The sequence below is a fragment of the Melanaphis sacchari genome, unplaced genomic scaffold, assembly GCF_002803265.2.
Source record: "Melanaphis sacchari strain LSU unplaced genomic scaffold, SCAv2.0 Contig27_pilon_pilon, whole genome shotgun sequence".
Lineage (NCBI taxonomy): Eukaryota > Metazoa > Arthropoda > Insecta > Hemiptera > Aphididae > Melanaphis > Melanaphis sacchari.
Window position 1 is genome coordinate 1,524,592 of NW_020271152.1, and position 72,089 is coordinate 1,596,680.

Below are 72,089 nucleotides of genomic sequence, written 5' to 3' on the forward strand. Positions count from 1 at the left end.
ATAATATATTTATCATTCATTCAGCAGATATTTATCGTTATAATTGTAGACACAATTTGTGGGACAAATTGGTTTACACAAACTTTCTTGCAGAGGTGCTTACAAAAAGAAAGAATAAAGTTTAATAAAATGTATTACTATGTAGAAGTATATATATTTACACAGGACGTTTACGTTTACGTTATTTGTATACAGGTTTATACTGTCGCTTGTTGCATGCGATTTAAAGTTTAATTGGATTTTTGAACTTTGTTGACATGAGCCGATATGAATTTAATTTATACTTACAGGTTTAATATAAGTCAATGGGCTAATATACAGACCATATTATTTTACATATTATCACTGATAATAGGAAATTTTAAGTTTCTATTATACGCATATGGGGTAATCTAAAAATTTAAAATTCTATAAACACATTTATGAAATACAATAAACTTTTTGAAAAAAATTCAAAATTACGTTAAACTTTTTAAAACATATTTTTGGATAATAAAGAAGTACGTAAACATCTAAGAAAAAATTAATTCCAAAGTCTACGCTTAAGTATAAATTTTAAATACCGTAGCATTGAAGAGTCGAACAATTAATTTATTTCTATTAAATATTTATTTACACACCAAACAACTTACAAATAAACAATTTTAAAAACTATTTATGTAATATATATTTTATAGAATTCCGTTTTCGTATTAAATAATATATTTTACAAAAAAAAAAAAGACAGTTTTTATGTCACCATAAGTCACGTAAAAATATGCGTGTACTAAATTTAAAATTAATACTAAAAAACTTGAAAACAATAAAATATTTATTATTTGTATGACTACAGAATTTATGCAGCCATAAACTACGAGTACACGCAACAATAAAATTTTATAAATTATCACCAATACCATAATAATGATTTTGGTATGTAATCATAATGTATAGCAATTTTTATGAACTTTAATAAATAAAAATAAAAGTTGTTCTTGTTAGTATTATTTTTAAAAACTAAATCTTATGAAATAACGTATAATATTATACATGGTTTCTACTCCACAACATATAACATTCATGCATATATTATTATGATTATACATTTATCCATGACTATACGGGAATAACAAATTATTTAATTTAATATAATGGTTAATTATAACTTATAATTTTGAAGATAATTATTATTTATACCGTATTGAAATTTACAAAAATTGAAAAATGTTGAGATCTATGTTATTTTATAATCGGTTTCATTAATTCTAAATTGATATTTAGTGCTTGTGTGAAATATAGGTAATGAATTGTTTGAGTAATCCGATTACTGTATGTGTTGTATTGCCATTTACCATAATTTATGTAGTCAGTAGGTACCTAAATCAACCGCTTCTAGATTCTGTATACATAATTAATAATTACTGATTATGATAAATATTATTGTTGCGGTAATATGCATACTTCATACTTAATATTGTATTAATTATGGAATTTATACATGTACTCATGTACATGTATATTTTAGCTGCTCCGATTAAGACAAGCTAATATATTATATTAATATACTATATTCGATATAGATGTTATCCTAAAATAAATTTCTAGAATAATGTCGTCTATTTAGTTTATTTTATTTTTTTCTGTGAAAAAAATTTATTTTTTTTAAATATTGTATTTTTAAAACTAGTGCTATTGTAGGATAATAGTGCTCGCCACTAAATTTAGGGTATATCAATGAGTAGATTGTTTCAATAACAAAAAGTAAATTCGTACAAGCAAGTAGATATAGTATACTTTTGGTATATTATTATAGTGATTACTGATTAGTTATTTGAATAGGTACATGTCGTATTATAATACTAAATGTCACACAAGGATAAAATGTGTCAGAAAAATGTGTACTTGAAAAAAATATTAAATGTTCAATGTGTCTATATAATTTATAGAAATGAGGTTTACCTGACGGCTGACACGTAAGCTAACTTAATAAATCAAGATTGTTGAAATCAAAACCAGCAATGTCATAAAATTAAATTGTAGAATATTCTTAGGTACCTAATTTTAACGTATTGAAATTCAATCGTAGATACGTTACAACATTATATCTTGTGTCTAATATTACCTATACGTTATTAATCATTTATAATAGATTATGGTATTCGGACACCTTTTATATACTGTAATAAGATATTATACACATTGTAATTATAAACATTTAAAATGACAAATAGTTTGCGTTTTGGAGAATATAATATGCAAATTAATACAAATTTTACACCGAGATGGCAAGATGCGTACCTTCTATAACGCGTGTATTTTCAAATTACTATTATAAGTTAGAAAGTTCATTATATGCGCTTGGCTTGTATTCGAAGATTTTAATTCCAAACATTAAATGTTTTAATTAACGAATAGTGTAGCCGTTGTTTTCTGTAGCTTTTAGTATAATATTGCAGACTTTATGTTTAAGTGACGTTGAAAATATAGAGATAAAGTAAAATTATTCAACTACTCTTGTACACAGTGCACTGATTTTGTATAATTAGACCTATTTATATTATTTGAATGCATTAGATAGTAATTGTTTTGTATATATTCTGTGTATATTATTACAAGCTATTTAATTAATAAGTCCTCAAAAATTAAATGATTGTAATGGACTGTTTTCTTAATCAAAACGTTATACTGCACGTTGGGCTAAATAAGTTATTCAGAAGGTGTTTTGATCGTTTTAGTTTTTATTTAAAGAATTATTTATGAATTATGATCAATGAATAGTTTTTATTTGTATGATAATTTAGACATAATAAAATTAAGTTGATAAATAAGTTTACCAAGTAAACATAACTTCAAAGAAATCTTACGTTTTATTATTTAAATATTATGATATTTGTTTCATAAAGCAGTCACTATGAATTAATAAGTAAAATAATTTAAAATTATGTGACGTTAAGTGAACTTCATATAGTTTTTAAAATAGTTTTAGAAGTCTACTGGTTCTAATTTTGAACCCAGATATTCTTCTTTGTATAATTATTATCTTTATATGACACATTAACAGCTCTTGGATTTTAGCCTGAGATTTACAAGATATTAAGGCTTTAACATTAATGAAAATAGCAGAGAAAATTGGCGTTATAGCAATATTCAAAAACTGTAGTAGCTCGTAAGTAAAACTTATTGTTCACTTATAACTTATAAGTTATTCAATCGAAACAAAATATTAGCATTTAAAATATAATTTTGTGTTCTGTAAACGAAAGAAAAAAAATTAGAAATTAAAACAAATGATAGTTTTGTAATTAGAATATAATAATATAGAAACATTTAAACATTTTTTACATTAATATTCACTTAAATTTTACATCCATTTTCGCGTATCTAGTTATACTTTGAGCGGAGCAATAGTTAAAAATTCTCAGTACTTTTCTTTCGTGATATCATTTTTAAAAATGCTTTACTATTATTAAACTATTTGTAGAAATTTGAAATTTTAATTGTTTTTAATTTTTTCCTAAACATATAATTTAGTATAAATACTATTGAACTTTATGTTCTTCTTAAGTTGTTATTTTAGCTTTTTAACAACATCAAATTTAAAAATTTTCAATTTATCATTAAATGATTATATTTTATACAGGTACACAATGACAATTTTTTCAAAACATTTCAATTAATTTAATGCTATTGTCTTTTTTTTTAAATCGTTCTATGACACATTTGACACATATAAAAAATAGAGAAGTTATTAAAAATAAAAAATTACTAATTTAAAAAAGAGGAATACCTTTTTAAAATCAATGTTTATGTACTTCTTCCCAGCATCACTCAATCGGAAATTGAAAAGTCCAATACTATACGACGGCGAAATTGTGTTATTATTATTTTTCAAGTGTTATGAAATAATATATTTATATGGGATTTCGATTAATTTTGATGGACATATAAACACAAATATGACAGTAAATCGTCAAATACGTTCGTTAAAACGTTATAGGCTTTAAACGAGTTAGACGTCTGTTTGATGAACGTTATCGAAACATCAAGGATGGTGATTTCTAAAACAGTTTGAGAGACAGAAACACATTACATTTGTCGTGTGTCATCGTGTTGAGAATTGAACGTGATCCAAAAAAAAGTATTAATGACATGGCTTTTACTCGATAACGGACATGTGTTTTTTTTTTCTTTGGTTAATCCTAGATAGCAGCTAGAAAGATAAGATTTTCATTTGAATATAAAATTAAAAATGTATAAATAAATATGATATTAATCTTCTTCGCTTTTTTATCCGTTCGTAACTGTAACACATATTTTGTGGTCATTTATTACGATAATCATAAAACAGTATCACGATTGTTGATCAACAAAACAATTCCCATGAATAGAATTATGTAAGTAATGGAATTAGACAGTGTTTGTGAGAAAGGGTTTATGTCAAGATTCGCTTTTTTCAGGAGAACAAAACTCACTTTAAAGTTTGGACCTCGATCTTTTATCGCGAGCTTATATTTTTGAATTCAAATCAAAAGATGACCGATATATTTATATGCACCACGGACTAAGATATCTTTGCATTTTATCATAGCTCAAAGTCCATGATATAAACGACGTACGGACGATGAATGATATTACACATTATCTTCTCTACATCGTATTCATGTTGATATGTAATTTTGTGTCATCAGTTAACGTGGTAGAAACTTACCTAAAAAACGTATGTATAAATCAAAAATGGGTTTGTAGTGCACAGCTTCTCAAAAACATTATTCAGTTGATATTTAATAATTAATAATGTATTTTTTAATACTCTCGTACTTAAGATTTTAACAATAATTTGTATACATGTACCAAGTACGTTATACGTAAATTAATTAATCCAAACTGAGAATATTCATTACATTTATATTTTATTTATTTTCGATGGTAAAATTATTGTGACCCAGTTGTGAAATGAAATAAAACACCTCCCGGATAAAGGTATTGTATAAATAGGTATTTACAATATTATAGTCAGTAATCGCACAAAATAAATAACGATGCGTATATTGCTATGCATAAAATATATATTTTTTGATTTAATTTAACTTACTGACTTTGATAAAATAACAAATAGTTTCAAAAATAATTGAATTCGTTATTTATATAACCCGTATTTATTTTATGTAAGTAAAAAATAAATTAATTTCCGCCCCATCTGACTACACACTTTATAACAAGGCTATTATGCAAAATTATATAAGTTTTATACCAAAATATAATTTTTCAATAAAGTTAAACAACAATAATTTTTTCTCCGTCGCCGCATTCCATTTCTGTTTTGAATTCGTTAACATTAATTTCCGAGGAAAAACAAAAAGGGAATACTTGTAATTTCGGACAGCCTTTTCTTTACATCATATGAATTATGCATAAATCGCGCAAGGAAAGCCTGAGAAAATACTCAGACTTTCAGTTCGCGCTGGTTTACGAGCGAGAGTGTAAAAAATAAACCAATAATAATTTTTGCGTCCATTAATAGATATAAATGCACATAGTACAATAATTCGCGTCATGGAAAAAAATCGCCTTGGCCCTATTAAATTGTCGATTCGTGATTCGTGATTCGAATGTGTAAGATTATGTATATAATATACGAATGTGTGTATATATATAAACTCAATACTTCTATATTTATATATATATATTATGTATACATTATATGTACTCGTAAAAATATAATAAAGTGATAAAAACAAAAATCAGGCGATGCTGCCAAGTGTTCGTCAACTGTTCATAGTCGATAAACACTTTGCATATTAATAACAATAATGATGTCGCCGCTAGTTAGGGAAGAGATGTGCATTGGCTGCAAAAATAGAGAGGAGAGCGGTTGCCAAATCGGTGGTGGGGGATACGCGGGTTTCATCAATGGGCATCTTCACTTCGCTAGTAACGTGCGAACGACCATTTGAAATGGATAACTTCGGACGTGTCTATAGATTTTAGCATGTCATTACACACGCGTATTATCGTCATCATCTCTAAACTAATACGCGTTTCGCCGATATTAATTGTTGTATAACTGTATTATTTACTATACGAGTACCTATAGATACCGCAATGACACGATCCGTAAAAAGACAATAACCGATACGGTGTGCGATTAATTTATTTTCGTATTAAAATGTGAGCGTGTGCATAAGAAATTCGACTTTAACTGTTGACGTTTCGATTATCTTTAGCTACTCATAAAAATCGGGATCACGGCAAAATACCTATTATCTGACTATGTTAGTATAGTAACGCGCGTCTCGACATGTGACACAATAATGAGAAAAAAGGTGGGCTGAAAACATAATATCATAAATTTATCTAAAACAAACATGTATACCTATTATGCCAGTATAATATACACATATTATAATATTCGAATCAGTGAAAACGTCAAATTAAGATTATATAACGAGAAAAAATATTATTTTTGTTATTAATTAATGTGATAAAAATGATTTGTTTAAATAAAAACAACTGACCTTATTTCGTTTAAATTTGTATCAATTACATTCCAAAATATTTGTAACAGGAAGTATTTAAAAAATTTTGTTTTCACTATTTATCAGGGTTTTAAATTTTTATGGTTATTAATAAAAAATGATGTAATAATGAAAATTGCATTTGTGTTTAATTAATAATAAAACTTTGAATAATATACATATTATTACTTACCTATTAAACATGAAGAATCTAGTTGTTTTAATAAATTCTCACATCATTAACAAACGAAAATGACCTTTGAGTCTTAAAGTAATTTTAAAATTTAAAATTAAGTGCACAAATCATTTGATTTTTAACTACTATTACCAATTTTACTAGATACATAGAACTTACATTTTAACTATTAAAAATAATAATATTTATATGTACTTATATGAGGTATGATGTTCAAGGTATAATAAAAGTACATTTAATTCATATATATATTTTTTAAATATTAGTCGGTATTAAATTCAAATAGCTAGATAAAAAATAAAAAATAAAAAATAAAAAATAAAATGTTAAGTTTATTGAATTATTTTAAAAATAATAATATTGAAACATCATTTTAAATTGAGTTTAATATTTATATTTCATAAATAATACATAATATGCTTTAAAAAATAGCAAACTACATTTATTTTATTCACTTTAATTAAGATAATAATGCAATTAATAATTTACTCGAATATATATTAAATAAAGTTTTATTAACGATTAGTTTTAATTAGCCTAACATTTTTTAAACAATTGTTCTATTAATAATTTTAAGATCATTAATTTGTGTATATATACAAAAATATGAAATCTATGTAAATGAACACAATTACCAGCCAAAAAAATATGACAGATGGACATGACAACGCTCTTCACGAATTGTTCTATTATTATCTATAACATCTTTTGTTATTAAAATGTAACGTTTTTTCATTTTTTTATTGTTCATCGTCATCATAATTTATTTCCTTGGTGTAAATTACGTTTCAAATTAAGTGCTTAAAAAACATTATTATGAAGTGCATTAAAAATTATATATTTTAATAAAGATTTATTTTGATGAAATAATATGAATTAATTTAATTAATTTAAATCCTTGTACATGAAAATATCGAAACGCATATGTTATAGAAAAATAGGACAAGGTCTTACAAAGACAGCAATACTTGAAAAAATTTTGACATTACTACATTAGTTTGTCTACAAAACGTAAACACTTTTCGTTAAAATATAATATGTTTAAATGTTTATTAAACATTTGTCTTTATCTGCACCAACTTTATAGTTAAATTTGATACAGGATAACATTATATTAAAAAAAAAATTATGGTATTTATAATAGTAGTATTATTGGCAAAATGTATATTATAAAATATGTTTTTTTTTTTAATTTAAAAATTAAACTCAATCTTAAGAAATAAAGTACAACATATCACAGTAAAATAAGCTTAATGAAATTATTATTGACTCTAAAATATATGTTTAATATGTTATTAAACGAAAATATTTATAAAACGTGACATTTTATAAACTAAATGTGATCATCATGAATCTATAGTGTATTTTTTCTTAATAGTTACCAAAATGAACAAGATTTTTTTTTCTATGTTTTAAGTAAAATATAGACATGGGTGCATAACATAATGCAACATAATACGCGTGAGCACTGAGCAGTATACTGCACGAAAATTATATTTTGTTAAACGTGCATGATGAGTATTAAATAAAAACACACATCAGTGCAGAAAATTAAACTCATTGAAACGGAATTATTACTCAATAACTAACCGTCATAATTTTTTTTTTTTTTTTTTTAAATTTATAATCCGTCGCATCAGGATATCGTAAAGCATGTGCAGAATTATTATCCTATTATACAGCTTTTACGCACATATTACCATATAGAATAACATGTACGATAATTTTACGTTCGAACATCATATATATACAATATTTGTATGTATGTATGTATGTATGCATGAATATTGGGATTATTTTTCGCAAATCCTATTATACGGTTGTTTTCATAAATATATATATATAAAATTCATTCATGCGTATATATAGAGCCAATTTTCATCGTACATATTTCTAATACTTCGTCTCAGCTTTTGGTCTGTCTTTGCAGCAGGGTACCTACTGGCTACTACCCACATACGAAGTCATGGGATTCACCATTTTATATTATATTAGATTCATTTATACTAGTGCATAGTCTCTATTCGTACATAATAGATTATATTATTATATTTATGATAATAATAATAATAATATGGTCTCATGCTTTTTTCTATATAAATCTGCCATTGTTGCCACCCACTCTAATAGAAATAATGGGCTTTTCGTTTTTAATATAACACACAACGTACCGTTATATCAAGTTATATTTGTTTTTCCCAATATTGCTGGCTTGCCTAAATGAAATAATAGTGGGAATATGTTTCCACGTAGATTTGTAGTGTACACGTATGATATCATACTATAATATAATATGCTCGTGAAATGTACTGTAACCAATTTCAGATTATTCAGAAATCTCAAAAGCCGACAATATCTAATATAAATACGACAGTGGTTGAGTGGTACAAAATGAAAAAAAATCTTATTTCAACAATTCTAGAATTCCCTATTTCTGAGTAAAATGTGAAAAAATGTATACGATATGATGTCATGTTTCCGCGCCTGATTTTATTAGCAAACTTTTTTTTTATCTGCTTGTCTGACATTTCTTATTTCAAAACATTTCCATTCAAAAACAAACTCGTTGCCAACGACGGAAACACTACAGCTTTGTTGTTATTATAATATTTAATCTGATGATTGAGTTTAAAAAATATGTTTAAATTAAAAATTAGTTATTCAAAAATTTTATGATTTAAAACAACATACTATACTCCAAAATTATTATTTAAATATATTTAGAATAATCTTAGTCTTAACGAACCAAAAATAGTCGTTTAAAATAAAATGTTTGGCATCTATAAATGTATTTTATTGATAAAATATATAATGTTGGCTATTATTGATAAACATAACGTATTATATTGTTTTATTAAAATTATACCGTACGTAGAAAGACAGAAAGTATAAAACTTTAAAAACGTATAGTTGCGTAAGTGGATATATTATAATGTTATATTATTATGAGTTTCAAAAAATTAAAATAATTTGCTTTCCATTAGTCATAACTAGCTAAATCAGTTTTATATGAAATATATTAGTCTAAATGTGTAAATTTTTTATAAATCAAAAAAAAGTAAAATTTAAGTGAGTTTTCAAGCATATTTATAAGACATTTTTCACTGTTACACAATACAGCGAAAATGTAAAAACACTAATATATTAACACTAACAATATATTTTTTACTTCTATTCTATAATTATTACTCCATTTCAATAGGTAGTTTCAATTAATATTTTTATGAAAATTTAAAATATTATGACCATCTCGATGCAATTGATTTAAATATTTTTTTCAAAAAATACAAAAACTACCTTACAATAATAAGGGATGTTGTGAAAGTGAAATTAAAAATATTCTTAAAATAGCCAAAATTTAATATATCATGTTACAAAAATATGTGTAGCATCCAAATTATGGTATTTTTGTCTATCTCTCAACTAAGAACAATTTGCTAATAATTACGGACACTCTAAATGCACGTTTATCAGTAACAAACCTAAAATATATATTAACTTTTGAAAAGTACGTTTGACCATATCTTGTGTTTCCTATGGTATTTAGGTTGTTTACCTGTTATTTACAGTTTCTATATTAATTCGTATATACTATGCAAAGATTTTCGAATTCACATATATCATAATTTATAGTATATAATATAGGGGAAAAAATGAAAATGAAGCTTTTATGAAATTCAATAAACCAAACGAATAATAATTATCATAATAAAAATATGAGTGCGTAAAAATTATTACCATAATCGTATACAATAGTCCGGCCGACAATCATTAACGGGTGTATTCGTATTTGGTTTTTACCGAATATTTTTGTAAGAGTGAAGTGTATTGGTATAATACTTTTCGCGTGTGACTGCAAAAATAATTATAGATAGACATGAAAATACGTCATTAGGGTAGAACGATATAATTAAAGCTGTTCCGTAAGCCCGAGTCGCATTCAATGACCACTTTGTGTCGTAACTCAGTTTTCATAATATAAAACATGTATATTTTTTAATATGTTCCTGCCAGGTGGAGTATCAAAATATCATGTATGTAAACATATATTATGTATATTCACTATTTTGCATGTTCATAATTTTATATTTTATATATATACGTATATATCTAAAATAATTATGAACATTTTTCGGTTATTGAATTCAAAAACCTAACATATGGTATCTAATTATTATTATTAATAATTTTTTTCTTTGATGGGGTTGGGTCGTGTATTTCAAAAGAGTTATTTATAAATAATATAATAATATTCTATAATATTGTTTAGTATATAGTATTTTCACGATATTGTAAAATTTACATTTATATTAATAAATAATGCGGTACGATGCATTTTTATTTGTAAAATATGCTCGAATAATTATCACCAGAGTCGTGAATTTAACGTATAAAACAACCGTGAAGTATTAATGCATTAGTGCACTTAAAAACAAGAAAATAAGCACAAAAAATTCTAAATTATGCAAAATAAATTTGATTAAATATAAATTTACAATTATGTATAATGCTTGAAAGGTAACTGTAAAATAATAAAAGTAAAATATTAAAAATATATTTTAAATATTATTTATATCATGAGAAAGAAATAAGCATAGACTTTGAAGAATTATGGAGAACATTTTGTTTATAACTCAAAATCTATAATTTTCTTTATGGTTTATAATTGGATGCACTTCTGTATAAAATATAGTATTCGGAATAGTAATATGCTTAGTTAAATTTGTATTTTACTTATTTTGTTTGTGAATGAAATACATCAATTATAAATGCAAAATTGCAAGACCATTAAATTTTTAAACTTGGTTATTATTTGCGTATTACTTATTACTTATTCATATTTTATAAGCTGTATTATACATGTATCGGTTCTATAGGAATACAAATTGTATTAAATTGTATGAAATCAATTAGCATTATATTATATTTGTTGGGTGTATATAATATTAATATTTTATTGTTGATTAAATATAGTTTAGAAAAATAGCAATTCAATTGATAAATTCGATATTAAATCGAAAAATAAGACGTATTTAGAACTATAGAGTTATATAATATATAAACGAGAACGTAAATTAATTTAAGAAATTTACATATAATTCGTTAGTTTATTTTCGAAAATACATATTATTATAATATAGATCTATGACTATAAAATTTTGGGTAAAATTATCTTTAAGTCAATGTGTATTGTATATGACAATGTTATGGTACATCACATTATTATTATTTTTTTAAACTTAATCGTTATTTTTCACATTTAAAAATTAATTATTGACGATGCATCAAAATGTTGCAAATTATAAGTAAATTGTTTTAGGTTTTTTATTTTTTTAACATGTTTTAAAAAATTTCCAATTTTTAAATTTGGTGTAGTAACACGGAGGTAATTATATGATATGATAACGCTTTAGTTATTATTAATAACTTATTAAAAATATAGATAGTACCAACCTATCAGAAAACTGTTAATAAAAGATTTAATTCGTTTAATGTCAATAAACTGCATTAAGCATGTACTCTAAAAGAGTGTAGTTAGTATAGAAATGCCAAAAGTATTTTATTTTAAATTTTTCATAAAATCAGCAATAAATTTTAACCTGGCAATTCAATAACGGTTGAAACTTAAGAGTGATACAAAATTCAATTGCAATTTTATTTGACAATAAACCTACTGCCATTGTATAATAATTGCAATAATAACGAGTTGGATTATTGTATAGGTGTATATATAGTAAAAAAAAAAATTTATTGTTAAGCTCAAATACCTAAAACTCTTAATCGTAAAAAAAATAATACTAAGAATTTATGTTCGTTTTAAACAATCTATAGGCGTTATGACGACTTTTGGCAACATCGATTATACATGAATCCTTTTACTTATAACAGATACTAATTATAGGACTAGGGGCTTCATACTCTAAAACCCTTAAAATATGCATGCATTTATGCTCTTAAAAATTATAATACATGTTCTAAAAATATGCAAAAATACTAAAATAAACTTTTATAAATATTTTATTTTCCATTAAAAAAACCAAAAATTACAAATTTATTTATTATTAAATAAGGTATTTTTTAATTTAACTTGAACAACAACAAAAAAATTCCTAGTTTAGAATATTATACTAATTATAATAATGCCAGACAAAAACACATACGATAGCAACAGATGAATTGATATCAACTGATTGTATTCGGCATATACAATTTAAAATATAAATAATAAAACAAATTATTTAGGTAATTATTTATATTTAATGATTTTAATCTATTTTTTTTTCTAAAAAATTAATATTAAATATTGTATAGTACTTATATACAATATTGTTCTTTATGTCATACATTGTTTTAAATTTTTTTTTACAAAATATATGAAATTTGTATTTAAAAGACAAATACAAATAATATATGTACTTAAAAAAAAAAAAAAAACAAAGAGCTGAAAATTCAAAATATGTAAAATAAAAATGATTGTATTAAACTTATAATACTATGAAACAAATGTCAACACTACTTAACTAGGTTTTGAATGATCATTGAAAAACATACATGCTAACTCCTATAAATCACTAACCGTACTAATTATATATATAACTAATTAATCGTTAACTTGTTGTTTTTTGTTTTTAAAAAAAACTTATGCGCACAGCGCTTTACACATTTACGCTCATTAGACGACTTTAAGTTAATAAACAAAGACCAAAATAATATGTCAAAGGAATCAAACGTAATTCACTAATACCGCATAAACTATAAGTATGTGTTTTCAGAGACCACGATGTGTGAGCGATTACACAAGGTTCGTTTTAAATATGCATTAATACATTATTATTCTAACATGCTGATAATACAAACGCTTTTAAATTTTCTTCTCTGAATACGATTTTTTTGATCAGTTTTTTTTTTTAAATTTCCTGTCAGATTTAACGGAAAGGAATACTAATAAAAAACAAAATGTAATAAGTATGCGACTTTTGTTCGATTTCCAATCGTGGGAAGAGTGCTGTCTTGTAATAACATTCTGAATGCTTGAAAAAATAACGACTGACATTTTATATATATAAATAAAAGTACAACATGTATTATATATACAATCATGGTTTGCAAAAACGAACGACGATTTCGATTTTTAACATTGTCTATAATATGTTATTATATCGAGAGAAAGACGAGGGTCAGCTCAATATTAAGGTCGAGAGTCTAAGATTAAATAAATACAATATATATAATATATATATATATATATATATATACAATTAAATTGCACGTGTAGGGTTTTTCTTTATATATATGATTGTGTGTGTGTGGATACATATATGTATGTATATTACACACCCCTGGGGTTCGGAAAATCCACTCAAACGGAATTGTTATATCATATAATGTAATATACATGAGTATGTAACATTAAAACGTATCTGAAAGCGATTAAAAATCATACAGAAAATATAGCGGAACATAACTGTTAGGTATAATAGCAGTTTATTTGGAATAAGTTTTAAAATAGTTTTTCGAAAATGTATTTTAATTATGAGTCTGTTGTACTGCGCATGAATACGAAAAATATAATAACTGTTAATTTATTATTAAAATATTGAATTTTCTGTTAAATTGACCAAATGAATGAAAATTCAGTTCTGAGTAATTTTCATTTTTGTGCAAATGCAGCTTATAACAAATAATCGTTCACCAATAATTCATATAAATTGTTATGCGGTCAAAAAAATAAAAATAAAATATTTAGTTTTTAGGCAAAACCATATTTCTGGCTGTAAACAGAAATCTGTGATATCGAGAAAGTTTTATTGTTATTAAAATACTTGAATTTACGAAATTGGAATTAGTGTCGGTGGATATTCTGTTTCATCGTGTTTTTCAAGTCTTATACAAACGTTGAATAATTTACTTATTATTTTAATTATTAATACATAGATTATAAATGTCTTTTATAAATAAATAAAAAAAAAAATATACAAAGATGCACTTTAATTGTAATATTTATTATTCTCTACATGTTAAAATATATATATATATATATATTGTGATAATCTTATAAAAAACAGCATTACAAAAATACTTTTTGATTGAGAGATATATGTGCGATGTGTCTCATATCAATAAATTATGTTATGTCATCGTGTAGTATACCTACATAATATTATTAGGCGTGCGAGATGCACATAAAGGTGCAGCAAAGTATGCGCTTATTGCCTCCGGAAGAGCCGTTCAAGACAGGTCAAAAAAGACTAAGGCTACCTTCCTCATGGATTGAAAAGTCAATGAATTTTATTAGAAATATATAATATACACTATATATGCATATAAAATGTTAACAATTAAATTAGAAAAAAATAATTATGTTTTTATTCTATGATTAAACTACTCAAAATATTTACATATTAAATTTTAAATAATTATTTTAGGCATAAATTATATAAAATCATATGGTATTGAAGATAATAGAGGTAGAACGTAAACGATTAATAACTATAATTATGATATAATTTTAAATTGCATTGAACCGATTTGAACCGGTTAATTAGTAAATCAGATTCGCCTGAATATATTTAATATCCATATAGTATTAAATCAATAATATGTATTCAAGATTAATAATACAAGTATAATACATCATAATAGTTGTATTATAAGATGTAATATTTATTTTATATATGATATAAGGTTTAAATTATAACTAAATGATATTGTGAGCTGTTTGTATGTTTATGAAACAATAGGTTCGTAAAAATGTATGTTGCATCACTTGCATCTGACTTGAAATAACTCTGCACATGTCTAAGTGTTGTTATTGTTAGGTATAATTATATATATATATATATATATATATATAGTGTTATAATAATTGAGTGGGGTGACAGTGGGTTACTTCTATCCTTTATTCGAACTTTAAATTATTAGAACTGCCTTCTCCTAAATTAATAAACTAGAAATATATTATCATAATAGTAAGAAAAGGGTATATATTCAATAATGAATCTTTTAGTTACGTAATATTTGTAAATTAAAACAACTAAAATAAAATTATTTTTTTTTATTTTAACAAAAAATTTATCATCTGTTCTCTTGAGCACAATAATAATATATGATATCATATTTTGTACATGAAAATATGAGGGAAGAAGTCATCCAGTGAAAGCACTACCTATTTGTTTATTATTAATTAATTAATTTTTTTTTTTTAATAAATTAAAATTTACTAAAATTTAAATAAAAATATTAATAAAATGTATTTATTAAAATCCCTTTGTTTTATAAATCTCGACACCAACTTCTTTTCAGTTGTCGTGAGAGATTACCTGGGATTGTGCGAGAAGCTAAATTGAATATAAGGGAATTAGGATGATATGGAAGTATGTTATTGAATCTTTTGTAAAATGTTACCGCTTTAGCGTGAACATTTATAATATTTAATTTTATGTGTAGAATGTAGTTGAAGACATATGGTGGGGTATTAATGATTAATCTTAAAATTTTTTTTTGAACGGTTTGGATTTTATTTATAATCGCATTATTAAATATATTTTTTGACAATGTATAAATTCAATGTAATGATACTGTAGTGATCATAATATAATAATTTAATAATGTTATAATAATAAATATTAACCAAAAATAATATTATTTAATTCTGGAAAACTCAAAATTTCAATTACTATTGTATATTATAATACTTGTTTGTGTTTTGGACACGGACACACTTAGTAACATTATTAAGTACAGTTTTCTAATAATTTATTTGTATAATATTTTTTAATTCGTAATTACCTTATCATAACTGTTTTTACTATGTGCACTACGTACATATTATTATTGCAGTCATGGTTGTTGGTGCCTGTGCAATATAATATACTGCTATCATATATATATATATATTTTTATGTCATTCGGACGGTTGACAAGCGTCGCGCGCAACGTATGCAAATTTGCCTCGTCGCAAACGCGAGTTTTTCCGCGACGTCCATGGCAATAAGCCGCTTCTCGCTGACGTTCGTCGTCTAATTACGGTTCTATTAAACATGACAGGATAAGCAGCTATCAGAATCAAATTTGTTGGTGTTCTAAACCTGTTAAAAAGTTTAATCGTGTCAATCATTGTTATAAGTAAAGTAAAGGATGATTATCAATTGAAATAATGAAAATATTTCATTAGTTTTATTCTTATCATTTATTATACACCTTGTTAGACATTTTTAATTTTTAAACTCATTAGTTATTTATCTACTAATATTTATACACTGAATTTATTTTTCGTAGTATCATAGTTATTATTGTTTTATGATATTAGTAAAATTGAATTATAATATATTCATCATAAAGTATTTTAAATATTATTTGGATAATAAAAAAAATCTTTATTTTTATGATTTGTAATGATTGTATCGTAAGGAAAAAATTAAAAAATTGGAGATTAAAAATTTTAAATTGCACTAATGGTTTACTCATAAATTATCCATGCTTGTATAAAACTTAAGCCCTAGAACCCTTGATATTGTCATTCGAATGCATACCATAAATAATACTAAATTCAGGAGATGTAAGTACTAAGCACTGTATGTGGATTGTGTATGGTTTAACGCATAAACGAATTTAGTCGCGCATTCATAATCATATTTGATCTCAATATTTATTTTAATCAATCGGCAATCGACAAGACAATTTTGGAATACCATTACATCGTCCCAGAACAATAATTATTGTATACAATAATATATTATGCAATGTATTTACGCTTGAGTTGTGATGAATTAACACTCGTTAACATAATTTTTTTAATAATAAAATTTAAATTTTTACAATCGTTTTTTTTTTTTTATTCGCTTATTAATGACAATAGTGGTAGATTTCAATTTTTATTTCATAATCTAAAGCAGATTATTAATTGATATTCGCAATACACAGTTCTACCGTACCCAATTACAAAAACACACATTTCAAGTAAATGCAAAATTAAATCGTAATGCAAAAATGCTAATTTTACGAACTGGGTGCGAATGACATATAGGATATAGCACAACAGCAACGAATATTGAAAATGTTGACGCATAAATATTAATAATTCAGAATCTATATCAGGATGATAAATATTAATGGGTGGAGGGATCAAGGAGTATCCGGTGAAATTTGTTTGACAAAAAACATACAGGATAATATATAATTTAACTGTGTTAATCCTAATTTGACGAAGAAAGAGCCCGTAGAAAAAAATATCGCAGAGAATCGTAAACGACTAGATTATTTTTCTCCAAAATGTAATGCGTTCCGCCGTAACAATAATAAAACTACGAGACCATTTTTTTTTCCACTGCAGGTAACTCAAAAACGTATCGACGAGTCGATCACTCTACGCTGCAATAGTATAATATATTTTAATCGTCGCAGCGGAAACGTTACACCAAACTCGCCGTTGCCGATATACCGCGCTCGCGATCCGTTCGCACCGCACCAGAAACCATCGCGCACATGTTCGACGCGTAATAATAACAAATATTACACATTAGTAACTACGACACGGCGTGTCGCGTCTCGCAGGAGTGCAGGTTGCTGCAGCTGCAGTTTGACGGCCGGCCAAGTTGTGCAGTAGTGTGAGGTTAGCCGATGTGGTATTCGGCTTGCTGGGCGGCGGTATGGCTCCGCCTGCAGGCACGTCGTCCATGTTGCGGTCCCGACGCCGCGACGCCACCCTCAAGCCGAACCGGACGCTGGACAGGAGCGCGTCCCGGGGAATGCTATATGAAAACGAGGAGCTCCGGTTGCGCACGATCAACATCAACGCCGAAGTCGAAAAAGGTAAATAATTATTATTATGCATCGGTTGAGCCAATGTTGTATAACACGTATGAAGTTATAGCGTCTAACGATATAGTATTACGTGTAGTGGTAGTACTGTTGTGTAGCACTTTTTTTGGTGGTAGGGAAAGTGGGTGGCAGGAATTAACTTTTAATATGAATTATGATTTATATTATACTTATTATAGTAACCAGATACGGATACAGAACAAAGATCTGGGGAGGGGGGCAAACAATTTTTTTATAGGTACTTTATTCATAAATTAAAATTTTTGTCATAATATTAGGTATAGGTAATCAATGTACTAATAAATAAATTGATGATTATATAATATTTATAAATAAAATAATAAAATCTAAATATCTATTTACATTTTTGTTCTTTCCGATATATATCCACCTTGTATAAAATATTATATTATCAGACGTATATGTGATTTGAAATATAGTAAATATCAGGATCTGTATAGAATTATAAAAAAAAATTGAGAAATAATATATTTGGGAGGAAGGCCTCTAGGCCCCTCTGGATCCGTCCCTGATTGTAACGTATTACAATTAATGCCCCTCAGTAGGTAGCTATAAATTAACAATAATTAAGTAAAAAGTATAAACAATATTCTTCCCAACTATGTATATCATTAAATAATTATTGTACTTACTTTTATGCAATTTGACACAGTTTTCTTTTACATCAAACAAAATGGAGTATTATAATTTTGAATTATAATATAATATATAAAAAAAAATAATAGTGATGATACATATTTTATGATAATAAGAATTTGGGCGGGAATTTATTACAAATGAGGTTAATAATTGTCGATAACAATGTAATATGGTCATGGATAAATAAACATCAATTATTTTTTTTTTTTTTTTGTCTTGACTTAATGTTCAGAAAATCTTATTATACAGTTTTACCTCTCGTACGGAATTAGCCCGCTTTCCACTATATGTATAAAAAAAACAATGAAAAATACGAGACATAAATAATCGACTGACTGTTTGACGAGCGCGTAAATGTAAGTATGTACCTAAGTATAATATATGTGTTAACTGATGTCTGAGTGTTTACAAAAATATAAAATAGATATAAGGAAATAATTGATATAATTTTATGAAGACACTTATAAGTTATAACCAACCGAGTTATAAAATATACTCGAGACTATCAAAATTGAATTAATAAAAAATAGCAATATTACAAGAATATTGATTTCAACGAACAACAGCATAATACTAAGATTAAATATAGATGAAAAAAAATTATGCAAACAACAGAATGAATAATACAAAATGAAATGATTTTTTACGCATCGGTAAGTCATATTCAATTTAAAATATGTTTAAAACCGTGAGTTTATAAAATACGACGACTACCTATTGATGAAAAAAAAAAAAAAAATGAAAATAATAATTAATACACCGATGAATACGAAAAATTCTAAGTACTTGAAGTGCATGTAATATATTATGATATGGTAATAATATTAATATCGTACAAAACGACGGCATTTCACAATATTATTGTTGGTAGCTGGTATTTAGCCGGTCGTATAAACCGCGGATCGCTCGTCGACAACCACTAACACTTTGAACTGCGTAGTGCTTGCGAATAATTAATGTGCCACGGCCATCAGAACATAATTTATGATGATAGTATAATATTCTGTTGATACAAACCACGGTTGTTTTCCGGAACCACGGTCGCGGTCGTCGCGAATAACACACATACTTCGATCGCAATTAATATTATTATTACAGGTGCGCTAGTATAGTTCCGGACGCGTGACGTGTGTTTTGTGGTAACGTGCCATGGCGCGAGACTACGTGCGAATTCGCGTCACGCGACATTTGTCGGTGGCATGGCGTTTGGCCGATTGGCCGTCAGGCGCTGCGAATGTACACATAATATATTATTATATTCGTGTGAACCGCAAAAAAACGTGTGATCGTTTGCCAAAATGCTCCTGAATGTGTCTCGAGCAATGACATTTTCATGTCCTCCGCCGCTTATGAGTAATCGTCGACGGTGACACGACAGTAAATACCACCGTCGTCGAAAATTAAAATAATTAACGCGCGACGCCGTATAAAAAAAAAAATAGTCGATTGTGTGCCGGAGACGGCAAATGAGCTATTTCAGTTGCGTGCGACGTGTGCGACACGATCCGCAGTCGAGGACCAAGGAAAACAATTGTCATGCCGGAAAATTTTGTTCGTCGAGGACACGTTTTTGGCAAATATCTTCGAGTTATCTTTCTGCGCGTAATTTGGAAAAGGGATTGAGTTTTAGAATAGTAATTTAAGCTTTTTAAAAATTATGTGACCTAATATCTTTCCATAGTGTGTTTTTTAATATACATAGCAATTAACGATTAATTGTTATGTAAGCTTTTAAAGTTAAAACTCTCAATATTTGGCTGTAGTGGGCATATTAGACTATATAAAAGTAATCACTAATTATTTCATTTATTATTTTTTAAATAAGCTAGAGCAGTGGGTTTCTCTCTAGACTGATTTTGTGTTTTTAAACGAGCCACGAATAATATTTTTGTCATGTCCTTAATGCCTCAGATAGCGCTTCTATTGGTACGATAATAATTAAATGTTATTACGGTTCTCATTAATTACACAGAAAGACCTAATAAATAAAAACGAAAAATTAATATAAATTAAATATATGAACATTTTATAAATAATAAATACTTTACTCATATCTAAATATTTTCAAAATAATATTTTGAAAAAATGTATTACGTTTCAAATGAATTTACTCAAAAATAATATTGATTTTTTTTTTTTTAATTATAAAAAATAAACTACTATTGACCTAAATAATCATTTTTATATTCATATATTTTTAAAAATTAGGTAAAAAAATTGGCTATTTTAAATTGTTTCCTAAAAAATGTAATCAAATTTTAATTTTTTAATTTTCTGTATTAAAAAAAAATAATAATAATAATAATAAAGTATTAATTAGAACACGAGTTATTTTATTTATCTGAGTTTTTGTTACTAAACTGTTTCCCATAGAAAAAAAGACTATCACGAAAATAACCTACTTATAAGCTAGCACTTTATATATTAGATAAAATATATCAATACTTTCGTGTACATTTATCTGATTAAGCTAGTATTTTTCCAATCGTTGATTGTCCGTTGTAGCGAGCGAGTGGAAAAAAAGCAATTTTCCAACAATTTAACCACGGTATCAAAAAAAAAAAAAAAAAAAAATAAAACTTTTGGTGAAGGCGTAACAAAAAAATAAAAAAATATAATTTAAAAAATGTGTCATACGCATACCCGTAATGCCGATCAAATCCCTATACGAATATTAAATCCTCGTAAAAATGTGATTTCGAGAAATGTTATGGCGAGGGATGAGATACCCTCAGTCAGTGATGTAATATCAGGTTTCTTAAAGGAGGGAAATATCGTAACCAGCACTTATAAAGAAATCGAATTTTGTTTAGTAGTAATTTTTTTGTCTCTTTTTATTTATTAAAAATGTATTGCTATATCGATTTAGATATTTAAAAACAATTGAAATCTTTGATTACTATAAACAAGTTAAAATGACAAAGTAATATAGGTAGTTAATGTGGAATTATAAAAATATATAAATTCATAATATTTATAAAAATATACCATTTCTAGTAATAACAATTATAACAGCAGAAATACATAAAATGTATATTAAGTTAAGTAACATACAATAAATCCATAAGCCAAATAAAAAGACATGATAGAAAAAATTTAAATATACGTTTGAACGTCGCGTTGCGTTTTTGTGAAAATAAAAGCTTTTTTGTTCGTACTAATTGCACGTATTTACTCATGAGTCATGACCATAATATCATTATAATTATAATACATGGATCAAGGACAAGGGGTGAAAACGGTACAAACTTGATGGACGTCACATTTTTTTTTTTAAATATTATTCAAGTATTACCTTTTTCTAACCCGAATGTAATCCGAAAAAAAATAAAGCAACTTAGCTTTATCCCTGGAAAAATGGTTATCTGATATTTTGAAGAGGGAGATAAGCCAGTTAGCCCTTCTGTATAGATCTATGTACTGTAAGTACAGTTAAATTAAAATAAATAAATAAATAGCTTGAAGAATTTCACTTTTTCCAATATTATATATATGAAATCTATTTTATCAAATATCAGTTAACGGTGACGGTTGTAAGATTTATTTATATTTTTAATACCTAACGTGTATTTGTTTATTTTAATTATCGATCTAATAATGCAGCAAAAATGATAGTCTACTTTTATATTATATATGCAGGCAACACAAAATAAAATTATTTATTATTATTTACAATTTTTGATTTAAGTTTATAGTATTAAAAAATAAATTTATAACTATGGTTTTTCTTTATCAAGTGCATGTTGGAGTAAGGCTAGGCTAGAAAATATTCTTATTTCTTTAGTGTATTTTGGTTAAAATTTGATTGTAAGTTTTTCTTGCATGTGCCTTATATAGTGCCCGGTATTCTTGGGTGATGACTGATGAGGAATTAATTAGATTTGTCAGTCGTATTCTGATTTCTGACTTTTGTGAAATACAAAAATAAGTATTTAAATTTTTATCTCTACATAAGTTACATCGTATAATAACGTCATTACAATACTAAATCGATTGAGACATACATTAAGTTATCAACTAAAATAAATATTTATAAGCTCGATATCAAAATGATAATATTTGGTGTAATACGAACAATATCGTTTTTAAATTCAAGTATAGTTTTATAATTTTGATTTAAGTAAGGAGTGAAGTTCGACAAGGCCATTATCATTTAGACAATTAATTCACAATTTCCCTTCTATAGTTAGGTATCAAATATTAAAGATTGACTCATACTCATTGAAAAAAATACTGGTGCTTAGGCATTGATGTGGATGTCTCAGAACTGTTTCAGTCGTTTAAAAAAAATTATCTTAGCGTATTTTTGTAAAATTAACTGCGTATTACTTAAATTTCATAATTTATAGAAATAAGAATTCACAACCAAATATAGATGTACATCCAAGTGATAGACTTCATTTGGTGGGTACGGCAAGTCAATAAAAATAATAATTCAAAAAAAAAAAAAAACATTTCGAAACAATTTAAATGGTTACCGAGCTCAAATTCTAATAACCAATGTTACATGTTGCAGTTTCTGTAATTTATTTTTTTCATAAATACCATTCAATATCTCACAGACTACCGGCAAAATTACACTATTTCAACGACTTAATTTATCAGCAAGTTTAATTTGGAACTTACACAATACATGTACCTACATTACTACGTATAAAAATATTATGATAAAATATTAACATTAGAATTTATAAGCAAAACAACACTTGCGCAACTCAAATATTCAATATTTTGATTTCAGTTGTTAGCGTAATGCAACGACATAGTTATATTTTCCATACGACCATTAAAATGTATACGAGATGCACACATTAGCTCCACACATGCTACAACCCATGATATAAATAAGATCAAGTATCAACACAAGCATGATAATATTGTATATCACAATGAAGTTGAATATTTATAGCATTTATTAAAATTTCAAACAAATCCGTTGACATTTCGTTGCGTATATTTGCAATTATTAAAATATTATTACTTAATTATTTATTATCCTATGCACCAATATTTAAATAATAAGTATTGTTTTATAGTATTAGTTATTAAATGTATAATTTTATGAAAGTTTGTTCTCAATTTACAAGATATTTTTATTTCAAATATGATTAAAAAATTAATAAAATTTAAAATTAAAATTAAAATTAATTACATTTTTAATAATTAAAATACTATAGAAAACACTAAAAAATACATCATCACACAAATTATCACTTATTACTAGAACTAGATATTTAATTGAATTGTGGTATAATATATACATATATTGATAATAATATTATTACTATTAACTTCTAATCAAAGTTTATAATTTCTATACTCGCTAGTTAATATATCATGTAAACGTGCTATGCAAATAATCATGAAAGTACTTTATGTGATATTATACATTTTCATACAAATTAATATTATAAAAAATATTAATATATTTTATTTTATTATTATTTGTATTTCTTGAGCAATATAAATTTAATAACAACACGGCTTACAAATATCTGTCTACATTTATTACTTAGTTTGACCCAGTAGTCTCAAAATATATTATGTACTTACCTATACTGTATAGTATAGGAAAAATGTATGTACAAGGCAAATAATTTAGCAGAATTGTATAACCCACTCACTCAGTATCCAACGATTTCTTTGCATTCTTTTTATTAAAATTGCTAAAAGTCTGTATTCCGTGTGATGTTATACAACTTTTTGAAAAACTAAACTAAGCGAAATATTCACCACACGAACATTTTACGGTCTACCGGTTTTGGCACCATTGGTTAAACCTTAACTTTCCCAGTTGTAGAACTTGTAAAGGTTAAATAAAATCAATACAAATCGTAGAGAATATCATCACCATCAGTGTTTTAAATATTTATAAATTAAATAAATTAGGTTTAAGTTAACCTTCTAATAGTATATTTGATATCATATATCATTATAATATTATATTCAGCGGATACGTAACTTTGATGGGGTGACTCAGCCCCAGTATTTCATTCTGGTAGAAGGTGGGTGAATGAAGAATTATTAACAATATAAATATAACGTAGCTAAAAATATTTTTATAATTAAGGCAATATTGATGGAGTATAATAGTATATAATAAGCAATAGTATATAGGATGTTTGGAATAATATAATTATAATTGATAGCTACCGTGTGGTATTGATTAGACAATAATTATTATTTTAACAAGTTGAATGTATATTTTTTAAATTTATTTATACTTAATATTTATTTTTATACTTCGAAGAAGTTAGATTTTTGAAAACATCGTGGACTAAGGAAATATTATTATTTATGCTTATATAGTACCTACATGTTATCGTTGAAATAACACACACAAAAACACACACACACATATATAAATATAATTGAAAATGTATACAAGTACTTTAAAAATAAAATCAATCAACTGTAAAAAAATCATGGTTTCTCGCGTGGGTTGTTATTTGAGCGAGTTGAAAACATAATATAGCAGCTGTTTTGGTGGACGATATTTACTTTTAACGTTTGGATATTATTTAACTAAAAAAATCTATTTTTATTGAAAGAGTAAATCTGTAAAATAAAGATTATATGAATAAATATAAAACTAATTTAATATAACTCAACAGTATTAGAAATTATATAAACATGGTTTTTATTGCACAATATATTATACAAGAAATATATTTTTAATATTTTTGTGTACCAATAAATATATTAATATTCAAAAAAAAAAATATAAAATATTTCTCTGTTATGCACACGATATATATTAATTATTATTTAAAGCTTTTAAGCATACAATTTATTTTAGAATTTCACTAAAGAAATATAAAATTGTTCTAATAAATCTTTTTTTTACAGGCCAAAATTACATTAAAAAATTACGTCGGGAAAACGAACAACTAAAAAGGGAGATATGGAATTTAAGAGAAGAATACGAACGATTAGAAAATTATGTAAAAAGCCGAGAACAATCAGAAAACGAAGAGGTAAAGTTATAAATTTACAAACAAAATAATGTATTAAATGTAGAATAAAATAATTCAATTTTATCCTTTTAGTAATTTAACGAACACTCATAGAAGATTATTAATGAGTCAGTTCCATTTTATAGTTATAATTAGATATAAATATTAAATATTTTAACAATACGTATATTTACAGTTACCCTTATATTACCTATAAGAAAGTTTATAGAATTGTAAGATACTAGATACTATAGTTATAATGTTGGTACAATAATATGCTATACAATTTTAAACAATAATAATAATATAATAAAGTATAAGATAACTTAGTATATTAATATATTTTATTATCTATATTATAGGTTAAGTTATAATATGGTCTGATATTTTAAAATGTTATGTTCACAACTAAAATTAATTTATCCTACTATATTTTAATAATGGTAAAATAAATTACTTATTAGTTATTAGCAATATCATAAAACATAAAATATGCTTAGTAATATTAGCTGATGATCGTGGTCAGTAATTAAAAATTGTTATCTTAGCTATTAATACTTATATCTAATTATTGCGACAGATTTTTTTTCAAATTTCTTAATTTTTTTTTCTATATAACATTTATATATGTAGCTAAATGTATCTATAATAATATTAAGTTACAATACATGAAATAAAATATATTAATTATAAGTATTCGTGCAATAACGTGTACAATGGTGCAATTATGCATTATTTTTGTATTAAATTTAAGAAAGTATACATTAATAATGATAAAATTACATAAAATTCTTTTATATTTTCTATAAAAAAAAACTTTTTGAATTCTCGTGAGAGCTTTTTATCATTATATCCGTCTTGGTCGATCTTATTTCAAGCTCAAAAGCTATTTTTCTGTTAGTTACACAAAGTTTATTTATGCTACCATTATCTTCTTATACGAGCATTAAAATATGCACAGTAAAGTCATAATATTTTTTGAAAAATTAATAGTGAGATTCAGTTTACATTTCATTATTGAAATACTCTACAACAATAACGGCTTAATAGATCCTATGCTTTTAAATTCAAGATAAATATAATAATATAAATATATCATACTAATAAGCGTATACAATAGACACATAATAAATAAATAATTTAAAGTTAAAATTAAATATATTCATAATAGTTTTTTTTTTTTTTTACAGAATGAATATGATTTTATTTGTAATTATAGGTAATATTTATTTACAATTTACGTGATCGACTAATGGATAACTGGTTATAATTTATCAAAACATTAACTGATAATTAACCATTTATAAAATTTGATCTAGGTGAATGACGAGTTTTTTAAGTATAACACCTGCGCGATCGTCTACTTACGATGGTTATTTGATTTGTATTAACTCATATAATATTAATAAACGAATAATAAATTCTAAATAATATTTGCTTTAGATCATTATGATTTATGGTAGCTGGCAAAAATCTTATATATTTGTTTACACGTACAATATACATATACTTTTGATGCAATTAAAAAAAACTAACAAATTATTCAAACAAAGCCATTGATTCATTGTTTCAAATATAGATATGAGTCAATAACAACTAAATAATTAATTTGATGGATAAACCAATATTCGCTTTATTATATTTTTGATTGTAATAAAAAAATATGAGCCTAAACATTTTATAATTTAAAAATAAGTTATGTTTTTATTTATTAATAAACGTATGATTTATATATAATTACCTGGTTAAAACATTCTAACCTCTTGAAATAATATTAAATTAAGTTATTAATTTATTATTATATTATATAAATTTTGAACTTATTCTATAATAATAATAATGCTAAAATGTATATCAATACCTCATGTTACTTTTTAAATAAATATTTATATAATAATGATTGTTATTTAGTTTACTATAACTACTTACATAAATTATTATCTGTCCACTATTGCAGTATTCTTTGGAAGCAAACCTAATATAAATATATTATTCTAAATATTGTCTACATAAAAAACAATATTATAACAGTTTATCGATTATAATTAATGAATAAATTGCTTTTCATCAATTAAATATCTATTTAGATAGCAAATAAGTATATTTTAATGGTGAACATTGAATCATTATAAATACATGTAAATGTAATATTATTACATTAATCGATCTTTAAATTATATTTTCTTCGCGTTCTAAAACTTTGGATTTTAATATTATATAAAAATATACAGGTATGTGTGCGCTATCTAACGGTTTAAGTAATTTCATTTTTTTTTCTCTAAGATACAATAACAATGATACAAAGATAATATTTTTGAGTAAATGTGAAATTTTTACGTAGATCCGAAGTTAAAAAAAATATGCAGTACATCCTATTTGTGTGACCGAGTTAGTGATCATCAGTAACGATCGTCTGTCTTCTATTTTTAAAGAAATTACGAAATAGAATTCGTTAAAACAACACCTTAAATATTGAGTGTATAATCACCATTTTTTTCTTCAATAATACAGCTATTCGAAATCAGATTTTTTGAAAGTTTTAAATATTCTTAAGTCCCATAATTAAGAATTTTAAACTGTTTAAGGAATATCTAATGAAGATAAAAGTTTTTGTTTTTAAGCAGAGAACTTACTTTTCTACTTTAAATTATTTAGCCAATAATTTATTTGAAAATGTTAACGTATTAAAATATTACAATTCAAATGAGCAATTTTTGAGTTATCTAACTTAGTTTTTGAATTATTTAACTTAGTGTACCTACTTAAGATCAAATTTGTGCAGATAACGGATTCAGAAGATTTGGAGACCATGGTAATTTGAAATTTTTTGTAATTAATACTTAATTTATCAACAGCTATAATTTTTTAAATAGTCCAAGTATAATGCATACTAGATTTGGCATTAAATCTATTTTATATTTTTGCAAAATGGTTTTTAAAAATTATTATATTTAATATAAATATTTAAATAATTAAAAAAACTACTCGCTTAAATTTACAGTTAACGTTAACAATTCAAAAAAAAATTATTTATTTAATAATTCAAAGTAAAGTTTAGAAGCACTCAACTAAAAAATAAAAAATTTTTATCATCACTTAACATTTTTAAGTAATAAGAAAATTTCAAGAATTTGGAAACATAATCACCAAAAAATATTTTTAAAAATTCCGAGAACTTGAATTTGAATAAAACAATTTTTTATACAAAAAATGGAAATGAGCATGCTTAGTGATTCATTCTGTATGTACATTGTATACATGTAAAAAATTTTACGTCATTAAAGCACTGTTGTAGGCTTTGCGCGTCAAACACTGCTCTCATATATTAAAGACATCTTAAGTATAACATTGGTATTTACAAAAAAGTCTGCTACATGCTCTTGGAAAACTTTTAAGTAATAATACATAAAATCCACTCAAAACGACGTCCCCTCCGGTTCTTCTATTTAATAAAATAAACACTGTATCAATAATATTAAGACGAACTGCGTTTTATTATGTCAGTCTAATAATGTTCGCGAGAGATACAGTCTCGTGCGTACATTGCATATCATGATATTACATACTATAACTTGTGATAACTTCTCTTTAATGTTTACTCAATTACGTTTACGTTATAAACACAGAGATTTCTACATTGTATATGAACAACCAACCTATAAAATGAACTTATTACTTTATGGTTTATACGCAATCACGGCAGATGACGAACAGCGACTGTATTGGACTAATGAGAACACGCCACTGTGAAATATAAATTGTATGTAATAGGTAGTAGGTACCATAATATAAGTTAATATACTAGCTATTACGTATAGTATAATTTTAATTTATTAACTAATATATCATAATACAATACGTATAACTTGATTTGTATTCAACCATAGGCACAAATTTAATATAATAGTTAAGTATTAGTAGGGGGCGTATATGACAACCATTTTATTTGACCGCATCCTCCTTACCTTTGCCTACCCTAGCTTTCCACAATATCATCGAGAAAAAAATCTATATTTTTCCACATTTGGTTAAAAATTATAATTTCTGATAAAAAAAAAATAAAAAAAATGCTTTATGAATAATGTATGATAATAAAAAATACACAGTACATTTTTTTGAAAATTTGAAATTACCAACCAACACGCTTACCCATTTGTTTGAGTATAAATATCAAAAACATAATAATCTCAGCCCAATAATACATTACAATCCATTTGTATATTTTATATATTAAATCGTCGAACATGAAAATGTAATGAACATATTTCATTGAATAACAAGAATTTTCTTATTTGGAATAATCACTTAAAATAAATAATAATTATACATCTAAAATTATTAATTATTATTACCTATTATATTATACCAAAAATTGTAAGCTAGTATTTTATGACCTTTAATAGATCCATAGTTAGATGCCCGTCATCTAAAGTAGTCATTATCTTATTGTGAAAATTGTGATCTCATAAACAAGTAATATATTATATTAATATTATTTTTTGTTATTAATATCAAAAAATTTTTAAAAATCAAAGTTATTTACAGGGACTTTGGTAGCGATGAAGAAATATGACCACAGAAAAATTAAAACCTATGTTATATAATCGTGTAATAAATTATTATAGTGAAATAAATTCTGATATACCGAAAAATATAGTTAAATTATATAGTATGCGGTGGTGGATGTTACAGGAATACGAAGAAGAGGACGACAACGACAACGATGATAACGATGACGCTGAAGTAGTGACCACAGTAGAACCAACGGAAGTTGCAACCGATACGACCGCAGCAGTGACTATGTTGGAGACTGTGGTCGAAGAAGACGACGACGATAATGATGATCAGGAACTTATCCAGCAACCTGAAAGTCACGAGTTCATAACTGTTAACGGCGAAAACATCAAACCACAGGATTCAAACCCTACGGTAGGATGTCATAGATGTATTGAGAATTATCGCCTTAAAATAGCAACCTAAATTATAAACTAAAATATAATTTTACTATATATTTTCCTGGTCATATGGCTTGCATGTTTCACCGTGTTTTTCTATGCTAATAACTTTATTCTAATCAAATAATGTTGTTTCGGTGGTTTTGAATTTCTATTAATGATTAAAGTTGAAAAATTAATATAGTTTATTCTTTTTTAATACTTCGAAAGTTAAATTACCATAATTTTTATTAAGTAATTTAGAAATACCTATAAACACTTTAAAGTTTAGTCAAAAAGTGGTTAAATAAAAGTATATAATAATAAAATTTTAATATAGGAGAAAGAACAAACTAGAAGCTTTGTTTTTAAAAATAAATAATATGCTTAAATTAAATCTAATAGGTTAATAAACAAAATAAATAGGTATATAAAAGAGAAATATGATTAGTATGTGTATACGAAAAAAAAACAACAGTTGATTATTTTTAGTAACAATATAATGCTGTAATAATAATATTATAGAAAATTAGTTTAGTAATCATATTTAGTAGATCAGTGGAGAAATCAATGTCAGAGTAGTTTTTCATAGGGACCTTAGCTTTAGGAAAATTTGATTTTTTTGAAAAATTAGAATTATATGATAGCTGATGGAACATTGAAAAAATAAGAGAGATCTGTAATGATGTTGAAAGATTTTATTCTAGATGTTTAAAAAATATGAAAAGTCAATATAGCTAATGATTATTATGATACACCAATGATATATCCACCGCTTTACGCAAATGGACAAGTCCAATTGTATAAAAATTGGACCGTAACTGTAAAGTGATACAAAAGAAATTTAGTATAAAAGCTATACGATTCTAAACTCATTTAATTGACACGTATTTTAAATTAGAGTAATGGTTTCAAATGATGGAACTATACTCCAAAATAGATATTATTTATTAAAGATCAGTACAAATATTTTAAAATAAACATGTTATTAATATTTGCATTAAAATAACGAAAAATATATGTAACAATTTACACAACTTTGAACTGTTTAATGTTTCCACTATAATTTCCTACCAACCTGACATTATAAAATTACCATTTATACAATATTATTTTCATGAAATTATTTTATTCCAATATATCGACTTTTTAAGAAGAAAATATTCTAAATATATACATGAATACGTTTCATTTTACGAAAAAAATGTTATTACTTACTCTTTTTAATTTTTTCAAATTAAAAAATATCAAAAGTATGAAAAATGTATGTGGCAAAAAAGAAAAATTTTCTGTAGAAATATCGGCAAATAGATAATTCACATTAAAAAATCGCAGAATAATTTATAGTTATTTAATATAATATAGTAAGTTATAATAAATTATGTCAACTAATAGATTAAACTATCTTTATTCTTTATGTTCACGAACGTTAAAATAACAATAAACAGACATTTTAAATAAAATGTAAATACAAATAATTATTCAAGTGTCCGCAGTTAACACTTTAATGTATTCTTAAATAACTGCAATTGATAAAATTAACTCAACAGACTTAAATATATTTTGAATTTCCTTGTAAGCTTCAAATAGTCAATCTATTAGCACTGTTTCTCGTAAAATGTTTTGCTCGTTTCCAGGCATTCATTTTAAAGAGATAAACGCAATGTTTGTTGACTGAAATAAAAACCAAATTTCAAATGTTATTTAATCTTAATCTAAAATCATTGTTATAAATTATTACGAAAATAAAAATAAATGAGAAATTTTTGATCATTTCATTCAGATTCCAAAAAAAGAAAAATAGTCATTAAATATTATAGTTATATTTGTCCCAATGTCTTTTATTTCAGTTTAAATTTTATAAGTGTATTTAAGATTATTATAATACTATATGGTGTACTCAGAATACGGTATACTCGTAAATAGAAAATTGATCGTAATATAGTATTATTATTATTATTAGCACTCGTCAATTGGTATTTTTTTTTTTTATCAAAACGTAAACGAATTACTTTTTTACTAGCATATATATATATATATATATATCATATAACCAAACATACATATATTTGTCGAAATGCCAAATACTTCCCACAATTTTCGACAGGAGTGGATACATCGAATCCGGAATGCTCGGAATGAGGGGATCGTACTGGCGAGGAATGTTTATGCCGTTATCCTTTCCGGCTGATTCTGTTTTACGAGCACCATCGTTTTCTTTTTAGCTCGTGTGTATTTATAGTCGCCCCCATGGAGATGAAGACGAAGACGACGGTGACCGAATCTGTTTAGATTTCTGAGCATGTTCAGGCGAACATGGAAAAAACGCGCTTAAACTCTGAGAGTCGCAACTAAGAGCATGTATGCGTTAGCTTATATATTTATAATACATTATTTAGCACATAATGTTTTGAATTTTGATATCATATCTTGATACATGATATCTTAAGTGTTATACACGGCGAGCGTAAAGGATCTATTCGTGATACGTTTCTGTCATTGTCCAAGGATGAGTTATGTATGAATGTGAGATACTGCAGTGATCAATTAGGACTACGGTTAACTATAATTGATTATGCGTGATCTGCCAAGAAGAAAAATATGACATTATTAACCTCTAACTGCAAAATGTTTAAATCTCATACATTGTGAGAAAATATTTGACAAATGTTTATATAAAAAATTGTTGAAGTGAATATTAAGTGTATCTATGCAAAGATTTATTTTTATTAAATTCAATTATGTAAGATTGAACGATCAAATAAAAAAATATTTCCGGGTGCCGCATGAAATTTGGCCAACGTTCCACCTTTGGCATATATATGTCACAGGTTTACCACCTCTGAACATAATAATTTGTGACATTATGACCTATACAATTTTTAACACATACCTACATCCTACATATTTGACTAAATATTAATAGTTTTTAAATAAACCGTTTAATATCCGCTATATATAAAGAAATGGTGTCATAGTGACACTTCGGAATTATATCTGTATTAAATCTAACAAAACAAAGAGCTCTAAGATTTTTTTTTACCTTTTTTTAAAAGGTTGATATTATTTCATTTTATCCCCGTGTTAGATCACGAGTACAGATTTTTTAGATCATAGGTGTTACGAAATTAGTGTTCGTTATGGTACAACAATTAATTTAACATTCGTTTTTAGGTGGTCGAGTTGATAAGGTTGTAAGAAGGTACACAGCTTAGGGCGTTTCACGGTGAATTGACAATAATTTTTGTTCTATTGAACATTTTCAACTTTTTTTTTTTAATTATCAATTATCATCTGCGCTATGTTTAAATTAATTTTTAAATATTTTTCTTAAATTTTATATGCAAAATTAAGAAATTAAAAATTCTCTTATTTGATATTTAAAAAAATTAAAGTAGTAATTTTGTTGATATAATTATAAAAAATATAATACTTAAGAGGCCAAGTTTCGGCCGGTATTCCTGCAGCCACTATATTTTTGAAAACAAAGTTCTTACCTCAAACTTTTTTTTTCATTGGTTGTCTATTACGGGTATATTGACCAGAAGAAGTAAACTAGTTAAGTTACACTTGTTGCGAAATTTTAATGTTATCATATCTAAAATCATATTATGCACTTACATATTGGTACTAATGGTACTGCAGAAGACTTGCGTGTAAATATCAAGTATAAACACAATGAAGCGATACAAGATTAGAAAAACTATTTCCAAAAAAACGTACATAGACCAAATTATTGATTACGACGTAACCCATAATAACGCCCTACCTTGAGTTATTAATCTAACTAAGCGATCCAAATTGATGAAACGAGTATTTTCCTACTAGAAAATCTATACGGCGATAAAAAGAAAAACATACCCAATGGTTACAATTAAGAGCAATGGCTATATTGATTTTGATAATCATCTGATAACCACTAAAATTACCATTTGAGAATTAATTTATATATCACAAATAACTTTGCATTTTTCGATAAAAATTAAATAACCCCGCACACCTACCAACACACCACTGTGAATCATCACAGTCATCATACGTGCAATAATACGTATAACGCGAGATGACAATATGCAGCTAAGTCTGGAACGACGGTGCGCCCGGACGGTGGCAGTCTAAGATTAGAATTCGGCGGCCTACCATGGAGGCGGCGTCATCGCTCGGAACGCACGTCCGGCCCGACAGCCGTCGCGGATGACGCGCGCGTCGCGCCGTCGCAGTAGCGCGAGCGGTCGGTGCAATATCATATTTTTAATAATATCATAATATCGGCATCGCCGTTGTCTGCACGTTACCGCTTCGTATAACATATAGTTTAAATGCATGTGCAATAATAACGATAATGCGTAATATTTTAACACGACAATAGCGTACATCACGTTCGTCGCGAACCATCGGGATATCTGCTCGAGGAGCAGCTTGCCGTGCGTCTGCGTATAGTGGACGAGAAGAAAGTTATGTAAATAGATCGTTTTTCGCGGATAATATTTCATATGAAATCATCTCATACGTTGTATACGTCAAACACGAGATTACCATTTACACGACGACACGGCCCTGTCGCTGCAGCAAACGATCCGTACGGTAAGATTGTCAGTGTTTGCAGTGTAAATCTCTCAACACTCGTTGCAACCCACCAACAAATACTTATATATATTATAATAAATTATACATGTATATTGCGGTGTAATACGAACGGCCCGATACTTCCGAAATTCCTCCTGTCGTCGTTAGTACGTTACACACTTTGGCGTGTCAACGAGTATCCCGTTTGTCTGTATATTATTATTATTATTATTATTATTATTATTATTGTACGGTTTGGATTTGTTTTATTGGCTGCCGACGATCACACTGGCGCCAGCGCGGCACTTCTCATTTTTTTTTTTTTGTTCTCCGATTGCACGCCTTTAATAAAATGTATTATCACAATATCGAATGTACCTAACAGGCAGAATACCGCACGTGATACAATAACGCGGTCTGTCCATTGACCGCCGTGCGAGGTTAGGACGTATCGTAGGTGTGAATATTTGCGCGTTGCCAATTTATTGTTGAAACTCTCAATTGTGATTTCGATCGATATATTATGAATTATAATACATAATAATATAAATAATGATCAATAGTATTTCTGCTATAATCGTTATCTCCTGAGATTTAGTGTCTAAAAATATAAATCGCAATAAATAACTCGAAATATTTCATGGCGAATCAATCAAAGTATTATAATCCAATTGACTCGTTGCTCTGCCGACCATTTTACTTGATTTTACATATCATAATTAATAAACTATTCAGAATGTATTTTGAGTTTGTTTGACTTCGATTCTACCAGAAATTCAAATTTTTTTGTGGTGGCGTATTCTCAACATTTGAAAATGTTTTTCATTTTCATTTTTTTTTTTATTACACGGTATTAATTAATATAAGTGAAAATTGTTGCTATTGTAATTAAGATATATAAGTTTTAAGAATATTATTGTTAGAAAATATTTTAACTATGTTATACAAGATATATTTAATAATCTAACAGATTGTGTTAGAAAAATTTGTTAATAACTTTATTTTTAGATATATATATATATTTATTAAGTAAATATTATATGGAGTAACTTTTATCTGGCAATCATAAATTGAAATTTTTATTTTGCCTTTCCAAATTTCCAATATGATTAATTTTTTCACTGATGTAACTGTTTGAGTATTTTAAATAATAAGGTATCGTAAATTAAAAATTAATATCGTGGAGAAATGTTTCCTCATTTTTTGCGATATGGGGAGAGGGCATTGCAAAAATAGATTTTCGGTGTGGCCGTGTGAGGAAAGTTACAATGGTTACATACTTCCATTATTCGGGCATTAACACCAACAATATACAAACTATATTTTGTCACACTTGCGTTATGAGTTTAACTTTTGGTGTTATGAGAAGTAATGGAAAATAAATTTTCGGACCTAATACTGGTCGGAAAATTAGTTTTCGACCCGTTAAAAATTTGAGCTGAAAATCACTGATAAACTTGATTGATGTGTTCGTTTATTGAATATTTTTTTAGAAGTGGGAACCGATTTGAAGGAAGTAACTTGAATATTTTGCACATTTTTTTTTTTTATTTGTACCAAAGGACCACCCTAATGTCCATAGTAATGTTTTCATTTCAATAACTTGTATTAATTGAAAGAAATCATCAACTAAAATTTTAATATGTGTGGTAATGATTTGAAGCAATTTTCATTCAAGATTGAAATACTGTGTGAGCCGTTGACAAAAATGTCACCCTTGTCAGGAATAGCTTATTTCCAGCCCTTCATTATTTACCTACAACAATTTATCATTCCCCCAAAGCCTTTAATTGAAATGCTTCTTTTTTAAATAAATATCAGATTAATATTGATACTGATGTTTTTTTGTATAATAATATTACAAATCAATTCAAATAACGCAATAAATTCATCAAAAACTTTTTACTATGATTTTTATAATATAACTTCAATTAGCTTAATAAAAAGTAATTACAATATTAGTCAGTGTTTATACTTGCCATGGAAATCAATAAATAAATAAAGTATTAATAAAATGTTAATATTTTGGAATTGTTACAACAAATTTTGTACTTTAGAAAGTTAAAAACAGTCATATAAATACATAGTCCAATTTTTTTTCTTTTCAAATACAATTTCTATAAATAAATTTTGTTTAGTAATAAGTACTATGTGTGATTAACATTCCTAGTTATAATATAATAATATGTTTTTCAGTGAAGTGTAGTACTATGTGTCTGTACTCTGTACATATATAAATATATACTATATACAATATATGTACGTCGTACATAATATATAAAATCCAATATCTACAATTCTATACAATCTTGTATCATATTATGGCAATGACGAATATTGTTATTTATATTTTCGTGTATGCATTGCATATTATATTATTTATGTGTTATTTCGACCGATATATTTTTCGTTACGTCGCGCGTTCAACGAACCAATCAAGTTGAACTATTGAAAATCTCAAGACGCATTACGTTCTGCACAAAACGCCCATATAATGAATGCACGTAGAGAGACATTGGGAAAGACTAGCAGCTGCTTTATTATACAGAGACATGTAACATTTTTATCCTTCTTTGAAAATCGAGACAAAGTGCAGAACAAACAATCAAATTTATCGTTTTATATTTATGTCGGAACACGCGACATTTTTGTTTACAAATCAATAAACATTTAAACCTTAAACTTTTAATATATTGCAATACCAACCACCGTAATTTGATTCTTTTGATTCTTTAATTTATTAACAATGTCATTAATATATTTGTAAAAATTTAAGAATAAGATGATAATAAGCAATATTAATTATACTCTTATTTAAACGCGTTTTACAAGTTGACTGTTAGATACAAATTATAATTAAACATATTATAATAAGCAATATTAATTATACTCTTATTTAAACGCGTTTTACAAGTTGACTGTTAGATACAAATTATAATTAAACATATTATTAAATAGCCAATCGAACAATCGTTGAAACAATGGCACAAAACGTTAAAAATGGTCAGTAAAATCAGTGTTTATAACTTTAAAAGAAATACCTTGTACAAACATTTTAATTATATAGCTATTTATTATGTTATAATATATTACCTACGTATTATAACCCATGCATTTTCCGGTGCATGCTTGTTGTCTTCTAAAATATACAAATTACCTCCCATCTTTAACGTAAATAAAAAAGGTTAATATACACTAATTACATCCGGTGATCAGGTAGATCATAATTATTATACACAAATTGATACAAAAAATGTTCACAGTAGTTTCCTCTCATAAACATTAAGCAGTGCAGGCTTATAAACTTATGGTATATGTTCATATTTTCGATATTTAAATAAACTCTAATCGTATAGGTATATATATATATATATATATATACTTGTAATTAGTTATACGGAATTTTATTTTATTAAACTGAAGTTAAAACGTTCATATAGTATCATTAAATCTTTACGTTTGAATCGTTTAATACTTATTGTGTGTATAGGTTTTTATCGGAGAATTAATCGTTTTTTTCTTTATTTCCTACCTTAAATTAATGAAATAATGAGTAATGAGTAGTAACCACCGACTGTAAACGCTACCTATATAATTGATTATGACTTACGAGTCTTTTTCTTTTTCAAACCGATCATTATATAATATGGCTGGCGTAACCTGTATATATATATATATATATATATATATGTTAGATATGTGATTTAAAATTTAAGAAAAGTCACGATCGAAATTACAGGGATTGCGAATCTTAGTCACAATGTGGATGATAATTGTCGGTGTCGGTTGGAAAAAAAATGAGATTTTCCCTTTACTCGTGCACCATTGTGTGTTTTAGATTGATAGTGCGAAATTCACTGTCTCACAAAGTTTAATATAAAATAATAATACAAGACCCTGGTCGTCAAGCGAATAACACAAATTAATCATTCTTTATATGTATAAAATATATCATTCACGTCTTCGGCACAGTATATATTTGATTAGCAAGCGGAGTTTTAATTAAAAATCTAGATTTATCGTTCACATTCTTACCTACAAACGGTTTATTAAACGTAACCTCTTTATTCCACATCGTATATACATGCATACATTATGTACATATTATACATTCATATGAAATTATGCATACGAATTTCATTTGGAAATAAATAATTATTCAAGTTGTACCACTCACCTGGAATAACACGTGCCGATCATAATATTCATCAAAATTATGTTCGGTCGGTGTTTATACCTATATACATTTGTTTCGAACCTTTTTGCGCACATAATACTATAATATTATAATATGAAACACAATACTATAGAACGAGACTTTTATTAAACTTAGTGTGTTGAACAAGCAGAAAATATTCAGTGCTACTTGTATTGGATCGAAATAACACAACATATTTTTATCGTAACGATAATATAATATTATATTATAAAGAGTAGTTTTCGAGTTGCAACTCTTGTGAACATAATTTCACATGGATATATAAATATACAACTGGAGCGTATATTTAAAGTTTTTTTTTCTATATACAACAGTATTTTTTCCGCATCATCACTTATATTATTGGCAGCTTGTTATATATTTCACGATTACATGCGTATTGTATCATCGACTTTATAATATTATAATCCTAATTTCGAACCGTTCATGATTGCTACCTATAGAAATAAGAAATTCGGCTCGTTTTTATTATTCGTTCGTTCGTTCGTGTTGTAATTCTAATTTCATAATAACATATAATATATACCATATATACAATAATATGTATCTACATTTAGGTATCACATTGATGGCACTTAGATACCTATTCAACACTGTAGCAGAAACAAAATTATAATAATATCCGCATAGCTACAGCGATCAGCAAAATGCGAATTAACTCGATCAATATTAAAATATTTGACTATATCGTTATCGCGTTTTACCACTTTGTTTACCCTTTTTATATGCAATCGTTAGAATATGTTAACTTGGACGTCTCTGAAATGTAAATAAGTCAGGATAGATCCGTTACAAGAGTTTGGGACAAGTATATTCAATCATTCACAAAACATACTCACCCCTATTTTTTTATTTTATAGTGAATTAATTTAAATTCTGATTTTTAAATTTTTAAATATATCTTTTATCTATAGATCAAATAGTATTTCAAATTTTTTGAGATTTCTGTACTACTTCAAATAGTATTTTATGCTGGTAAAAACTTATTTTTTAAACAAAGGAAGATCTCGCTTCTCAGAGAAGTTTTACTATAAATTATTTAGTGAACATATTTTTTTTAAATTTAAATTATAATTAAAAATTCCAAAAATCAAACTTTGAATAATTTCAATATTGAAAAAAAAATAGGTGATCATTCTTGGTAAATCATCCTGTATATTACACAAGCATATAATATGTAATATTCTTTTAACGATTGTTAAAATGTATAAACATCATGGATATGGATAAATATATTGTTAATTTTCGAGTGTTTTCATTATGAAATAAACGAGAAATGATTTTATAGTTATTTTGAAAATTATTGTTAAAAGTTTCTCAGTACAAAACGTTTGCAAGGTTCTTACGATGTACAATAAATTTTAATTTACGTTGGAACAAAAACACGAACAGTGTGACAACATAAAATATTTATTGTTGCGTTTTTTCTGGAAATGACAGTTTAATGGATATTTTGCCATCTGTAACGATTATCGTCTTAAATACTCTTAAATTTCGCACTATACAGCTGTTAACAAGTGATCAAAAATGTTGGTACATCAAAAATCAAAATAATCGACGAGCATACTTTTTAAATAAAAATAACTCAACGTCGACATTCTTTTACATCATCACTAGATATATATAACATCCAATTTATTAAAAAGGATACACAGAAATTAAATAAACTGTATTTAACTGTAAGTGTATATGCTTGTGATAATTTTAAATTTTAAATTTATGAATAACTTGTTACATTTTAAAACAATTCTGAACTTTTAAATTAATTAAATATTGTCAACATTTTGTTAGAAATACATACTTAATGTCCACTGCTTTCATTTTTTTATATTTTGATTTTATTCTTTTATTTCCCTAGAATAATAATCTGTGATATTTAATAAACAATGTATTCCGTATATGTATAGAAATCAAAACATTTTATAAAAATACAAATGTGTGCCGTGTAATTTTGTTTAACATTTTTTTTTTTTTTACCCAAAACGAGTTTTCTGAACAAATAGAAAATCAATGATTCCATTCTCTACGAGCTTTAAAATTATATTATCAAGTCGATAGTGCTCTATTATGGCACGTACTTAAATTTCGAACAATAACTATAATACACTTACCTCAGCCCCAATATGTAAACGGACCAAAAAACAAATATAAAGAACAAACTAAACAAATAAAGATCTCAGTTAAAATAATTGAATTTACGTGTGCCAACATTGTGTCATACGAAAATAAAGTATTATTTAAATCATGGCACTGCTACCATAAGTATGCGTACAGAAGTGGCATTTTTTCCAACGTACATATCTTCAAAAATCACTTAAATCATTCACTTAAAACCGTCGGTGATGTTACTCGAATGTTGTACCTGCTTCCGATTGTTGACGGAATTCGGGCCTGCATAATATGCAAATATATAGGTGAATACGATGTTTAAATTATGTGCCGTAAGTACACGTTTTTATTTGTAAATTCAAATAATGTCACCACTGCATGAATAATAATTTGATTTATTATAGAGAACATCAATAGTCTGTAGAATAGCAATGGATAAGAGGTACCTATACCGGAAATCTGGATATTTTTAAAAATGTAAATGTTTATATAAACATAGTTTTTTTTTTTTTTTACGGTCAACATCCAACAAGAGGGTACATAATAACAATAATAATAGTAGTAATAGTACTTATTACATTTCTGTATGTTGTTTGTCTAAAATAATTCATAATAATTAATAACATATTAATATGCATAGGCGTGCATAGACTTAATCCGCAGAGGGGGCCCTAAAAAAGGCTGAAAAAAGGTCTGAATCAAAGATTCTTATATACATACTAATGACTACTAGTATAATTAATAGGGCCCAGAACTTGATGTATTTGCATTTTATTTTTTCTAATGCGTTTATTCGTAAACGAAAAATGCTTGATAATATGGCTTGTCTTAACAAAAATGTGGCTTATATTATGTAAAATTCAATGGAACCATTTTTATCAATTGATAATTATGTAAAAATGAATACCTATTAAAAAATTATTATATTTTACACAATTTATATATAAGAAATCCTTATTTACATAGCTATTTACAACTCCATCATTTTGTCCACGGGTGTAAGGTTTTTGTGTGTATCAATTAAATCATCAATTTTTATAGTGTATGCAAGTTATTCTTTTTACTCATTATAAAAGTTTTTATTTACTAGTTAGATATAATATTATCTACAAGTTACAACCATGAAATAACGTAAATATATAAGTAGTTGATACTCATTGATAGCTATACTGTGATAAAAAAAATAAACTGCTAGTTGATATCAAAGTGAATAGTAGAGTATTCTGTGATAATAAATCATTTGTTCGATGATAACTGATTAATTAATAACATTATTACATTAATTCACAGATATCTATATATTGAGATTAAAACTGGCTTCACTTTTTTCATGTAAAATTTAAAAATATTTGCTATCTTTTTTTTTATAGTATAGTATAGATATTTGTGCATTTATTAAAGAAAAAGCCCCCCCCCCCACCCCCGTACACACGTCTATGAAAGTATGTGTACAATCTCAACTCTCCAAACGCAATCCTCGTTTAGTTTTGCTTAAATAATTTTCAAGTAAAATACTTATTATTTTTGTTATAATTTTATTTTATTTTTCCTGAACGCTTTTTAACTATGATACTGTCAAACATACAACCATGCGTAACATGTTGTGTATAGCCCGGAGCCGTGAAAATTACTTTTCGACATACCCGACACGTTTAACTACTTAGTGTTTGGAAAAGTTACTTTATATTATGTACTATATTTCCCCTATAGATATATTTGACTTAGGTATAATAAATCAAAATAACTAAGATGCAGATATGACTACTTTTAGTTTTCAAATATTGTATAAAATATAATAATCCTTAAAAATGGTTTTACAAAAATATAGAATAGATATTATGTAATGTTAGGTCTATAGTATTTATTATACTTGGCCTATTTTTTACAATTGTTTTATAAGTTTTGATTGATTAATATTCATTGCAAAAAATATTTCAAATCACCATCATAGCCCCTATACTTCTACATCCATTATATCATGGACCCATAACCCTTAGTGCATAAAATTGAATATCTTAAATACTATACTGGTTTGGCTAAATAATTTGTAGTAGAAAAATAAGGTTCTCATTTTAAAAATAGAAATTTGTGCATAATCCACAAGACACTCTTCAAATAGGTAGTATAAAAAATCTGAAGACATCGAAAATATATGGATTCCTTTACGTATTGCTTGAAAATTTCAAAAATCAAAATTTGATTAAATCCATTATTGAAGAAAAAATGGGAGTGAGCTTACTTAGCCAACCACCCTATACATAATTATAAGCACTATGTCACGGTTTATTGTTTCGGAATCCTTCCCTCAATCCACCCTTTAAATAACACCGTTTGTTGCACTAGTCGTGATTGCACCGCCGTCTCGACCACGAAAATACTATATACGTTCGTTGTTTTCATGTTTCAGGGTATTGGCGACCGGCACGAGATTAATAACCATATCGATAACGAACGCCGTCATGTCACCGTCAGCGGTGCGACGGTGGACCCTCAGCGGGATGCCGTCACCGACACCGCCTGCGCGACGACGGCGATCACGGATGGTACGGAGGGACGCATCGCTGTAGTGACGGCCGACTCACCAGTGACTGGCGGCGGTGTTGGGTGCGACGGCAACGACCCCGGTCACCAGGACGGTGGTCGCACCCGACAACCGCAGCCGCAACAAGAGGAGGGTCCGATGCAACGCTGCGGACAATCCTCATCATCGCAACTGGACGCTGCGGTGCTGCAGCCGCACACCGCGTGTTTTGACACCGGAAGTAACCGTCAACTGCACGATCTCACGGTAAGTATCTATGTTGTATATATAGACATGAAGTAAATGTGACGGACATATAGACGGCGAGAAGGGGATGATATTTTTGGAAAAAATACAGAAGCACGCAGTTCCGGTCAAACTATAGGCCATTATTACATTTTATAAACTATAGTAACAATAGTAATACAATTTAAATTTAAGTAAAAATATATTTATTATATAATAATTAATAATTAAATTGAACATAGTCTAATATTTTAAGAAAAATAGAAGGATGGTTTCAAAGTAGCTTGTAGCAATGTAACATGCAATGGTAGAGTGGTCGATTTTGTCATAGCATATTAAGAACGTAATATTGCAAGGATGCGCAAGAATGAAATAGAGCGATATGTGATGCGAAAAGATAATTAAAAATTAATTTGAAATAGTAACGTAAGAGAATCCTTTTGGCCATAAACACATTTTTAATAAAAGTTAAATTAGCTTTGTGCCACGATTGGCTAAATAAGCTAAACGAATACACAGCAGAGTATAATCATGAAGGATTGAATCAGTTTGAAGTACATATAGTTGACAACCCTTGGAAGATTACGTTGAAGTATTTCAAGTTCACGCGGTAGGGTCCCTAAGGACAAATATTCTAATATTTATCTGACAAATGCACACTACAACACACACAAAATAAAATGTATTTCGACTTTTGAATGCATAATAATATGATAATCTATTTCATAATTATCCTTAGTATTAAAATATAAATTAGTATGAGCATAGTTTTATAATATCTATTGTCTATTCTTAATTTAATTTAAATAAATATTATACTATATTTTTTGAAATAAAATAAGTTAGAGACGCTTACTCAGTGAGCATGCTAAATTCTCAGTTTCTGAATATACTTTAATGCAATGTAAAAAAATTTTAATTCCATGTACCAGTATTTAAAAAATTTGGTAATATTTATAATATTTTGATACCTATTTTTTAATATTAGATAGGTAGTATAGAAAAATATTATTAATAATAGCTATAAAATATGAATAAACTTTGAACAGAACCGTCATAAAATTATTTATATTAACACAAATTAAGTTAAATTTATTACTAGTTTTTTTTTATTCGAGTTATGAATATGAATGGGTACTGATATTAAAATGGAAATAACTTTTTCAAATTCAACCTATAACCCTATTAAATGAACAAGAAAATAGTTAATATTGACAAAACGGTAAGTAAGACTAGTCACTTATTAATATCAAAAAAACGGACTAATTATTTAATACCTTGTTATCAACTTCATTAAAAATATTTACTGATTACTAACGAACGGACGGATACAGTGGGGATAAAAGGTGGTAGTGTTCTAAACTCATATTTAGAAACCCAAAACATGGAAAACATTTTTGTGAAACGCATCAATTATTATACATCAGAGTAAACCGTAACAAGTTATAACTGAGACTGCATCTGTAAAATAGACTTCAAAAAAATAATGTCCTTGCAGAAATTTCCTTCATCACTCTCCAAGTCCACATACCATACCGTAAATATACAGAGGCACCACCGCGTATGTATGTATAAATATTTGTAATTGAGTTTATACAATTAATTATAGTAATAATTCTACGGGTTTATTTTGACGTACGTGTTTCGGCAGTCTAAATTCGTCGATTTTTTTTTTTTTTTTTTGTATCAGTCGATGTGTTTTTATTAGACTTACGCTCGTTTTTTAGTAATCTGTAGTTCTGTACCCGAAACAGACGTCTGTGTTTCCGGCCTCGAGCGTTTACGACTCAATATACTCGTTACAGCCTGTTTTTATACATCGCGACGCGCGTTTCGTACAAAATATACGCTGTACAAACAGTCCAGAAAATACCGTCTGGGGAAAACTAAAAACAAAAACGATTTTATGACTGTACACTTTCGGTGTTGGGATAAAATATAAACGCGTTTATAAAGAATATATCTACTCCTGAACTTGTAATGGAGTAGAGGGTAAACATATTGTATTATATAACAACTATTCCATAGAAAAGCTCCATTCTAAACATTTAGATTTAATTAAATTAATTTTGAATAAAGATAATATAATACATAATATTATCAAAAAAAAATTAATTGAGTTATTGATACTGTTCAAACATTAAAAATATTATTTTTGCGATGATATTGATAATTACCTTGGCCTTAGCCCTTTGGAAGTAAAATTTAGATACATTTTGCACTCTCAGTGAACCGATTTTTTTCGGATGTCTTTTCAGCTGTATACGTATATATATATATATGATCGTGTTATGTATGTGTAATGTATTGTATACGAGGGTTAAATAAATAATGCATGCGACGGCGGTTCGTCGGTTACTGTCCCGTACACTTTTTATCGTGGTTATTGTTATGTGTTCCGTATAAAATATCGCGAGTCGACCCACGAACGAGCATTATTACAATAATATTTTAATATAAGTATTAAGTTATGTCTAACACAGAGCAACTAAAATTGTTTACTGAAAAATATGTACGCATCGTCGTGTGTTTGTTCTTCCATTTTCGTAATATGGTGCCCGAACCTACACACAGTTTGTAATTATTATTAAACCAAGTGCATGTAGCCACAGTACATAATTTATAAAGTAAGTTGTAACAAGGATTAGTAAGAGATATGAAAAAATAAAACAAAACCGTAAAACATATAATACAGAGTCCCAATACTTTGCGTCTGAACGTATACAGTTTTTTGTTCTTCAGAAACATATACTAATTTAAATAAGGAATCAACTTTTACATACATGATTATATATTTATATAGATTTTAGCAAAAACTATTTAAATTTTTGTATTTTTTGTAACATATACGTAGACGCTAAGTAGGTACTTGTTCGTAATAATTTTTCTCTATCAAATCGCATACACCTACAATTTATTAGTCTAATACAAAAGAGTTCGCAGGCAAACTTTAATCTAAAAATTCAAAATTTATTATAGAAATTCTTTTTTATCTGAATATCTGAATATCTAATATCTAGGTAAGTTGAATACGTGAAATATTTAGAGTTATGAGGTAAATACTTCTAAGTTAAAACGTTTAATTGTATTTTATTATACTATTTTGATGTTAGTGCGAGGTCGATTTATCGCTATTGTGTTCAAGACATACCAACCTATCTTACAAACTTACAAGCTTCCAAAAAATATCTTTAAATATTAATTCTATCATACTAATTTATTCAAAGTAATATTTAAAGAAATTCAAATCATACAACAAAGACATATTGATAAAACAAATTAAAAACGTGACAATGTAAAAGTAATTAAGATTAAAGGACCATGAAGATTGTCTTATTTTTTGTGTTTATTCAAGTTTAATTATGAAATATTAATTATCAAGTATACTGCAATTAATAATAATCAGCATATTATTATTATTATTTATTTGATAAGTTTAGTTATGGTAGATAAAAAATGTCCGAGAACAACGTACGCCTGGTGGTGGAGCGATAACAAATAGCCAACTTACTAAATATTATTTTATAACAAGTTCGTTCACAATGTTATAAAATAAATGCATATTTTTATTATTTTTATTTTATCGTAGAATTTATAATAGGACGCTACTTGGGTATTGAATAAATTACAATCTTTAAAGTTAGAAGACTCATTTACTGCGTGGGTATATAATATATATACTTAAAATATTATGCCTATTCATTACTTTCAATCTGCAATTCAAAAAGACAAATTAACTTTTAAAATATTAGATACTATTTATTTATATGGTATCAGCTATCACTTAATAACATTATTAAAAACTAATATTTATTATTACTACATCAAACAAGGGAATCCATGAATAAATTAAAGTCGTATTAAAGAAAATACTTATACATTGTATAATATAATTGTTTCAATGAGTCAATAACTCTATTGTAGATGTAATATTCATTTTTTTATCATAATATTATTTATTAAAATAACGTAATATTTATAATTTTTAAGCATTTAAAAAACATTTAAATTGTAAAAACATTACGATTTTATGAAATATTTTTTCTGTATTAAATAAATCAGTCGACACAGACAAAATAAGTACATTCATGTGTAATATCATGCAACTATAAAACTGAAACTATTTTAATAAATTATAGGTAATTTTAAGATCTATTATTATACGAAATAAATTTTATTGGAATAGTGCTTTTTTTTTTATCTTAAATTGAAAGAAAATTACGATGTACTTTTTATAAAGTGCTTGCTTATTTTTATAGAAATTTTATTTTTAATGAAAGTATAAAATGAGATAACAATTTAATTCACTTTATTTATTGACTTATACAAATAATATTACAAAATAATATTCGTTAATTAAATAATTATTTATTTATATAAAAATATATTAATTTTATATAAACTGTTAATATTTTCTTCTGCATATTTATAGTGTAACAACAAAGTAGCCATTAAGTTATATTTTATACTCGTCCAGAATCCTCCCTATAAGTGTATATATTTTATATTAATGAAATTGCATAAACAGCCGTCAGTAAATATATTTTCTTATTCCCTATTATTTTATTATACTAATTGAGAAATCAATATTACATTTTAGACACTGAAATTGCACTTTTGACAAACCGATGTCCAATCTAAAAAAAAAAAAAAAAAATTGTAAGATATGACAATTGATGTGATGAAAAAACGGGTCATTTAACACCACTATAAATTATAACCCTAAGTACGATTGTTTTTAAATGTTAAAATAATGAAAGAAGATAGAAACCTACGTGCAAAAAATTACTTAACAATATTAAATTTAGATTTACTCAAAGTATAGCCAATGTTTTTTTAGATACGGTTTCTTGCTGCTATATCTATACCAATTTTCTTAGGATTAAATTTGTAAAGTTACCACTATTATATAAAAAGCACAATCTGTGTTCAATTCTCAATTTGTAATAGAGCTGCAAAAAACTTTTTAAAGTTTTGATAGTCTATTAAAAACTGTTCAGTTACCGGAAAAAAAAACACAGAATCATTTTAAAACACTAAAACTTATCATCGACTGTCCTCGATTAACTCAAAACCTATAAGTTCAAGTTAAAAATATAGACAATATATAAATATATATATGTTTGAGATGTTTGAGTTTAAAAAAGATAAAGTTTAAATTATATGAAAAAATATTAAAACCGACAGACGTTTACCGTTAATTATTTTATAGAGATTATTAACTTCATAATACTAAATGGAAATACATTCTCAAAAATATTAAAATAAATACTTAAGTACTAGTTACTATGGACATGTGATATAACTATATAAGTAATTAATGTGTTATAAATATTAAATTTAACGTAATAATAATTAGCATGAGAAAAATAATTTATTTTTATTTGAAAATCTTTAGTTAATTTCGTTTGTTGTTATTTGTAAAAAAATTAGCTTTATACTATTTATTAATTTAAAATGTAATTGTGGCGATGAGTATCGACACTCGTTTTTCGTTAGTGTCATAGATTATAATTTACTATTTAATAAATTATATGATCTAATATATAATAGACTAACTGAACTTATAATTATTTCTATAATCACAACTCACAAGTACTAAAGACAAAACAACTTTGATTTTACCAAAAATAGACATAATGTTGTAATCAATAGCAATAGGTACACATGACACATGCAAGTAATATTTAATTTATATTATCAATCTTATAAGTAATGCACGTATAAAAATAAGAAATTTAACTATGTTAAGTATAATATTTTATTTTTTTAAATACGTATTACTTGTTTTTTTCTATTTTATGTATTATACAACTTAGATTATTGTATTTACATGAATAATTTTAAAATTATATAATCTTATTATTTCTCTCGCGTTGTTATTATTATTGAGCAAAATTATTAACAATTATGAACATAAATACGTCCATAACAAATATATTTTATTTGACTATCTAGTTAGTATTACTTATTATAGATTTTATTTCACTAGATATTATTCATTTCAATTACAAAAAAATTTTCAGCGAAGTTTAAATTTAAGTATTATCAGACAATTTATGGTTGGTTTGAATGTTGTATAATATTATTTTTTTTTAATTTACGATTAGAGATAGAGTCTTAAAATTGTCTTGATAATAACAAATTATAAAATATATTAAATACAGATTGGAGATAACAATAGTAGATTGATTTAAAACTTAGTAGCTTCATCAACATGCTTTTGCATATTCTATTAATTATTAATAAAATTAATAGCTTATTTAAAAATTGTATTTTTTTTATTGTGAACAGCATTGCAATTAAATGTCAATTTTATCCATGGCCTATGATGAATATTAATTATTTGTTTATAATAAACAAAAATGATTGTTCACTAAACGTTTAAAATTGAAGTGCAAACATCTGCGGCAATTAACTGATCAATTAAATATAGGTTTAATATTAACAATTATCAAAAAAACAATTTGAACTTAGAACAATAAATATAGGTAATCTTTTTTTAATAACTACATATATTGAAAATTGAGACTACATGAAACATAATATAATACATATTATATATGATAAATAATATTTAGGTATGTGTATATATATATATAATATATACATGTATGTGTGTGTGTGTGTGTCTATGTGTGTATATTATATAAATATACGATAAGCTTACTTATCGTAACACAGTTTATTCGTATTTAACCCGAGAGAGGTGACGTATTAAAAAATGTAAAGAGAGGTGTCGTTGGTCTTTTTGACCGACTTATTAGAAGTTCATTTTATAATGCTGAAAAATTTCTTTACTTACTTATTTGGGTGTGAGGTTATTATTCTCTAAATAAATAACACGTAGGTATCAAAATAAATTAAGAAAGATACATATTTATTCTTTCAAAAGTACAAATAAAAAAATAAATATTAAATTTATCTAAAATGACGTAAAACTGTTATTGTATATGTGTATGAGAGGTATGGGGAATTACCAAGATATTGAGTTATCCACCATTTAATAATATTCAATATAAAAATAACTTCGGTCATAGTGACCAACGAAACCTCTCCCGGGTTAATTTATTGTTCGCCCTTCGTTTACTTAATATAGAAAAAAAATATTTTTTCGTACCGATTACTATTGTTTTTGCTCTGTAAATACGGCTAAAAAAAACTTGAGATAACTTTTTTTATTATTTAAATGATTAAACAAAAGATTTTCAATAAAGAAAATATAGTTACTCGATAAACCGTTTCATATTGTTTTTATCTAAAATAACATTGAATCAAATTCGTTAACTTTATAACCATTATGTTTCATTTTAATTTTTCATCGCACCATCTGTTTTATAGAAAAATGCATCCTCATTAAAAAATTACACTTAAAATGTAATTATTCTTTTTTTTTAGTTGACAAGATCACAAAAATTATACTTTGTAGTTAAAAAATGATAACATTTCAAACTTAAATAGCTAACATTTAAATATTTAATACAGTAATCTAAATATTTCAAAAATACGAATTCCTTTTCATTATTTTTTTTAGATATATATAATATTTAGTAGGTTTTTATTTAGTTAATTTTAAAATTAGGTTACTTATTCGACTCATGTTAAATACATAGGTATATCAAACGCATAAATGTAGCGCGTTAACACGTATAAATGTATAAAAAAAAAAATAAAATAATAACAAATCAACTATCAAAAATTATGCAACGATTATGATACTACACAATATATTTTATATTTAAAATATTTATATAAAGTATATTAAATTATACAGAAATTCTACCATATAGCGACGGTAGTAACTGGTAATGTATTTTATTATATTTTATTCAGATTGAAAAATCCACCTCCCCCCCATGTACACAAGTTGTACACGACTTTCCACGTAGTTAAACTACACCAATAACACTGATCAGTGAGAACTTAAAAATTTAAATAAAACCGCTAGCGAATTTGATTAAATAAAAAAAATCATTGGAAAATATTGGTTTTAGCATATTCGAGTGTTGCACAGGCATTATTAATTATCATCATAATATAAACATCTACGTCTTAAGTCGTATCTATTAATTATATTTGTATGAAAGTGCACACATTGTATGTGTTTGTTATCATGGTTTAAATATCTACGCGTACGTCATAAAATATAAAAACAACTTGGAAACAAATACTTCGTCAAACTTAAAGTCAATATTTATTTATAATATATTATTATAAATGCTAATGCGGAAAATGAAAACTAATGCTTGAACCGATCGTCGTCTGTATAATAATATAATAATTTCACGCGTCTATAATATGACTTATATTATAAACTCGAAGATATTGCGTGCGACTGCATTCCACATATATCATGGTATAATAATATTAATTTAATTGTTTTGTACGTGTATGCATTTTAAGTCCTGATTAAAATTATTGGTTAATTTTTTTAAATGATTTTTGGTATTGAATAATAATATTAACATAGTTTATTTAAACTCTAAACTTTTAAGAGGTGTTAAGTATTAGGTATAATAAATACTTACGCATTTATTTGAATTCCGTTTTTTTTTTTTTTTTTTAAATTTTTAAGTAGATTTAAATACCCTTCTTATTTTGGAATAGTACTTAAATTTTGTATACTGTTGTTTTTTAAGTGATAATCTTTTACTGTATTTTATTCTGCAATTTGTAAACAAGATAGGTTCAAACCAAATCATCATACATCAAGAAGTCTGATACCTATTTTTGAACTTGCAACCAACAGCTAACCTAAACCTTGGCTACATGCATATTATACGATATACTGCTGTAGATGGTCATAAATCAGGCCATACCTTTACCTAATAGCCAATAGAAAACAAAATAAAAATTAATACTTTATTTTTATACAATAAAATTTAACAAAGTATCTACGAGTAGATAACATAGTTATGGCAATTTTTATACTATTTTAAGTCATTAAACATTTGTAATGGTAGATAATGAAAACAACATTTACAATATTATTATTCGTGTTATTTCAAGCGACCACTAGAACAATTTTGAAATACTTAAATTATAACTATTATAGATATATAGTATACACGCATTTGCATCATTTATTTTTCTCAACTATGTATTTATACTTATACCTTTACGATGTTTACGACGACGTAAACAATATTTTTGTTACTTAAAAGATTACATAACGCGCCAATGAGAAAAAAAAATAAGTTATTCGTGACAGACTAGAGAAAAGTTTGCGCGAGGTCGGCGAAGTTTAAAGTCATACTTACACGAGAGGGGGTCGGAATTGCGTCCCTGCTTCAGATATCATAATGTTATATTATTTTATTTTATGTACAATATACACAGGTGGACGAAGTGATCGACGCCATACAGGATGCCGAACTCAGGGACAAGTTGCGAACGGTGTGCTTGACGGACGACAGATGTTACATGACGTTCGCCAACGCCGAGTGCTTGGAACGAGCGCTGCACACGTCGTTCGGAGTCCGTGACGTGCCAGTGCTTTTGATGGACACGGGCGCGGGTGCAGTAATCCTGTCGCTGACGGGCGTGCCAGATAATGTGACCGACAAAGACGTACTGAAATGTCTCAAGAAATATGGCACGATCATCGGTAAAGAGAATTAGCCAAAAATAATAACAATAATACAGCCATAATATATTTTATGAGCGGCTCAGTGACCTACGATTGAGATAAATTGATTAATTATTATGATATCATAGCAATATATTATATAAGTATAGTCTATATCGACTATATCTAACTTACCCTTTAAAGTGATCGAGTTTCTGCAGACAGACATAACACATCAACATTGTAGAATTTACTCTCTCCCTGCAACTCGTATACAACTGAAGTCGCTTTAAACTTTCGGTGACTTCTTATAGCACCATTTATATAATTAATTTCTAAAATGATGTCCCCTTTTAGATAATATCGCGTCAACTCTCAAAAAGTTAAAACTTCAAGTGCCGCTATTATTGCCTATGTACATACGTATATTAATTGTCAGTTGAACGAGCATTGCGTAGTTAAATAATGCCGCCTTTAGAAGTAATAAAACAACTTGGAATATGACAAGAATTTTAGCTACAGCAATATTATCACTATCGTCATTTTTAGAGTTACGCTTTTTAGCTGTAACCAGCATATTATTGTAGTATACGTTTAATAATAATGCTAAACGCATTTTATTATTTACGTTTGGCAACAAAAAGTACGTAAGCGATAAAAAAAGTTGTTTTTGTTTTGTATCGACAAACTTCCAAACTTCCGCATGAAACGGACATAACATACTGTAATATATGATGTATTAAGTTTAACGCAATTATTTATAATTCGTTCGACTGATTTTCTTGTACGTGTTTAGCCTATATACGTATCTCCCTTTTCGGCATTCTGTTATAATTCGTATTGAACGATAAACCTGCTACATATCTATTTATAAGTTTGTTAACGCACTAAAACTATTTTGTGTCAAATATCGTCCAACAGTTTCGTTTCATATATATTATTTAAGTTATCGATGATTGAAATAAAAGGGACATGTGTATTACATAGTTGGCCGCTGAGTTGAAAACAGCGGTGGAAATAATTCTTTGAACTAAGTTCAGTATTTAATATATACAAACTATTTGCATTATTTTCTCGTGTCTTGACTTATATTACTACAAGATACTTCCTAAAGGTTATATCTAATGTCGATTTTACCTTACTATCATTATTTTAATGGCATAATGATGAGAATGATGTGGTATCCATCTAAATCAGCCACAATCATTAAGTACTTCAAGACCATCAAGTTTATTTATATGATCCAAAAATAAAAATATAAAATCAAAAATCATATTAATTTAAAAACTATATCTAACTATTTTACACATTAAATCATAAATTATACATACATATAAATACAAATTTATTCTCGATTTTTATTTTTTCATCATTTGTGAAATATTTTGTATTTTGTACCTGTGTCAGTTAAAAATTGTAAAATCACATTTTTTGAATATGACAAATTATAATTTATATTAAACAGTAAACACATTTATATGATTTAATAAAAAAAAATGTCTTATTCCACATTAATTATTACTCCCTAGGAACATTTTTTTCTTTTTTTAATTAAAATTTCTTTGGTGTGTTATTTTAAAATATAAATATTATTCTATAGCTCCAAGAAACGACAATTAGCTTCATAAAACAACGGTTATTAAACCCACTTAAAAACTCATAAAATTGTATTTGATTTAAATTCAAATCCCAAAGATAAAATCCTACGCAATATTTTAATCTTCAACTATAATTCAAGAAAATAATATCTACTGAAGCGATGTTGTACTCGCCGTGATAGAAATTGTTTTATGAATTCTAATAACGTATTTAAAAAATAAATAATATTACCTAAAACTCCAAAAGTATTCAGTTAACAGTTGACATAGAACGATATACACTATATGTGTAAATGTAATACAGACTAATATATTTATATGTATACATATACAATATATACAGAGTGATTTATCAAACATGCTTACTCCCCTTTTTTTTCAATAATACAATTATTATAAAATATGAATTTAGCAGGAATTTTAAGTATACTTAAAAACCATATTTTTAAATTCTTAATATTTTTTCTTGCTACTTATAAGGATTATTTTGTGGGATATAAACTTATTTTTATAAAGTGAGCACCCTCCTTTCTGCTGTAAATTAGTTGTCAAAAATGTTGGTGTTAAAAATCAAAATTCAAACGAGTAATTTTTGAATTATATACCATCGTGTAGTGTGTACTAAGGATAATAAGTCCATAGATCATGAGTAGTTTTGAAAAATATGAGGGCTATAGTAACCTGAAAATATTTGCCAATAATATTCAATCTATTAACAACTATATTTTAAAAAATATTCAAAGTATAATAAACACTAATATTCTAATATTACATATATTTTATATATATTTATAATTTTATTAAACCATTTTTAAGAACTATTATCTTTTAATAACTGAGAAATTACTCGTTTGAATTTTTACTAGGTACATCAACATAAAAAAAAAAATAAAAAATAATTCACTAAATTATTCAATGTAAATAAGGGGTTTTTATTTAAAAAACAAAAGTTTGTATAGCTAAAGGGCACTCGCTCAAGTAGTCTTAAAAATCTTAAGAATTTTGAATAAGTTGTCTTTACAGTTTAAAGTATACTTATAATTTCCAAAATCAGATTTTGAATAAATTAATTTTTAATGGAAAAAATGAGATGGGCGGGGGACGTTAGCATGCATAGTGAATTACTGTATTACACACACACACACATATATATATATATATATATATATATGTATAATATGTATAAACATGTAATAATATTATTATAACGCTTTTGTCGGCGTTTTATAAATAACTCGTTGGCTTACGATAATATGTGCCTATTAATGTATTATTCGCGCAACAGGTGGAGTGGAGAGGAAGACTGCCAGGTGTGGGACGGCCGGCGGCGAGCGTTACGTGCGCGTCCGTCCGACGCTCGGTGCGCCCAGGTACTTGTGGTTCGGGTCGGACAAAGTCATCGTCAGGCAGCTGACCGAACACGAGACGGGCACGATGAACAGCATCGCCCGGCGAAAGTCGTTCAGATCTCAGATAAAGTTAAACTTGAAAATGGCCGACTCAACGGCGTCGTCCGGTGACCACGGTTGCGACGACGAAAGCGGCAGCGGCGGCGGCGGTGGCGAAGTCGGTGATGAGCCCTGCCGCGGCAGTGGCGACGGCGTCGACGTCGGACCCTACACTGCAACCGCGACGACCGCGGTATCCGTTCGAAATGGATTCAAGTACATTATAATATTATTAACTATAATATTTTGTACGACATAATATTATCGTCCTATACATTTCGATGGACGATTATTGTTTGTTGAACAGCGATCGTCCATTATTTGAAAAACTGTAGTTTTATTTTTTTGGAAAAAGTTAAGATATAACACGATACAGATTATACACCGTTAGAGCATATTAGAGGCTAATAATAGGCGAATATAGATAAAACTTATCCTATACGCAATCCTGTTTTTTATTATTAAAACATTACAACATAGAGTGAAAATAAGAGAGGGAAAAAGTAAGAAAAGACGGCTAAATAAAGAATCCGAAAAAACTAACACCTTACAGTACATTACACTGTAATGCCATTACAGTCCTTCTTTGTTTTTGCCATGTAGTAGTGAAAACATCAATTTTTGCATATTTATAATAGTGAGCTTTTAATTTCATAATCTGAAACAAAATATTTTTTCAAAAATGTTGAATGTTGATTAATTTATATTCTTCGTTTATAGAAACCAAATAATGTATTTAACGTTTTTGAATTATTTTTTTGCATCATCTTAAAACTACGATTTTTACGATTTTCATCGTTATCATTTTCAACACTTTTTTTTAAATAATTAGTGTTACGTTAAATTTATACATTGATATAATGGATTCCCCGTTTATCAAGTATGAACTTATCAGTTATGTATTTTTACCATTACAATTCCAAGTTTAGTAATATTTTAATTTATAAGTAAATATAAAATCCAATTAAGATAAGTAATACAGACCATACATTTCACGAAGTACTATTTGCTACTTAGTATCTCTTATTTAAACTTACAAAGCTTACAAGGCTATAAATAAAAATAATAACTCATTTAGTAAAATATATATTATTTATATTATTCACAACATAAGTTTTTAATATTAACAATTCTATATATCATTATTATCATATTATGGTAATAAAAAATAAAATCTTTTAAACATTTATCCTCAATACCGTGTTTTTTTCTGAATTAAAAAATAAATTAATTCCATAAACTATAGGTACAAATGATGCAATGTTATTCATTTAAAACATTTTTATACTCATGTATATTAAATAAGAATATATATTTGTTAAATGCAATAGTAGTTACTTTTAAAAAATCCAACCAAAAACCTATTTCATTATATATTATTATCCGATCTTCTATTAAATGATTTAATATATGAAATTTAATTTAAATCTTATATATCATAATAGTATATTGATGATTATATTATTAACCATTTCTACAACATCTAACGCCGCACAAACGATAACTATACAGTGTTATTAAATTACAATATCTAGGTACTAAGTTGTATTAATCAAATTTCAAATCTACAAACAATAAATACATTTAGACGCTTACCTGTTTGTTTATTCTCGTACTTGTGGAATTAAATAATCACTATAATTATACTGAAATACTTATGGTAATTATACACATCATTCAAAATGCGCATTAATTAATATTTTATACATAGATTCCCGTTGTCGGATCCAAAAACTGCAGCCATTGCCAATCAACCGGTAACGGAACCCAAGACTGCAACTACGGCAGGGACAGCGACAGTGACGACGTCGTCGTCAACTAACTCCAAGTCGGCTGGGTCGCCAAAGAAATCGAAAGTAGTACCGATAAACGATCGTGACGGTGGTCCACCGACGGCTGCGTCGGGCACGTCCGAATCGCCGCTCAGGGGTCGGCGGAGAACATCTCTAATGGGTTTCCGGCGAGACACCATAATCAAGCATCGTGGTGGGTCCCTATCCCGGATGGATGGGGGTGAGGACGCGGACAGCGACACGAGTACGATTTGCCGGAGAAAGCTGAGCATCACCGGTCGCGAGGGTACAGAAAAAGTGCCTTGGTGTGGGTGCTGGGGCAACGGGTGCCTGTAATATATTATGAATCATAATTTATGATATAGCATTTTAATTATGGCGTACTCGTCGATATTTCACCCGAAAAATAGTATACCTATGTACCAACCTGTATTTATATCAACGTATTAAGATCGTTTTTTTGACGAGTACATTTTGTAATTGTATTTTATATGATACGTGTTTTTTTTATGTACTTAACGTATTGTATACATATGACACCGATTATACCTAATAATAATCATAATAATATTTAATATTGTATATTTTTGAAATTATAGTAAAGATAGGTATACTCAAATATGTATAATATATATATATTGTAATGTAAACTACATTATAATTCATAATATACACTGCTGGTTGACAACCTAACCTGTTGGAAAAAGACGCGTTATGCAACATTCTAACGTTTTTTATTAGGTGCCTGATGATTATTTTCACCCTCACAGAATACTGAACACATTATAAACTTTTGATTTTTTAACAATGATTTATAATTTGGGTTTCATCACCCGAAGCAGAATATATTATTAAAGTTTATTTATAAATAGATATGAAAATATATGTTTATGTATCGAATTGGGTATGAAAATTTTTATTTATTTATAACTTATAAAACTTTTATAAAAATAAATAGTATTAAATGTATTTGAAACATTAAAAGCATTTAAACTTTAAAGGTGAGTAAAGTGGCCTGAAAATTATGGCCCACTACTCAGCACACCTAAACTATAAATGCTTAGCTATAATCAAAAATAAAACTGTATTCTGCAATTAATATACAAGTACACATTTCGAATTTACACAATTATAGACAAGTATAATATTCTTGCTTTTCGTAATGAAATTAAAATTTAGGCTGGAGTTTAAAAATCAAAAGTTGTTATTGCGGTCATTAATTTTATTAAGACAAGGGGATAAAGGTCAATTTATTTATTCAAAGTCAATATGAAATATTAAATTTACATCATCGTGTCTTCAATTAAAAAAAAAAAAAATTTTGATTTAAATTTATAGATAAGCCACTAGCTAGTGTATGTTTTTATAAAAGAATCATTCTTAAAATATAATTTATTGTATAATATTTTGTTTTAAGTAATTAAATTTTATTGTTACCGCAGTATTTTTGATTTGTCGAAGAAGATTATAAATACACATAAATTGTCATTATACAAAACCATTGCTTATTTTTGTGAGGTTCAATACGCGTTTTTAATTAGAATAATGTAATGCACACGATCGATTGGAATGTTAAAATTTGAACAGCCGAAACTTAGTTAGGTAATCGTTTCTCCGTTTATTGTAGTGACATATCAAAGTCAGTGTGTATTAGGAAATACTCAAAATTATATCATACGCTACCTATTCCAACAACGATTTAGTCGTTTACTGGTTTTTGTATAATAATGATTAGCCAACAATACCTGTATAAATTATATTTTAAAATAAGAACCCCTGCAGGTCCAATAGTTATTAATTTTATTATACCCAGACCACATTACATTTCATGTCCACTAAATGTCCATTAAATTTCATCAATTTTACAATACGCGTGTCCATGAACAACGACAAGTAAGAAAATCGAATAAAATAATTTAATTAATAGAATAATAATGAAATAAAAAATAAACCTACAATGTATTAAAATTTTAATGCCATAAACAAACTGACTATTACTTATCGATCAGTGAAGTTATGAATTTATGATCAATAAAATAGCCGTAGGAGATTTTGGGTATCCCCACCCATTTATAAATTCTGGTTTTGCCACTGGTTATTATGTTATTGTATCGATTCTGTAGAGCACAATAACTAATTTTATTATTTAATATGTGCGGATGGAGTAGAGCTTCATCATATCACGTCTCTTCGGGTGGTTATGTAATAATATTATTTTATACAAAAATAGTTTACAGGTCTGTACCGGCTGTACCTATCTGTATAACTGTTTAAATCGAACGCAAAATGAGTGTAATATATATATATATATATATATATATATCAGTAAAAAATTGATGTATAAGCTATAAAACAGTGTAATAAAAAAATAGTACATTAATCCGGTGTGTAAATATTTCCTAAGGGTTTATTACAACATGCAAATTAATAAATGCGAAAGAAGATATTGCGTGAATCAGCGAAATAAAAAATATACCTATACATATTATGTACGACCGCGCGTATAGTCAATGTAAGACCAAAATTGATATCATGTATTCATGTGTGAGAAATTATAATTGTAAATAAACATTTTATTTAATTACAGTGAAATTATGCATAAACAGGGCTTATATATTATATAGTAAGTCTATAATCTATACTCAAATATAGACCATATACATATATCTTAAACGTTAGAACCGTGTTCGTGATACGAATTTTAAAAAGGTTGTTTTAAGCATTATTTGTTATGTAAAAAAGATAACGTTAATATTTCATAATGTTATTTAAAACTAAATTATACAGTTTATGTTTAAACCATTTTTTTTTTTTTTATTATTATTATCTATAATAATCGAAATTCCAAAAACAAACAAATATCATTAACATTTATAATACCTTATTTTAGCCATATCAAAAAAATATCTACATTTTTTGATATAATATTTATTATATTTATATTATAGATATACATTTTGATATTTTGTTTTGTGATAATATATTCAAATTTACTCGAAGCTTATTTTTATAAAACTTATTAATGATTAACTATTATTGCTAATACCACTAGCTACTTGACGTTTACAAAATACATAGTTACAATAGTTGAGTGGAAGGAAAGCTCGGTAATTTTATCACGCTATTGATTAACATAGAAATTATTTTTATAACCAAACGAAAGGTCAAAAAGTTTATTTTTAATTATACTATTTTATTGTTTTGAATACATATGTAAATTAATCAATCATTAAAGTTGTTATTACATTTTTTTTTTTATTAACTTCTAACGTTAAAGTTTTTATAACATTATCATTTAATAATATCTGTGTTTTAGAGGGTTTCCTAATTTCACACTACACTATACTAAAATCTAGTGCTACTAATCATTTCTTTACTTTTATATTATCTCATAACATGTGGTCTATAATTTCAAATAAACTTTCTTCAACTTTCCTAGACAGATAGAAACCTAACAGAATATTTTTTAGATAGATACAATAAAATTACGTAAAATCATAACATGTATATTATAATGGGTGTTAATTAAACGCAAATTTTAACCTGTTAGATACATGTCTCTATCATCTGCGCACAGATCCGTTATATCTATACGGATGAAGAAAATATCAAAAAAACAATTGGTAAAGTTAATATGATAAAAATAAAAAACAAACACTCATTTAACATAATTTTTGGAAAAACAACAAAAAAATGTAAACAATTATGTTATAAAATTTTGACCTACGAATGAAAACGTTTTATTATTTATACCCGAAACAAGTGTTATGCAAAAGCTTGAATTTATATTATGATATTGTGACATTTGATGATGATAAGCGCATTTATGTGTTTTTTACTACAGTTCCGACTATAAGTAGCGATGACGTTTAATCATAACGCGAAACCACCCCACATTGTTTGGTTCAACAATATCTGCTACAAAACAAACAGCAATACATAGATTATATCATAAATAACCATTTCGGTATAATAACAGATTATTATTTATGTTACGACTGTCTGCCTGTCTGTCTGTCTTGTATACCTGTCTGTCTGTCAGTTAGTCTTTATCTACGTATATAATACGCTCGTATATCAACGTGTTCCACTGAGAGTTTACCAATTGCGCTTAAAATTACTATTTTATATACCAATTACTCTCTAAATATTTTAGGATCAATAGACGCGCTCTATACATTTTAGGGTCGATAGATAAATTGCGCTCAAAACATTTAAAAATACTTAATGAAATGTTATTAGTTAGTTATAATTTATAATTATATAATAAATGAATACACACGTCAATTTTTTTGCGAGTATTAATATTTAATACATGATATGATATAAAAAAATAAATATAGTCAATTGTTCAAAATTAAAGTTATGTCAGATACATAATAATTCACATTTAAACTTTTTTACAATTCAAACTGATAGGTACTAAACAAAAATATTTAAGTTTATCACTCAAATTCATACTTGAACGATCAAATGTGCGTAATAATGATAATGTTTTATAAAATTCCCGATACTGTCATAAAATATGTTATAACCAGTCACTTAAACCAGTAATCAATTGATCGATAAAAAAGTTTTTAATTTTTAAGCATTTTTGTGTGTAGATTGTTTATATCGATGTTGATGGAATTAGATTGAACGACAATATTTTCCTATCTGAAGATAAGAAAATTCAAATACTAGCGCAATTGGTACACTGACCCTAAACTAAAACTTTGTTTTAGGCGCAATTGGTTCATGCCCGTTCCACCGAATATTACCGCTATATATCTCACCGTCGGATAGTGCCTGTCCGCCAAAGCGTTTAAAGTTATAGGCAAAAATAATAAAATGATTATTATATTTACATAAAAATCCCTCAGACACGAACTCGAACAGATATATTCTACATAATATTATAATATAGGTACATTGTATTAACGGTAGAAGCTCCGATAAAGTCAATATAGCAACGAAATTTGTTTTAAAATATAAAATATATTGTACACCTTTTGTAAATTCGTATTTACATTACTTATTTGACAGAAGTCCTTTTACTCTTTGATCGGCGTACCATATTATATGTATACCATACATATGTACAGTGCAGTGAGCCGCGAGCGTACAATATTACAACGGCGTCACATTCTTATATTCCTAACTTTTTTTTCCCCCCCATTACAATATATAAGAATTATATTTGGAACAAAATCAATCGAGTGTGTAAGACTCGAGATGCGAACTCTGTTTACACTTTACACATGCACGATGTAATACACTTTTGTAAACGGAGGAAAAGATTACAGAAAAAACACAAAGGAAATACATTTTACTGCGCGCGCAGTGTATGATGGAATATTATATTTTTACTTGATCGTTCGTTTAAAGAGAAAGTTTTATAATGGTCGGTACACATTGCTATTCCTAGTTCTTCTGAAACAGATGTAAAAGCGCGCGACACTGCGACAAAAGAGTAGTGAAAAGAGCAAACACGCGATGGTAAAAAAAAAAAATAATAAAGACAATATTATTGTATAATATACACTAGAAACATGTATGTACATACCTACGTATACTAGTTGTTCTTTGTTTACGGAATTTCTATATAATATTACGCCAACTGCACGAGAACACATGCGACGTCCATGCGTCTCTCATTAGCATACCATAATGATTTATTAATATATCCACGACCAACGCGTATCAACAAGATGAACAAAGTCGAATTTGCAGAATTTAGAAATCTTTAATTTGTTATCAATCAACTATCAACCCTTCATAAGTCGTATATACTTAATCATCGTTAATATCGATCTCAAAGAAGAACATGATTCCAAAAGTGTATAATAAAAATAATTGCGAAAACAAATCTCCAGTTTAGGTTACGTAACAATAGATAAAAAAAAATAAAGATTTAAATCGAAACTTTTAAATTTGGCTTTAAATCTTGATAACACATAATAGTTATACATATATAATATATATACACATTATATAATCAATAATTGTGTTTGAGATGTTTACATATTATATAATAGATCAGACTTCATTAAAATAAAGTAACGCGCCAAAAAGCATTTTAAATATTATCACTAAAAATGTGCACAATTTTTGCACTTATATTCTATTATTGAGTTTTAAAGGTTTAATATACGTCTTAAGACTTTGTATATAAATCTCCATTTTTCGAGTTACTGTTAGGTGAGCTTTATATTTTATTACAAGTGCATAGATTTTTCTGGATCTCGTTCTATTATTCAGATGTATAAATATAAGTAGAAATATATAAAATGAACGACAACTAAAAAATGATCATTTCACAGTGACATAATACATAGGTGTGTAAAATATTACTGGTTTTAATATAATAGTTATTATATTATAGTTTTTCACATGGGTAAACCACGTAGTAACATTAAAAAACACCGAAATGTATATCACGAAAAACGTGCAACATGTTTATTGCTCAGGTTTATAAATTCTAGTTTAATTTTCAACACTTAAAATGTTTATAATGACCACTATTCACACTGTTTTTCTCGTTAATCGTTATAATATATAATCAAACATGATCCAAGTTAAAGTTTATACAAAATTTTAACGTTGACTTCATGTTTTTGAACAACAAAACTTTACTTACTAATTGTGCGCCTGTTGTAATTTACAAATTATTAAATTCAAAACTTGACTAAGTAATTAGTTAAAATATTACTCAATAGTTTTCTAATTTATTTTATATTTTCCTCTTATAAAAACCATTACTTTCTCCCCTAAATAGATCATAGACACGTTTCTATTTTATCTACATAATCTACAGCTTATATACATTATAGACATTTAGTTTTTTTTTTCAAAAAAAAACCTGAAATTTTATTATTATTAAAATGAAATATACAATCTTCTTTTAAATTTAAACATAAGCTGAATTTAAAAAAAAATAAAGTACTTTAAAATAAAAAATAATTTAAGACATATCAATATGCCTAAACAACAAGATTATTTCAATAAAAATTCTCATAAAAATATATTAAATTAAAATAAAATAACCAAATCAAACTAATTAACAAATATAGACCAAAATAATTTTAACTCCAACAATCATGTTGCGGGTATAATTTACATACATAATAATTTGTTATATTATTTAATTATACTATTTTAAAAATTGTGTGTGTACTGCGTGTATATTACATTAATTACTCAATTTCTAATTGTTTAATGTTTTGTATAAAAATAAATATTTTATGTTTTTTTTTATCCTCCAAGTTAATAAATAACTTACATGTATTTGTTTGATTTCAATCAAATGTGTGACCTAAATATTTAATAAAAATTAGTTAAAAATATATTTATTTAGTATTCAATGCATATAATATGGTACACGTCTTTATGAAAGTTATATAAGTGTTTGTTACCAATTTCTAAGATACTATCAAACTCGAATTTGTTCTACAGTGACATACATGCAATATAATATTTATTAGTTTATAACATATAACTAAGTATGAATATCAACGGTATTACACAAATGTACTTTAGATTCTTGATTGCCTTGAGTTCTATCCTTGAACTTTGCATCTAGACATTTTATAATATTGCGGCAGTTAATATAATTAATTCCGCTTTTAACATTTTATAAAGTACCTATACCTCATCTATACTTCTACTTTCTCAGTTAAGTATATGAGCTAAATTTTCAGTTTAAATACTGAAACGAAAAAAACTAGAAACTTTGATACATCATTAAGTTTTGGTGGTATACTCGTATTAAGAGTTCATTCATCTATTATTCAATATCATCTTGAAAGATCTTTTCAAAGAATTTACAATGTTAGAAAAATATTTATAAATTCTTTTTATTTTTTTTTTTACTGTATTAAATTATGATGTACGAACTGTAAACAATTTACAGGATATAAACATAATATGTGCACAATTCACTATAGTTTGGGCTGCGTAAGATTTTTTTTTTTTTGCACACGTTTAAAGTATAAAACTTTTGGCCAGTGTTTGACCCCCATTAAGAGACCACTTTTAAGCTCAAGGGAGCTATTAAACTAACATCTGGAGTTTACGAAAAAGAATTTTTCACTAAGTTCCTCCTTCTCGGTTCATCTTTTTCTCTTTCACTCCTTATCACACACCCGCTCACTCACACACATACACACAAAGATTTCGCTTAATGCGTATATTACATAAAGTACGACAAGCTTACGAGAAATAAACTTAAGAAAAAAATATCCGTTAATAATGTACAGTATATATAATAGTGTCGTGATAACAACGTAACGGTGACAAAATCGCAGCAACAAATAAAAACCATGTAATATATCAAGTTTAAAAAAAAAAACTGGAGGTTTTAAAATCCATACTCGAGTTTATACATTGCTTTCGGCTATGCCGAAATACTGTGCTCCAGTTTTTGCCTAGCCAAGGACACACGAATGTATGATTATAGTGGCAGTCTATCTCTATAGTGTTCTAAACAACCAAATTATATTTCTAACGTTAGTCGCCCCTATATATTATTATATTATTATTTTAAATGTCGTAATGCAAATAATATCATGGTTTGAAATTTGCATAACATTAATTATTTTATTGAGTGAGAAACATTTGTGGATAAATGAATTATTTACCATAATTGGTAATAAAATAATGTTTCAAATTAATATTTTCACCTTTTGCTAATTAATAATATTATAATTTAATATAATACAAACGTCAAATGTGCAAATCTATAAACAGCTGTGGTGAAGCAAAATTAAAATGTCTGATGTAAAACAAAATATTTGATACATACCCCGTGCTATTTTTTTTTTTTTTTTTTAGTAACATACCCACTCATAACTGCATAACTGGGTTACGGTTAAATAAGAAAGCCAGCCACACGCAGAAAAATTCTACGAAGCTTTTAATTTTATCTTTTCTGAATATACATATATATTATATAATAATAAAGGTGTAAACCTAACTTAAATCATTATAACATACATAATTACAATATTGTGATACAATACGTATATTATGTATACACTTAAATATGAATTATATAATTTGCAAATTGTAATTATTAACAAAAGAGCGCCGGATAAATGTTTCTTTCAATAATTTATATTATTTTACGAGTAGGATATATACGTACTCTCTAATTTAAACATCCTTCATAATAAAATTAGTACATTTATATAATATGTTTTATATACTGATTTTTTAAATATTCCTATTACAAGGTTTTATTATAATTTATAATCATTATGATTTATTCACTTTAAACAAATACTCCAGCTGTAGTTCAATATTTATTATAATTTTTATAATTTTATAATTTTCTAGATTTTAAATACGGAAAGATAAAAATACGTATTGGTTTATACCATTTAGTATAATATTTTATTACGTAGTTTTTTTAGTACCTTTTTCTATGAACAGATTTTTGGGTAGATGTGTGCTTTAAAAGTTTTATGTAACAATTCTAAAGATCTAAAATCTAATTTATACGGTATTTTTTTTTTTTTTTTGAGAAGAAAAAACTACTGGCGTAGAACATGTTAGAATAAAGTTCAGCAAGCGTGTTGTTGTAAACAAATGCAGTGCAGAATATTATTTAGCTCTATCTAGAATCGTAATTCTAATGCAATGATTTATCAATGCTTTTAGATTTAATTTCCTATCACATCAAATCCCTAATCCTGCAACATCCTGAGCTAAAATAATTTATATACATTTATAACCAATGATTAAAACTCCAACTATATCCTATTATTTATAATATGATCCTTATGAATTATGTCGCCAGAAAAATTAAAAACGTGTTGAGTAAAAAAAAATTCAGTATAAGTCAGACCTTATCCATCGTCGCCGTTCGATAGATCCATCAGAATCATCGGGTTCGTGATAAACCATTTCGTGTATCCACTCTTGGCATGGTGTCCTTCATTCGCAGCTCCGAGGTTACTGGAGAAATGGAATTTATGTCGGATGGTTTGGAGACGATTTTCGGTTGTGACAGTGAATTCCTAAACCTAAATGAAAGATCAGTTCCAAAGTATTATGTAACCCTGTAAAGTTCGTACAATACGTGATTCTCGATTGAGATTAATTTCCCGAACTAATATAATATATAGAATTGTATTTAATATTTTACTAGTAATAACAAAAAGCAGAAACCCGTGCAGTTGAACGCTTTATAATAATATCAATCACCATGTATTCTGTTTGGTTCTTGATACTTGGTTTTCCGTTGTAATTGATTATTTTCAAGTAATTGTAAATGTATACCTATATAAATATCTTGTAGATGAAAATGCAATAATTCGTAAGCCAAAACAACACGTTTTCAGGAAACACATGAATGTAAATTAAGGGTAAAAAAAAAGTAAAATATTGTTATAATCATAAACATCGTTGTACTTGTGTGGCCAACATATTTTTCTAAACAATGTTAAAATCTATGTAGTGGTCCATGGATACAATTAAACGTGTCAAAATTATCATTATAAAAATTTAGAAAACATGATATTTCTGATCTACACGATGTTTGGTAATATTGTGTCTATTGTGATGGGTGCATAAACATCAATTATAATGGTATACACACTCACCTAAATGCAAAAATCTACTTACGATATTTACTTCTCCGCCAAGGATGTGATAATTTTTTAAACATTTTTATCGATTCATTAAGAATTTTTACTTATAAAACGCAAAAAAAAATTATTAATTACAGAATTTCAGTGCAAATTTGGCTTAAGAAATTCGGTAAAAAAAAAAAAAAAGTTTCAGATAATAAAACTATCTATAGAATTTAAGAGCCTAGGATGTGGTATTCCAATATTTATAAATTAATCACTTAAAGAAATGTATTCGTTATTCTCTGACAGACTAAATACATTTCGTTTACCACAAGCAAGGCACGTTTGTTTAATTATAATATCCGTTCGCCCTAACGATCAATGGCAAATAGTGATATAATGTAAAAATAATAATGGCTCCGTGACAATATTTATTTATATAAGATCAACAGTAATAAATATTACCTACCATCCTAAACATCATATATATGGGTATAAAGTCCTCTTAAGCCACAAACTCCCCGCTTGTGCTGTCTGTTGTCTCCGTCTAAAGAAGATACCAGCAGAGCAAATTTAATACACCACGAATAATTGTAATAATTTCCAACGAATCAAAGTAATTATTATTTACGCAGAGATAATATTATAGAAGCGGACGCATTTACGATAGGCTCTCCGCGAAAGGATGTAATAATATGGATAAATAGGATAAGAGGCGTATATGCCGTACATAAGATTGGTATTATACGTACATAGGTAATAAGTAGTAACTAATTTGTATAAATTTGCAACCTCGCAACGTAATTATAGTATAGGATCTGGTACATCAAAATATTATAATAAGTCATTACAAATTATAATTACTCATCACCCCAATAATTGGTAGCTACCGTTCGACGTCGAAATACGCCGTGATCTACAGATCTTCCGCGTATAAAAGCTACGACTGACGCGAGAAAATATAATCGATTTTGCGGTGAAACCTATGCGCGCGTCACATTTTAAAGTAAATATATTTTGACGTGTGCGTGTAGACGATTTTCTTTAAGTACACGAAAATACGTACATCATAAAAAAATAGTTGCTCGTATAGCAATATACCACGCACGTGCATCAGGTAAATACTAAGTATGATATTTACTAGCTGCACATGTGGATTTATTAAATTGTTTTTCCTTTTTGATCGTAATAGATCGTCGTTAATACTTTAACGTTTAAAGTAGTTAATATTTTAGTTAATATGCGATATTTATTTATATCTAAATTCAGAACGAGATAAAAACTATTACATCATCATGATATTACATTAGGTTCAAGCACATTAATGGTATTACATAAACTAACATATTATAGGTACACTATACAGTAAATATTTATATAAAAAAAAAATAAACATAATAATTATATTAATTACAAAACACCCTAAGGAGTGAAGATGGTCAATTTTGTTTACCAACAAAATATCTTAAACATAAGACATACCTGCAGGCATAAAACTGTATCATTGTAAAAATAGAACGATTAGCCAAATAATTACAATAGAACATGGAACGGGAAAAAATTTTGGAAACTGAAAGCTGGGACCTCAGCTATAATTTTAGAAAAAAATTAATGGGACAAAAAAATTAATAACTTCTCCATTAATAAGTCTAGATACTAGATAGAAACTTTAAATTACTTCGTTTTCTCCGATCACATGACAATAACTAAAACGCAACAGCTCCATCAAATGTTTTTTTCGATTTTATTCGAAGTAGTGTAACATACGAGGGCAACAAATTTCAAAAACGTTTAGTGAGCCACAGAGCCACTAAATCTTAGTATGCATTATAGTTACAGACAACCTCTCTTAGGTACTCCAAGAGAGACCAAACAAATAGTAGTGGATCTTTGTAGAACTAAAAAACTTGAATTCAGCTGAAATACATCTAACAAATCCTATAGGAGTGACTTACATGCAAGTTTTTCAATGTTAGTCTAAAAATGTTGAACCCGCGTTCAAATCAGTGGAAGATATAAACACCAAAATGAGATTAGAACAAAAAAAATGTCGTATCGTACAAAAGCGCCAAAATCCTAGTTAGCTTAGGTAGGCTATTTAAATTTAAAACTAAGTATATCGTTCAAAAACTCCGAACGTTTAATCTTAATCGACAAATGTATTATCTGATGACGATAGATTGTAACACAGACAGTGTGTGAGCAGTATTGTGTTATACAACTAATTGTTACCTATTTCGTAAGCATTCGTGTAAGCGTCATTCGTTAAAATTAAATTTTACAAATACTATTACTAATGAAGGTGTTGCGTGCATTTTATTTAAAGATCAAAAATATAGATTTTTACGAGAAATGGCCAGCAGTAATGTGTTATTGAGATGTACCAAGAGAAATAATTATAGGTACAA

At 26.7% G+C, this 72,089-nt stretch overlaps 1 protein-coding gene across 2 annotated transcripts; it reads left to right on the plus strand.

Moving 5' to 3' along the window:
* The first annotated feature begins 5,929 nt into the window (after positions 1 to 5,929).
* LOC112595540 lies at positions 5,930 to 59,660 on the plus strand. Of its 2 annotated transcripts, none has more exons than XM_025340785.1 (8): positions 5,930 to 6,302; positions 18,023 to 18,501; positions 26,020 to 26,147; positions 30,819 to 31,055; positions 44,362 to 44,742; positions 54,061 to 54,328; positions 57,173 to 57,551; positions 59,047 to 59,660. In XM_025340785.1, the coding sequence occupies exons 2-8, from the start codon at positions 18,339 to 18,341 to the stop codon at positions 59,462 to 59,464; spliced, it is 1,974 nt and encodes a 657-aa protein (XP_025196570.1). In that variant the 5' UTR covers positions 5,930 to 6,302; positions 18,023 to 18,338; the 3' UTR covers positions 59,465 to 59,660. The 2 variants fall into 2 exon arrangements, with proteins under 2 accessions (XP_025196570.1, XP_025196572.1); XM_025340787.1 differs by having other exon boundaries at positions 5,930 to 6,251.
* The last annotated feature ends 12,429 nt before the right edge of the window (positions 59,661 to 72,089 follow it).

Coding starts and splice junctions, on each gene's coding strand:
- LOC112595540 (XM_025340785.1), top strand. CDS start 18,339: ATGGCTCCGCCTGCAGGCACGTCGTCCATGTTGCGGTCCCGACGCCGC. Junction 26,148..30,818: donor AACAATCAGAAAACGAAGAG/GTAAAGTTATAA, acceptor TGGATGTTACAG/GAATACGAAGAAGAGGACGA. Junction 31,056..44,361: donor CACAGGATTCAAACCCTACG/GTAGGATGTCAT, acceptor TTCATGTTTCAG/GGTATTGGCGACCGGCACGA.